At 39.2% G+C, this 72,089-nt stretch overlaps 1 pseudogene across 1 annotated transcript; it reads left to right on the top strand.

Annotated features, from left to right (window-relative positions):
* The first annotated feature begins 28,839 nt into the window (after nucleotides 1–28,839).
* On the top strand, nucleotides 28,840–35,470 carry LOC308419588 (la-related protein 4-like; annotated as a pseudogene). Its single transcript has 2 exons — nucleotides 28,840–28,856; nucleotides 33,880–35,470. The product of its transcript is annotated as a la-related protein 4-like (transcript).
* Nucleotides 35,471–72,089: the final 36,619 nt, after the last annotated feature.

Consider the following 72,089-nt stretch of genomic DNA (forward strand, 5'->3'; position numbering starts at 1 on the left):
AACTGAGAGTAGAGCGGCCTCAATAATCGATGAGCCTGTAATTCCCCAGCCCTGTCAAGTCGTCCTTTTGCTGCCCAAAGACCAGTCAAAAGACCACCCCAAGATTTACCCCTCTCTTGTAGAAGCCAAAAACACCATTACCGTGATCCAGAGCCACCTCTCGATCCTTCCTCCGAGGCTGAGTTAGAGGAGGAAGCAGCTCCTTACGAATCAGAGAGGTACGGGCCAGGACCCAAGAAACAAGTTTTCCTGTCTCAACAAAGAAAGATGCGGGAGCCTAACGCCTCCCCCCAGCCTACTGGCAAGTCCCAGCTTTGGCACCCATCGGCCCTCCTGTGTCAGCCACTGGCTTCCCCGCATCCTTAACCACTGAAATGTCCCAAAACTTTCAACTAATTAGGGCCACACTTAAGACCCATCTAGAGGGCTTAAAAGGAGTCAGACAAATGAATCAAGAGCTTCATCAACTAACTCATGAGATTCAGGCCCTTGATTTTGATGGCCATTGGCTGACTCCCAAAGATAAAAACTCAAAAAATAAAGCTATTAGGTCTGTCCCACAAAAATTCACCTTCCCGTCATGACCCGAATAAAAACTAGACGGGTGATGGATGAACAGACAGAGGAAGAAGGAGAAAAAGTAGCCAGAAGACCTGATACCACAGGGACAGACAACTCCGGCCATACCTCTGAGGACGAAGGAGAAGAGGGAGACCAAGACTGTGATGAGGCAGCTAGTGAATCAGGAGGAGAAGGAGCAGATGGCGATGCTGAGGCCCTTAATCCTCGCTTTAAGAGACTTAAAATTAAACAGATAAAAGAACTTCACTCAGCTGTTAAAAATTATGGCTTTAACACACCCTTCATGTTAACAGTACTAGAAGGGTTGGCCGTAGAAAACGCCAATTCGGCATGTAAAGCAGCCCTCAGAGGAAAGACCAGAGATTTAAATATATCAGGCATGATCTGGCTGTGTAATGATGTTGACCCCATAGACCATAAAATTACCAAAATGATTGGGGCTGTTTTTCCGTACAACTCCAGCTCGTCCAGGCAGCCTCGACAAAGCCAAAGAGGAGTCTGTTATAACTGTGGCCTAGCGGGACATCATGCTAGGCAATGTCCAGAGCCCAAAGAGACAACATTACAGGGTGCTGAAAAGATTACTCCTGGTGTTTGTCCCAGATGCAAAAGAGGACGACACTGGGCCCATGATTGTCGCTCTAAGATAGATGCCGAGGGAAATCCTATACCTGCGGTCCGGGGGGGAAAAGGGCAGGGGGCCCCCTACCGGGGCCCTTATCCACTCAGTACACAAACCCCAAAGTACAATCCCTTTCTTCAGCAACCCAATTATCCCGAACCACTTCAGGGAGCGCAGGATTGGACCTGTGTTCCTCCACCTCCAGGACTATAATGCCTGAAGAAGGTACCGTGGTTGTGCAGACGGGAGTTAGTGGCCCCCCGCCCGCTGGTACGTTTTTCCTAATTATTGGCAGAGCTTCCAGCTCCCTACAAGGGCTAGTTGTCATTCCCTCCATAGTAGATTCAGACTATACAGGTGAAATTCGGGCTTTAGTTGTTTCCCCACGAGGCCCAATAACCCTGCGGGCCGGACAGAGGTTTGCACAAAACCTACCATTGCCTATAGTTGGAAATTTTTCAGATATGTCACAACAAAGAGTATGGGGCTAATCATTCTCTGGCTCCTCAGACATTTACTGGATTCAAAAATTAACTGATGAGAGACCAATGATGACCCTTTTACTTGATGGAAAAAAAATTCCAAGGGCTAATAGATACCGGAGCAGATGCCACAGTTCTCTCCCTTAATCATTGTCCCACATCCTGGCCGTTAGAGCCATCTGTTACTCACTTAAAGGGAATTGGGCAGGCCCAAAACACTCTGCAGAGTGCTAAATTGCTAACATGGAAAGATGAGGAAGGCAACTCAGGAATGATTCGCCCATTTGTGATCCCAGGGCTCCCTGTAAACCTTTAGGGAAAGGATATCTTGGCCCAGATGCAAGTAATGATTCGCAGCCCTAACGAAGCCATTACTCAACAAATGTTAAAAATGGGGTTTCTTCCAGGGAAAGGATTAGGGAAAAATGAGCAAGGACAGACAGAACCCATAAAAATAGTTCCAAAAACAGATAAAAGAGCTCTAGGCACAGACCTTTTTTCATAGAGACCACTGCTCCTCCTGCACTCCAGGCTGATAAAATCTCTTGGAAGTCAGATGTCCCTGTCTGGATCGACCAGTGGTCAATGCCCCAAAAAAAGGTGGAAGCAGCTCTACAGTTGGTGCAGGAACAGCTGTTGCTAGGACATTTAGAGCGTTCCACCTCCCCTTGGAATACTCATATTTGTGATCAAAAAGAAAAATGGTTCCTGGAGACTGCTACAAGATCTCAGGGCCGTCAATAAGACCATGATTCCCATGGGGGCATTACAACCAGGATTGCCCTCCCCCATAGCTATCCCCAAAGATTCTTGTAAGATAGTAATTGACATAAAAGATTGTTTCTTCTCTATCCCCTTACATCCCGAAGACTACCCTCGATTTGCTTTCTCTATTCCTGTAGTTAATCATGTACGCCCCAACCCTCGCTTTCAATGGCGAGTGCTACAGCAGGGAATGGTGAATAATCCAACGTTATGCCAAAAATATGTAGCCCAGACAATCGATCCAATTCGATTGTGTTTCCCTTTTGCATATATTGTTCATTATATGAATGATTTGATGATTTCCTCCTCTTCTGCCGCTGATATCATGCATATTGCCCAGAAGATAATTGAGGCACTTCATGAGAGAGGCTTTACAATATCTCCAGAAAAGGTCCAGACATTATACCCCTTTCTATTCCTTGGGTTTGAACTAACTCCCTCCTATATTCACACTCAAAAAATAAAAATAGATGTGTCCCGGTGAAAGACGCTAAATGATTGTCAAAAACTTTTGGGAGACATCAATTGGCTTCGACCCTATCTCAAGTTGACAACAGGTGATTTAAAGCCTCTTTTTGATACCCTTAAGGGTGACTCCCATCCCACATCACCCAGGACCCTCTCTTTGGAAGCAAAACAAGCATTGACAAAAGTAGAAGAGGCCATAGACCATCAAATTGTTGGGTATTTTGATCCCACCCAAACATTAAAATTAATCACTTTTAAGACCTGTTTCTCTCCCACTGGCTTACTCTGGCAGGATACTCGACCCCTAATGTGGGTCAATTTACCTGCTTCACCCTCTAAAGTTTTACCAACCTTCCCCTCTTTAGTTTGTCAAATTATTTTGTTAGGATTAAAACTAGCTGTGAGACACTTTGGAAAAGATCCAGATAAAATTGTTCTACCCTACTCCTTAGAGCAGATTCAGTGGCTCCAAAACAAAAGCAATGAATGGACGGTCCTATTGTCTCTCTATCAGGGTTCCTTCTCTAATCATTTTCCCAGCAATAGGCTTATACAGTTTCTGCAGACTATGTCCTTCATTTTCCCTAAAATAACCAAAAGTCAGCCCATCCCGGGGGCTATTACCATCTTCACGGATGGCTCAAAAAATGGCCTGGTTGCTTATGTAGTTGACGGTCAGACTTTCTGCTTAAAAACAAAATTCACCTCCGCTCAGCTAGTAGAGCTGCAAGCAGTAGCTACAGTTTTTTCAAATTTTCCCCAGCCCTTCAATCTTTATTCTGATAGCCACTATGTAGTCCGCTCATTACAGGTGCTGGAGACGGTACCTGCCATCCAGCCGCAAACACCAACCTTTTATCTTTTCTCCCAACTTCAATTACTTATTAAAAAATGCTCTTCCCCCTTTTTCATTGGACATATTCGAGCACATACTGATTTGCCTGGCCCTTTAACGCTGGGAAATCAGTTGGCTGAGGAGGCCACAAAATTAACAGCTGTGGCCCTCAAAGATCCCATCCAAGAAGCCCAGACAGCTCATGCCCTCCACCATCTTAATGCACAATCACTCCGTCTGAGATACAAAATTACCAGAGAGTAGGCAAGACAGATTGTCAAAGGTTGCAAAAATTGTGTGACCCTACTTCCTGAGCCTCATTTTGGAGTTAACCCTAGGGGTCTTATTCCACTAGAACTTTGGCAGATGGATGTAACGCACATCCCCTCTTTCGAGCATTTGAAGTTTGTCCATGTGTCTATAGATACCTTCAGTGGATTTATTTTTGCCTCCGCACACACTGGAGAAGCCACTAAAGATGTCATTGCTCATTTATTTCAAGCCTTTTCTGTCATGGGATCCCCAAAGGTTATTAAGACAGATAATGGTCCTGCATATGTTAGTCAGAAATTTAAAACCTTTTGCAATCAGCTCAACATTAGACACATCACTGGTATCCCCTATAATCCCCAGGGACAGGGGATTGTTGAAAGGGCTCATCATACCCTAAAGAATACACTCCTTAAGCTTAATGCTCAAGAAACACTCTATTCATTTAAGGGCAATTCTAAGGTTTTGCTCTCCCACGATCTGTTTATTATTAACTTCTTGACTCTTGATGTTAACAGCAAGTCGGCGGTGGACCGCCTCTGGCATCCTCAGACTCACAACACCTACGCCACTGCCCTCTGGAAGGACCCCTTAACGGGGCACTGGAATTTCCCAGACCCTATAATTATTTGGGGCAGAGGATCTGCCTGCATTTACAATACTAAAGAGGGAGGAGCTAGATGGCTCCCAGAAAGGCTGATAAAACCATTTAACACTACCAGGGAGAAAACCCCTGAGACTAGCCCAATATGTGCTTTTTTACAGGAAATCAGATGATGTCGCCGAAAAAACCCTCCCAAAACCTTCCAGCCCTCTGGATCTGGATAAGTATACTCATGTTAGGGATAGAAACAAGAACAGGGAACTTACAAGGAAATACCCCATATCAGATATTTAATTTTACCTGGGTTATTGTAAATCAGGCAGGAGATATAGTTAATTCCAGCTCACACCTGGGCATAACACCCCACTGGCCAGATTTAGAGGTGGACTTCTGTATTTTAGCATTGGGTGCAGGCCGAATCTGGGGCACGCCCTCACATTACTTTCCACAATCTAATCCCATTGATGCCCCCAATTCTGATTATGAACGACATTTAGCACGATGCAATTCAGAGATAAATCGGGCATCCTTAGCAGAGCACCAATCTGGCTTTTATGTATGCCCTGGGAAACATCATGACAGGGCCCTACATTATAAATGTGGGCACCGCAATGTGTATTATTGCGCATCATGGGGGTGTGAAACTACTGGCGATGCATACTGGAAGCTCACCTTCTCTTGGGACCTCATTACAGTTAGGCGCAAGAACCTTCCCACATATTTACAAAATAAATTGGGAATAAAGACAGAACAACCCCTTAAACAAAAATGTAGATATGATTGGTGTGCTCCACTCCTCATCCAGTTCACAGCCTCAGGAAAGAAATATACCCAGTGGAATACGGGGGACGAATGGGGCATAAGAGAGAGATATTGTGATGGTTGGACCCTGGGCTGCAACGATCCTGGCCTCTCCTTCCAGATAAAGCTACTTAAAGAGGTTTCTAATGCCCGTAAGGCTTCTGTAGGGCCCAACCCCATGTTATGCCCAGTACCTGCCCCTAAGAGGAAGACTACCCCATGCCCAACAGTAACCCCAGAGCTCTCCCCCACTAGAAATACCCTTTTCCAACCCATTGTGCCTGTTGGGGCACCCACATCTGCTGAATTGATTTTATCCATGATAAATGCTTCTTTTGCTGCTATGCATGAGACCAATATTTCCCTTTATGAGGAATGCTGGGTATGTTTTTCTCCACGACCACCATTTTATGAAGGTATAGCAGTGTTTGGGTCACTGTCCATGACCAATGACTCCAGCCACCTTAGCTGGAGTCCCCCTGAAAACCAAGGATTGACCCTGAGCCAGGTATCTGGTTTAGGTACGTGTCTCCTGGGGCCATCTATGCTTCCCCCTTTAACCCTGATAGAAATATGCAACCAATTCCTCGTTGTTAATAATACCTCACAATTTATTGCTGCCCCCCCCCAAGGTTCCATTTGGCTTGCTCCACCGGACTTACCACCCATATTAGCACCCAAGTGTTCCTGGAGCATAAGGATTACTGTGTCCTTGTGCGACTCCTATCCAGGCTGACAGTGTATCCTGCTAATAACTTCCTCCGGTTTTGAGAAAAAGGGGTCAACTTACCCAGAGAAAAGAGAGAGCCCATTTCTGCAATTACTCTAGCAGTGGTCCTCGGCCTGGGAGCCACTGGTGCAGGGACAGGCATTGCCTCCCTGGTCACCTCCCAACAACAATATACCCAACTCAGCATTGCAGTAGATAGAGACCTCCAAGAGCTACAGAGAGGTCTGGAGAATTTAAAAAATTCTCTAGTGTCCCTATCTGAGGTTGTGCTACAAAATAGAAGAGGTCTTGATTTGATATTTTTACAAGAAGGAGGGCTGTGTGCTGCCCTCAAGGAGGAATGCTGTTTTTACTCAGATAAGACAGGACTTGTTCAAGATAGCATAGAAAAGATAAAAAACGGCCTAGAAAAAAGAAAGCGCAACAGAGAAAAACAAGAGCCCTGGTATCAAAATTGGTGTTCTACCTCCCCCTGGCTTTCCACGCTGCTCCCTAGCCTGCTGGGCCCTTTGGTGGGCATGTTGCTGCTTTTATCATTTGGGCCTTGGGCTTTTAATAAACTAACCAACTTTGTTAAATCACAAGTAGATGCTGCCCTGAGTAGACCGATCGCAGTCCACTATCAACTTGCTACAGAAGAGGACACCACTCCTGCTAGACAAAGCACAAGACCCGCTGATCTTAATTTCTCCACCTTTGCCGCCGAGACCAGATTACCGTGGTTCCGCAGGCTATATCTCGGTAGATCCTTATAGACATAAAGGCGGCTCTCAGGGAACTGTACTGGCTTGACCTAGTCCCTCGGCTGGGATAAGCCCCTGCTCACCCCCAAGCCACCCTTTGGCCCTAGCTGCCGTCATCCCCATTACGGGCACCTTCCCCGCTGCTCCAGCTGACCCAAGCCACGGCGTTCGGAGGGTGACCGGACTAGCCGCCAACGGGTAACAGCCGCGAATATGGGATGACCCCAAGCCAGGGGTGACGGCCCCCCAAGTCGGGACGGCCACTGTGGTGAGCTTGGGGGGAGATGCATCAATCAAGTCTAGCCTTATTTACATAGTAAAATTTGCACATTTGGAATTATACTGTGAATTGTTCTAACTGAAGAGAATAGATTCAAAATAACTCTCACAGTTCACAGGTACCATGTGCTTACACTCAACAAACTTACTTGTTTCTTCTCTGGTCAAGTGAATGCTTGTGTCTATTAAGACAGAAATGAATGACCCTTTCTTCAGTTCTGGCTCCAAGCTTTGCCCCTGTATTTCCTCCGATGAGTATTTTGTTCTCCCTTCTAAGAAAAACTGAAGCATTCACATTTGGGTTTTCCTTTGTTTTGAACTTCCTATGGTCTATGAATTGTTTACTTGGTATTCTGTGCAATGAAAGGACTGAAGGAGCTGACTGTTGGGATTCTGTAAACCCCACCCCTGAGTTACTTAGCAACAGCCAGGTATACCCCACCCCTCAATTACCCAGCAGTGGCCAGGTATGCTCCGCCCCAGTGACCTGACACTATAAAAGGAGCTGCTTGACCCCTCCTCTCTCTCTTGGCCTGTCTTGCCCTTGTGCTCTTGCAGCCTTGCTCTCCCATTTCCCTTCCCCCCTCTCTCCCACGTGCTCATGGCCGGCCTCTACTCCTCTACTTCTCTCTCTCTCTCTCTCTCTCTGCCTCTACCACCCTCTTAACTCTCCCATGACCTGAATAAACTCTTTTCCGTACTACACTGTTGTGTGGCTGGTCCCTCAGGGAAGGGATTCCCAACATGGCCCCCCCAGAGGCATCTCCCTTGCCCTCAGGCCTCACCGCACCTCCATGGGCCATATGCCCCCACTCTCTTCATCCTTCCCCTAACATTGGTGCCGTGACTCGGATAGTTATCCTTTCACAACATTGGTGCCCTGTGACTCTTCCTTTCATTGGTGCCCCGTCATCTTTTCCTTACACTGACCCCATAGGAAAAACAACAATATCAATCAAAAAAAAAAAAACCCTCAGAGCTCCCAGGAACTGAACAACCAACTAAAGAGTACACACAGAGGAACCAATGGCTCCAGCCACATATGTGGCAGAGGATAGGATTTTTTGGCATCAATAGGAGAAGAAGCTTTTGGTTCTGTGAGGAAACATTTCCACAGTGTAGGGAAATGCCAGGTCAATGAGGTGGGAGTGGGTCTCTGGGAGTAGGAACATCTTCATGAAAGCAAAGTGAGAGGGAGGAGAGAATGTGAGACAGGGAGGAAAAAGAATAACATTTAAATGTAAATACATAAAATATCCAATTTAAAAAATGGTTTTTAAAAAAGATATAGAAAAGCCTCTGTCAGGGTGTCATCCCTGACACCTGACACACATATCAAGATGCAGTGAGACTAGGAACATCCTCTCTAAGTGAGGCCAAAAAGGAGTTCCATTTAGGGGTTCAGGGTCCATAGGCAGGTGGGCAATAGCCTAGGGATATCCCCTATTCTAGGTGTTGGTGATTCTGCATGAAGACCAAGAAGCTCATTGGCTATATTTGTGTTATATAGGTCCATCCAATGCTCACTCTTTGATTGGTGATTCAGTCTGTAGGAGTCCCCACGAGTCCAATCCAGAATACTTGACTGTGTTGTTGTCCTGTGGAGCCATATCCTCTCTGGGTCTCTCAGACCTTCAAACTCTTCCTTATGACTCTCAAGCTCCACCTAATATTTGGGTGGGAGTCTCTACATTTCTTTCCATTGGCTGCTTGGTTGAGACTCTCAGAGGACAGTTATGTTAAGTTGCTGTCTGCAAGTACAATGTTATATAGAGATTGGTTCTTGACTATGGGATAGGTCTCAATTTGTGGCACTCATTGGTTGGTCATTCTCTCATTGTCTGCTCTATCTTCATCTCTGTACATATTGTAGAGAGGGCTCATCTTGGGTCAAAGATTTTGTATTGGAAAAATCATAACCAACTTCCATCTGCATAGGGTTAGCTGAACTATTTATTCTCTTGGATGCCTTGAATCTGGGAGAGCAACACACCCTCCTTTGTAATTCTATTTGGCCCAGTCACAAGCCTACTCTACACCTGGTTTTACTGTTTTCAGTTGCCTCAGGTAAAAGACTTTACCCTAAGGGGTGACTCCTCCACCCCGCAGCTAGGGGATTTGCATACCTCCTTTGTAATTACCTCTGAGTGTATTTACTGTGAGAAGGGAGTCAGTCATACTTCTCAGTCTTCTGAGAAAGCACCAAATTGGTTTCCAGAGTGGCAGTACTAGCTTGTATTACCACCAGCAGTGGAAGGCTGCTCCCCTTGCTCTACAATCTCACTAACACATGGTATCCTTTATGATTTTGGTCTTATCCATTCTGAGAAATGTCAGGTGGAATCTCATTGTGTCTGAGAGCTGAGAAGTACTCCATTGTGAAAATGTACCACAATTTTTGTATCCGTTCATCTACAGAAAGACATCTGGGTTCTTACCAGCATCTGGCTATTATAAATAGAGCTGCTATGAACACTGTGGTGCATGTGTCTTTGTTGTATGTTAGAGCGTCTCTGGGGTAAATGCCCAGAAGTGGAATAACTGGGTTTCCAAGTAGTACTATGTCCAATTTTCTGAGGAATCACCAGACTGATTGCCAGAGTGGTTGTACCAGTTTACAACCCTACCAACAGTGGAGTAGTGTTCCTCTTTCTCCACATCCTTGCCAGCATCTGCTTTCATCTGAATTTTTGATCTTGGCCAATCTGGTATGAGTTGGAATCTCAGGGTTGTTTTGATTTGTATTTCCCTGATGGCTAATGATTTCTAGCACTTCTTAGATACTTCTCAGCCATTCGATATTCAACAATTGAGAACTCTTTGTTTAGCTCTGTACCCCATTTTTAATAGGGTTGTTTGATTCTCTGGTTTGTAACTTCTTGAGTTCTTCGTATACCTTGGATATTAGTCCTGTATCAGATGTGGGGTTGGTAAAGATCTTCTCTTACTCTGTTGGCTGCTGTTTTGTTTCTTTGACAGTGTTCTTAGCCTTACAGAAACTTTGAAATCTCATTAAGTCCCATTTGGCAATATTTGACCTTAGAGCATGAGCCATTGGTATTCTGTTTAGGAAATTTTCTCCTGTGCCTATGTGTTCTAAGGTTTTCCCTACTTTCTCATCTAATAGTTTCAGTATACCTGGTTTAATGTGGAGATCTTTGATTCACTTTCACTTGAACTTTGTACAAGGAGATAAGAAAGGGTCTATTTTCATTCTTCTGCATGCCGAGTGCCAGTTGGACCAACACCATTTGTTGAATAGGCTCTCCTTTTTCCATTGAATGTTTACAGCTCCTTTGTCAAAAATCAGGTGACCATATATGTGAGGGCTCATTTCTGGATCTTCTATTCTATTCCATTGATCCACATGCCTATTTCTGTACCAGTACCATGCAGTTTTTAGCACCATTGCCTTGTAATATAGCTTGAGGTCAGGGATGATGATTCCCCAAGATATTTTCTTGTTGTTGAGGATGGAGTTTACTATTCTATCTCTATTGTTATTCCAGATGAAATACACATTGCTCATTCCAACTCAATGAAGAATTGGGTTGGTATTTTCATGGGGATAGCATTGAATCTATAGATTGCTTTTGGTAAGATGGCCATTTTTACAATGTTGATCTTCCAATCCATGAGCATGGGAGATCTTTCCATTTTCTGAGATCTCCCTTGATTTCCTTCTTAAGAGGTTTGAATTTCTTGTCACACAGGTCCTTCACTTGCTTAGTTAGAATCACACCAAGGTATTTCTTTCATATTGTTTGTGACTATTGTGAAGGGTATCTTTTCCTTAATTTCTTTCTCCACATGTTTGTCCTTTGAATAGAGGAAGGCTATTGATTTTATTGAGTTCAATTTATATCCAGCCAATTTGCTAAACTTGTTTATCAGTTGTAGGGGTTCTATGGTGGAATTTGTTGGGTTGCTTAAGTACACTATCATGTCATCTGCAAATAGTGATGTTTTTACTTCTTCCTTTCCAATTTGTATTCCTTTGATTTCCTTTTGCTGTCTAATTGTTCCGGCCAGGACTTCCAGTACTATGTTGAATAGGTAGGGGGAGAGTGGGGAGCCTTGTCTAGTCCCCGATTTTAGTGGGATTGCTTCAAGATTTCCAACATTAAGGTATGTTGGCTGTTGCTTGGCTGTATATTATTTTATTATGTTAGGTATGGGCCTTGGATTCCTGTTCTTTCCAAGACTTTTAACATGAAGGGGTGTTGAATTTTGTGAAATGCTTTCTCAAACTCTAGTGAGGTGACCATGTGGTTTTTTGTTTTTTTTTTTTTCATTGAGTTTGTATATATGGTGGATTACATTGATAGATTTCAGTGTATTAAACCATCCCTGCATCCCAGGAATGAAGCCTACTTGATCATATTGAATGATCATTTTGATGTGTTCTTGGATTCAGATTGCAAGGATTTTGTTGAGTATTTTTGTATCAATGTTCATAAGTGAGATGGGTCTGAATTTCTCTTTCCTTATAGGGTCTTTGTGCAGTTTAGGAATGAGGGTTATTGTGGCCTCAATACATGAGTAAGGTTTTGTTCCATCTGACTCTATTTTGTGGAGTAGTTTGGCAAGCATTTGTATTAGGTTGTCAATAAATGTCTGATAAAATTTTGCACTGAACCCACCTGGTCCTGGATTTTTTTTTTTTGTTGGGAGGCTTTTGATAATTGCTTTTATTTCTTCAGGTATTATAGGATTACTTAGATGTTGTACCTAGTCCTGGTTTGACCTTAGTATATGATATCTGTCTAGGAATTAATCCATTTCCTCCAGATTTTCCAGCTTTGCTGAGTACAGGCTTTTGTAGTAGGATCTGATGAATTCTTGAATTTCTTCAATTTCAGTTGTTATTTCTCCACTTTCTTTTTTGATTTTATTAATTTGGATACTCTCTCTTTGCCCTCCAGTTAGTCTGGCGAAGGGTTTATTAATCTTGTTAATTTTCTCAAAGAATCAGCTCTTGGTGTTGTTGATTCTTTCAATGATTCTTTTTGTTTCTATTTGGTCTATTACTGTCCTAAGTTTGATTATTTCTTGCTGTGTACTCCTCTTGGGTGTATCTGCTTCCTTTTGTTTTAGAGTTTTTAGCTGTGGTGTCAAGTTGCTGGTTTATGCTCTCTCCAGTTTCTTATTGGAAGCACCCAGAGCTATTAGTTTTCTTCTCAATACTACTTTCATTGTACCCCATATGTTTGTGTATGTTGTGTTTTCATTTTCATTGAATTCTAGAAAATCCTTAAATTCTTTCCTTATTTTTTCTCTGACCCTGCTATCGTTTCATAGAGCATTGTTTAGTTTCCATGTGTATATAGGCTTTTTGTTTTCTTTGTTGCTATTAAACACCAGCCTTAGACCATAGTGATCTGAAAGGATGCATAGGAGTATTTCAAACTTCTTATATCTATTGAGGGTTGTTTTTTGACCAATTATGTGGTCAGTTTTTGAGAAGGTACATGAGGTGCTTTGAAGAAGGTATATTCTTTTGTTTTAAGATGATATGTTCTGTAGATATCTATTCATTCCCATTGGTTCATAACCTCTACTAGTTTTACAGTGTATTGTTCAGTTTTTGTTTCCATGATCTGTCTATTGGTGAGAGTGGGGTATTGAGGGCTCCCACTATTATTGTGTGAGGTACAATGTGTTTTTTCTGCTTTAGTAGAGTTTCTTTTATGAATATGTGTCCCGCGCTACCATCTCGCCAGCAAGAACGCACGCGGAACACCAGGATCCTTCTGCAGCAAAACCTTTATTGCATCTTGAAGAGGAAGACACCGAGCAGGAAAAGGCACCCTAATTTATACCCTCAAGGGTAGCGTGTCGCTGTGTGATTGGCTGCCCGCCAGTGGTCTGATCATGATGCCCTGGTATGAGCGGTGACTTGGCTCGCACCACTCTTTGCACATGCGCCCAGTGGCTATTTACCAAACTTTAGCTGATTCATGGCACCTGAAACCAGCGCCATCTTGTAAGGCACAGCCTTCGGTCCTCAACAAATATGGGTACTTTTGTATTTTTGCATATATGATAAATACTGAGAGATCCTCCTGACAAATTTCCCTTGTAATGAGTAAAAAGTGTCCTTCCTTATTTTTTTTTTTTTTTTGATAAGTTTTGGTTGAAAATCTACTTTATTTGATATTAGAATGGCCACTCCAGCTTGTTTCTTGAGGTCATTTGCTTGGAAGATTTTTTTCCCAACCTTTTACTCTGAGATAGTGTCTGTCTTTGTCTCTTAGATGAGTTTCCTGTATGCATCAAAATGCTGTCTCTTGTTTATGTATCCAGTCTGATAGCCTATATCCTTTTATCTGGGAATTGAGTCCATTTATGTTTACAGATATCAAGGAATAGTGGTTGCTGTTTCTTGTTATTTTTGTTTTTGGAGGTTGAATTGTGCCTCGATGTCTTTCTTCTTTCAGTTTCTTGCGTAAGAGTTTTCTTGTTTTTATTAGGATGTGGTTCCCCTCTTTGTATTGGGTTTTTCACATATAATTTGTTGTACTTCTGGGTTTGTGGTCAGGTATTATGTAAATTTAGTTTTGTCTTGAAATATCTTAGTCTCTCCATCTATGGTGATTGAGAGTTTGGCTGGGTATAGCAGCTTGGGCTAGCACCTGTGCTCTCTTCTGGTCTGTATGATGTCTGTCCAGGCTCTTCTAGCTTTCACAGTCTCTGTTGAGAAGTCAGGTGTGATTCTGATTGGTCTGCCTTTATGTGTTACATGACCTTTTTCCCTTACTGCTTTTAGTATTCTTTCTTTGCTTTGGGCACTTGGTGTTTTGACTGTTATGTGTCAGGAGGAATTTCTTTTCTGGTCCAACCAAAGTGGACTTCTGTAGGTTTGTTTTATGCTCATGGTCATCTCATTTTTAAGGGTAGGGAAGTTTTCTTCTACAATTTTATTGAAGATATTTACTGCGCCTCTTAGTTGATATTCTTTGTCCTCTTCTATTTCTATTGTCCTTAGGTTTGGTCTTCTCATTGTGTCCTGGATCTCCTAGACATTTTGGGTTAGGAGCTTTTTGGCATTTGCATCTTTTCTGGCTGTTTTGTCTATGTTTTCAATGTTGTCTTTGGCCCCCAATATTCTCTCTTCCATCTCTTGTAGTCTGTTGGAAATGCTTGCATCTTTGACTCCTAATTCCTTTTTTAGGTTTTCTACCTTTAGGTTTGTCTCTTTCAGTGTTTTCTTTAATGTTCCCATATCAGGTTTAAATTCCTTCTTTCATTCCTTCATCACTTTGGTTCTGCTTTCCTCTAGCTCTTTGTGTTCTTTGAGTGATTTTCTTGTTTCCTCTTGAAAAGCTTCTCTTTTTTTTTATGCTTTTCCTTCTGTTCTTGTGTAAGGATCTCTATAATCATTTTGAGGTATGATTTCTGGTATGAATCGTTTTATGGAGTGTTTGGCATTCTGCTGTATGCTGTGATGGGAGAGCTGGGTTCTTGTGCTGCCAGGCTGTCTTGGTTTCACTGTGGTACGTTCTTTTGCTTTCCTCTTGCCATCTTGTTCTCTGTGTTTATACGTGGTCTTGGTTGTCAGTTTTTGGTTCGTGCCTCTACCTTGTATTTGGCCTGTGTCCCTGAATCTCCTGCTCTCTGGCTACTCAGAATGCCTTTTCATCACCAGCCCTATATCCCAGGGTCTTTTCTGTTCCTGGTGGCAGATGATGATCTGAGCACCCATTCTGCACTGAAAGGCTTCCAGCTGGGAATAGCCCAATGCTGGCTACTGGTTCCCTGAACCAAGCGCGGGGGGGGGGGGGGGGGGGGGCGGCGGCAGGGGGGCGGGGTTGGGCACACTTTCTGAGCGCTTGGCAGAAATCTCTCTCTGCACCCAGGAACACCTTCTCACCAGGCCTGTGTCCCTAGATCTCCACTGTTTCTGGTGGGGGATGGTCTGAGTGCCCATTCTGCACTCAAAGGCTTCCAGCTGGGAACAGCCCCCCCCCCCCAGCAGGGTTACTGGTTCTCTAAACCAAGCGCTGGTGGGGGGGGGCACTTTCTGAGCGCTTGGCAGAGATCTCTCTGCACCCTGGCTACTCAGAACGCCTTCTCACTAGGCCTGTGTCCCTGTTTCCTAATTATTTCTACATATGCTTAGTGCCATAAATAGGTGAACAAATGAACCACATTTTAAGTATCTTGAGTGTATTTCAATCATTATTATCTGGATATTCTTAAATTATGTACTCAATAAAATAAGAAAAGAATATTCCATGTTCAATTAATTATGATTCTATTCTTTAGTACCTATTTAATATTATTGTATTTGTACCAGATGAAATTTGTACTGGGATGAATCATTTTCAGTTACAGATTTCCCGTACTCACTACCCATTAATGTGTGTGTGTGTGTGTGTGTGTGTGTGTGTGTGTGTGTGTGTTAGAGAGAAGAAGGAGAGAGAGCTATTTGCTTGGTTGGGAACAGTCTCAAGACTCATTAAGCACAAGTAACTATAGCAACCTCAATGCCACTTCCCACTCACTTCCGCAAAAGAAATAACAACAAAAGATTCTGAGTTAAAGCTAGCGTTGGGCTGGCACGTGATGTCAAACAAGCTCTTAAATATTTCTTTAAGTTTCTTACCTCATTTTTCCTTTCAGTGATAGCTGTGAGCATTTTCTGTTTCTCTTATTTGTTTGCATAAACACTGATTTCTAAAATCTTATAGTCTTCTTTGCATTCTTTGCTGGAGCACTGTCTCTCAGATCTTGTGATAGTGACCTCAGGCTAAAGTGTTTTCTTTTGAACTAACCTGGTATACCTATGCTGTCTCTATTTAAGCAAGAAAAGAAATCTATAATGCTTAAAGAAAGGGTGATCACTAAACTTAAACCTCTTATATAACTCCATGGTTCATCATTTTCAAGCCACAAAAGACTCAGACAGTAGATAGCTGTTCTTATTTGCAGGACATTTTTCTAGCTTACATGAGGACCAAGAGCTCCCTCCTTGTCAAATATAACATTTTACTATATATGACTTATTATTGACCAATAGTTAATAAAGTCCTCAAGACACTCTTTAGCCTATCTATTGTCACTCACACTAGCCAATGCCTCATCTTCCCAGATCTATGACCCTGTCATATTGTGGGTATTAAAAGTCAAAAGAAAAAGAGAACTTCAATTTACTTTTGTGCCCAATGCATTAACAATTCCACATTTCCCAAAATTTACCAACCATTCCTGAAGCCAATATCATTCACTGGGAATTTTACCTTGTCTGTACCATGCTGTTAATGTTTCTTTTGAAACAGAAAAGAGTAAAAGTAAATATCATATGTTCTACCCACACACAATCACATTTCAGATCATCTTTGAAACAGCCCACACTGCTGTGGAGAGATGTTTTTCATTTTCATAAGCAAACACAGATTCTTTGCAAACTTGTTATAAAACTTTACTAGTGAGGTTAGATTATAGATCAGAATCCCAATCTCCTAAAACAAGAATATACCCATATTCTAAGCTGCTACTTGGTAGAGACTCTTGCACAGGGTTACCTGGGATAGGATTTGCCTACAGGCTGAGATCTGATACTTTGAAAAAAATCTTTAGTTATGCTTCACTATATGATAAACTGTCCTCTTTTATCAGATGTATTATCCTGAAATAGTCTTTCTGTAAGATAAATCCTTTCATCTTTAGAAGTTCTCCATCAAAATGCAAATCAAACCCACTGGGCCATGAAACACATGCTAAGGGGCTTATTTATCAGTCAGAATCTTGGGAAAGCAGGAGCTCAGGATTCCATTACCTGCTAAGATACTTTGAGGCTAATTTGAAAATCTTCTTGCTTGCAGGGAAGCAAAGAGTGATGGAGTGTTCTCTAGGGCCAGGGTGGGGAGGAGAGGAACAGGACCTGAAGCAAAACAGAGGCAGATCGAAAGGCTTGGTAATTGTGTTCTGATTTCAAACAGCATTAATGAGTCGTCTGTCATCTGAAAAATATGCTCTCCTCATTCTTGGTTGAAAGAGTGCAGTTTGGTGGGAAAAAGAAGCTGAAAAGGCAGATTGCTTCTGTGGAGCTTGGGTCAGGAGGGTTTGGAAGCAGTTCTCTCTACCACAACCGAAAGGCAATAGTAGTATCCATCTTAATAGGTTACTTGGGATATTGAATCAGTGATGCCAGTGTTCTGAGTGCTAACAAAATATGTGCAAAACAAATACCCTTACTCCTGCTGTTGCTGTTAACTGCCATAGAGGAAACCTTGGCACCTGTAACATACTTCTTTAGGCATTCTCTCTGATCTTATCCATTTAATCCTCAATCTTCAGCCTCCAGCACAGGTACTTTCAAAACTACTATGTTACCGTTAAAAAATACAATAAGATTAAATGCACAAGTAGGTATAACACTAAATTAAGTATGAAATGCAATAAGAAATATTAAATTAAATATTAAAGAATAAAAAGTAATATTAAATTGCAAAGATTTTAAGCAACATGACCAAACTTAGATTTGGAGTCAGGCTTATGTTGTCTGATCTCAGAGTTAGCATTTATTACAATTATTTATGTATTTATTTTGCTTGTGGGTATGTATGTACATGCATACACATATCTCTCTCACACACACACTCACACACACACACCACATACACACACACAAACTTATACATGCACATACATAGATGTCACAGGAGAGCTTCTGAAAGTCATTTCTTACATCTCACACCATTTGTCCTAGAGATAGAACTCAGAGCTGCAGACTAGGTACTGTGATAAAATGGCATGAATGAAAGCAATTTGAGAGGGTGAGAGTTTGTTTCACTTTACACTTGACATCCCAGTTCCACATTCAAGGGAGTTGAGACAGTAACCCAAGGCAGGAACTCTGAGGCTTGACCTAAAGTAGAAACCATGGATCAGTGCTGCTAACTGGATTACTCCCCATAGCTTGTTAAGACTGCTTATTTTTTTTTATAAAACTCAGGAGCACCATATGAGGGGCGACAATGTACAATGAGCTGAGATCTCCCACATCAACCACGAATCAAGAAAATATATTAGAGGCCAATCAGGTAAGGTCACTTTTGCAACTGACCTTCCCGCTTTTAAAATCACTCAAGCTCGTGGTGATATACTTGTATCAAGCACAAGCCATAAATGACACATCTGGCAAACCAGACAGACAGTCAGAATGATGAATGATGTGTATTTTATTCATATGTCACTTTCTTCAATAATTATTTTATAAATGTAATATTATTAGAAAAGATTGTACTCATGAGAAAGTTATGAAAGAAACTATCTTGAGGCTGGTGAAAAGAAATGGCAGGTAAACAAATATTTCCCAGAGAAGCCTATGGCCTGGTGAGGATCCTTCAATATTCAGTGGAAGGAGAGAGCTGACTGCTGTAAATTGTCCCATGACCTCCATGTACATACCATTGCATGTGCATATGTGCATATTTCCCTCTATACATATTACAACTCACCCTCTTGCGTTCATGTGCTACACACACCACAAATAAAACTGATCAAAAGACAATTTTAACTTTCAGTGTCATGTCATTGTCTTTGGCTTCTTTTGGCCACACTTAAGCTATTAACAGTAATCCCTGTGAGTGGTGGCGTTTGTGGCATGCTGGTGAGCATAGTTCCCAGCTAGTAGCTGTGTGTCCCCTGAAAGGCTTTAATACTCTACTCAGGTTGCTTTATGTAGGCAGTAGTTGAAATTTTTACTTGCTTTGTGAATTATAATCGGTATTGTTCAAATGAAGTTTAAATTCAGAAGGTCTAGGTGAGATGATTCTAGAAAAGAGCATGTTTTTTTTTTTTTTTTTTTTTTTTTTTTTTTTTTTTTTACAAGCCTCCAGCTGCTGTGGTCACCAAGGCTACACAACTCAATGAAAACTCACTGCATTGTGCAAAAAAAAAAAATTCAAAATTCTTATTGATTAAATTGTTCTTTGACAAGGTTATACATGTGTAATGCATTATCATTGATCTCATCTCTACACCCTGTCTTGTTTCCTTCTCATTCCTGTTATCTTCCATCCTCCTGACAAGTCCAATTTCTGCTCTCAGTTTCGGATGATTTGGAGCTGTATAATAATTGTTTTTCCTAAAATTTTGACAAGTGAGCTTCATAAATATCATTAGCTTGTTGGGGAATTCTTCTGCCTAAGCTTGGCCACTATTTTACTATATTACACTTTCTTTATTGTAAAATTAGTGGTTTGCTTTTTTTTAACCACTATTTTATTTATTTATCATTTCAATAAAAAATATTAAGAACTAGTATCCAGTTTCCCCATTGGAGAGTAAAGAATACTACTTTTAATAAATTTCAAATGAGAAAAATGGAGAATGGATATAGTACCTATCAGTTTTGTAAGATGAAATTTTGCTAACTCATCTTTGGAGAAAGTATGTTAAGTTGAAAGGTTTGCTCTAATACTGTTTCTAAGCCCAGATGCTTAATGTCTGTACAAAAGTGGCCTCTATAGTGGCATACTACATGCTACCTTGATGGGTAAACAAAACACAACATATTCTCAGAGCATATGCATGTGACAAAGAAGTGGCTATTAGCCAATGACAACAGTTAATCTTTAACCAATTGTGATGTGACAAATATAGCCAACCAGAAACTATACATGGTGGTTGAGTGGGGATTCCCAACAATCTTTAATCTAAAATTTTAACCTAATCTAAAACCTTTTTACTTCAAATAAATCCCACCAAATATAGCTTATATTTTTTAGCAAGGGCAATAAAAAAGAGCACACTGCTGTCACACATGTTTTTGTTTGTTTCACTGGGTTGGTCCTCCCCTTTGCAATAAGAGAAAAGAGGAACTGAGGAACTTTATAGTGTCCCTGATCCCAAAATGTTCACAACAACACCCAGTACAGATTGCAGGATGTCTATTTATTCATAGCATGATATCAGGGGAATGGAAAACATTACAGTTATATCAAAGTGGCATGTGGCCTATGAGATCCAGAGGTTTTAATTCTATACCTCACTAGCAACCAAACATACAAATGTAGAAAATGTTGAGCGGGGACAATTTTATTCAGTTTGACCATTTCTTTAAAATATATTTTATTAATGTTTTGAACCACAAAATTAAAAAAAAAAAACAATTGTTGATACAATAGTCACCATCAATGCCATATGATTTCTTCAAATAGAAATACATTAAGAAGTGAATGAGAATATCTAAAGAGAACCAGTTCTGGTTGGAAAATTGGTTTTCTTACTACTTTCCAAAGGTGACTTGTAATAATGACTGTGCTGGAGAGTTTTATGTCAACTTGCCACATGCCACAGTTTTCTGAGAGAATAAAACCTCAAAGATCAGGTTGTATGAAAGCCCATAGAGCATTTTCTCATTTAATAATCAAGGGGACAGGACCAAGCCTACACTACATGGTGCCATTCCTGGGCTAGTGATCCTAAGTTCTATAAGAATTCGGGCCAACAAAGCCAGGTAAGGCAAAACAGGAAACAGCACCTCTCCATAGCCTCCAGGTTTCCTTGCTACTTGAGTTCCTTTCATGACTCCTTATAAGAGGAACAGTGCTATAAACCAAATAAGTTTCCTCCCCACCTTGTTTTTAGTCATGTGTTTCACGGCAACAATAGAAACACTAATATAATTATGAATATTTAGGTTTTCTCTCATTTAGTTTATATTGGACACTTCCAAAAGCCATGTAATAGATGTATGTATTATCTAGATGTATTATAGAAGTATGTCATTTAAACTTATGGTGTATGTAGTAACCAACTAATTTCTTAAATATGTGCTTATTTATTCTTCTTTCAATATTCCAAAATGTATTAGAAAGGAGAATCAAGTTCATGCAGGAATGGGAAGGTTAAGTTACTCGAAGCAGTTATACACCTTTTGGGGAGAAAGCACCCTTCCTTTTTCAAGGGAAGGATGTTGTAGCTGACTTGAAAGTACCACAGGTGCTACTTACTTTCCAAAAGTTTATGTATGTAACAGTTTTCCATTAACTAGAAAAGAAATCATTTTCATTTGGTTTCAAACTACTTTCTTGGCAAATTAATGCAATATTAAAACAGCAATTCTAACCAGGCAGTGGTGACACATGCCTTTAATTCCAGTATGTGAGAGGCACAGGCAGATGAATTTCTTTAGTTTGAAGCCAGCCTGGCCTACAGAACAAGTTTCAAGACAACCAGCACTACATAGAGAAAAACTCTGTCTTGAAAAATCAATCAATCAAATAAACAAAAACAACAATTCTGGGATATAAAGTAATTCCTACTTACAGTGTGATTTTATAATTAAAAGAACAAGCCATGACATTCATGTTCAACTTGGACATTTAAAGAGTAACCTCCAAATGGTTTATGATGCATGGCTTATATTTAGATCGGCACTTGATATGAAAAAAGAGCCAAAAATCATTCTCAAGTTTGAAGATCAGTATGCTTTCAGGGTAGATATTAGCCATCCACACTACAAGAGTGTAACAGTTTTGTGCTTTAGATACAAACAATGCACTGTTAAGGGGAACACATCGATAATGAACTTGAAAGTGCACATTGTAAAAATATGAAATGACAGACTTAGAGAAATTTCCCAAATGTTAAAAGCACCTGCTGGGGTTTTTTTGTTTGTTTGTTTGTTTGTTTGTTTGTTTGTTTTTAGAAAACCAGAGATTGTTCTTAGCACCTACATTAGTGGCTCACAATCATCTTCAGAGGCATCCAGTGTCTGAGGTGCTATAAACATGTTCACTCATATGCACTTACATAAAAAAATATAAGAAATAACATAATTTCATATAAACATCCTTAGATGTCAAAATTAAACAGTTGAAAAATGTGGGCTTTACTGCCTTAGAATAGAGATAATATTTATAATGAAAACAAATGTTTGCCATACGGTTTGGAATTGCTATACAAGTAAATGAGTGTTCCTTTGAGTTCCTTGATAACTCACAACACAGTTCTTAAATTTTTATGTTCATTTTTTACTTTAATGTACTCTTCTGTTTTTGTTTTTCCTGTCACTACTTTGTGCACACACGCTCATGCATAAGAAAGATAGTGTTCCAGATTAACAAGGAAAGAATCAAAATTCTTAAAGAGATGTTCTATTAGCCTTCAAAATATAGAGTGCATGAAATTTCTCTGCTGGAGCTGAGCAGCCCCTGCATTCTCTGCAGAGGACACAGAGCATGCTACTGTCTTTAATTTGGAATTTGCTTTGGGGTGATATTTGTACATTTGGTGACTGATTTAATAAAAAAGTAATTCTCTTACCACTAGCGCCAATTACTGAAAAGTCTACTGAGTATGCCTGTCATTCTTGGCAAATAAATAAAAAAAGACAAATCGAATAAAATTCAGATAAATATTAGTATAGACATATCCCATTCAAACATGTAACATCTCCAATATAATTCACTCACAATTATTCTTCATTGAAATCAAATTATATGAATTAGGTGTCCTATTTATAAATCTGTCATTCATCTAAAAAGGTAACTTGAGGTTAGAGTAATTACTTAAGTATAGTAGCAGCAACAGCAATACCAGCAAAGACAGGTGTAAGAACTGAGAAAATAATGATTTTCAGATGTCCTGTGTTCTGTGTTTATCTTCTGTTTGAATGTTTCCAACTCACTTTAAGGTCAATTTCTCCAATTATGGTCACAATCTCATAGGCTAGATGTGGGGTCATAAAAATGCTAGCAAACACAAAAGGTTCTAAAGACAAGTTAAAATCAAACAGAATAAATCTGAGGTGTTTCTTGTAGACCTTGCTTATCACAGGACTCCAGTGCAGTGTCAATTCTGAATAGGCACCGCACACAGTTGAATTGTCACCTGTCACCATGCCGTGCAATGCCAACCAATGCTGCTTGTACCTACTGCTCCCAGGCCATGGCATTTGATGGATTAGCATTTTACTGCACAAGCAAAGGTTTTGCTTATATAGAAACATAATGGTTTAATTATAGAAAAATGTTAATTATCTTGACATTGAAATATAATTATATTATTTTCCAATTTTCATTTTATTCCTCCAGCTCTTTCCATGTACCTGTCCCCACTTTATAAAGTGTATGGCTCCTATTTTTAAATTCTCTATCTCTCTCTTTCTCTCTCTCTCATGTATGTTTGTGTGTGTGTGTTTATTTGTGTGTATTTTTAAAGGTACAAATATAACCTGCTTATAACAGATAATGCTCTTATATATAGAAATAATTCCCATGTTTTACCTCCATCATTTCTCATAATTGAAATACCATGGGTTGTGTTTTATTAGAATATTTGACTTAAAAATTAATGTTTGAGTTGATGATGAGTTTCATAAAATTGTGTAAATTTTTATTTGAGATTACAGTATTAAAAATGTGTTTATTCTACACATATCTATCCCACTTTAGAGCATGTATTTCTGGAAAGCAACATTTTCAGCACTAATGATCTATAAATAAAATCATTCGTGTGTTCTGGAAGTGTTGATGTTTATACTGTAGTGTGAAATATTCACCTCAAATTTTAATTTATTATATAAAATGAACACTCGCATATGTCTCACTAATATACACATTTACTTTAATTTTGCTTAATAATAAAAGTATTTATCAAGGGATTATCTTTAAAATATTGTTTATTTATTCTCATTGAATATTTGACTTATATCTTAATGTTGTGTACTTATATATCTAGGGTAACAAAACACTTTTAAGAACAAACATTCTGTATGGGAGAATGTTTCAGCTCACATCAGGCACATCATTAGCTACCAAGCAATCTCTTGTGTTATTTTCCTTTCTCATTCATAATATAATCCCTTTTATGGAGGAATAACTGAGACATTGGGATGCCACATGCAGTTAGTGTCAAAGAGGACACCTTTTGCTATAAATGATGTATACCCTGTGTATTTCCAGAACACAAAATATTAATGTTTAAGGTATATTTTTGACATTGGACATTTGAACACTGACTGATGCTTTAAATTCTCCCTCATTTGCACTTAGTCTTAATTCATGTCGACTTTACAGCAAACTCTTTTAAAGAAAAAAATTCTCACATTTATGTGAGGTGCAAACATTTGACATAAGATGTCAGGACCACTAGAAAATGGTATATATTCGAAAGTATAAGCATTTTATTTTCTGTATCTGACAAGTATGTAAAAAGCCTCAAGGGGCAGCTAAGGCAACAAGTACCTACAGAATAACCCCGCCTTACGTCTCTGACACCCACACCTGATGCCATTATCTTAATCTTCGGCAATGAACAAATTTAACAGTAAAACAGTCACATAAGTCTACTATTTTTATTTTTGAAAGCAAGTAAGCACAAAGTTCTAATATTAAAATAATCTGTCATAGATGTGTTCAATACACTTACCTAAATTACTAAGACTGAGATTAGTTTATTAAGAAATCCTTTTTAAATCTTCATAAATTATAAATTTATCCACCTTTCCTTTCTAAATAATATGATTTTGAGTATATTAATTTTGAAAACCATCTATTATTCATTGTATATCAGAATGATAATATGGTTTCATAAATAAAAACTTAGACATCAGTTTTTAATAACTAATACCTTATACCATAATCCTGTCACAGATATCAGGTTTATAGGACACCAAAAATGAGAAAGTGAAGAAAGATTGAAAATTGTTTTGATGACTTTAAAACTTTTTTTGATTCAACATTTACTCAATGGAATGGAAGAGAAACATATTATAGGGGTTTAGTAAACCATATTTTAAAATATCAAGAGTAAATAACCAAAGTTCTTAAATAGATGGCATATATAAAATTAACTTATAAATTTTCTTTATCATAATAAATATAGCCATCCTTTCTTGTTTATCATTTTTATTACTCTGTATTTACATTTGAGATGTTAGCCCTTTCTCCCATCCCACTCCCATTCCCCTGCCCCTCCATTTGCTTTCACAGCTACATACGCAACTGGATCAATAGGTCTCTCAATATGTGCTCAAAGGTTGGTATTTTAGTCCATGGGAGTTTTGGAGTGATTGGTTGGTTGATTTCAACCTCTTTCAGCTCTGTTATTCCTTTCTTTAGCACCCTCATTGGGGCCCCCACTGTTCAGTCTGAAGGCTGTCTGCAGGCATGCTCAGCTGTATCTTTATGACTCTGACATAGTTCCAGGAGGCATCTGTATTATGTTCCTGCCAGTATTTACTTCTTCTCATCAGCTATAGTGCTTGGATTTGGTGGCTGCATATGTGGTGGATCACTTGCTAAAGCAGCTTCTGAATGATGTTTTCTTCAACCCCTGTTCCTCTATTTGACCTTGCATTTCCTCTCAAGAATATTTTGTTCTCACTTCTTAGAAGGACTGAGGCATTCCCATTTTGGACATCCTTCTTTTTGAGCTTCATAATATCTGCGAATTATTTCTTGGGTATTCAGAGCTTTCATGGGTTAGTATTTGCTTATCAGTGAGTGCATACCATTTGTGTTCTTTTATGACTGGGTTACCTTACTCAGAATAATAGTCTTTAGTTCCATCTATTTTCCTAAGAATTTCATGAAGTAATTTTTTTTTCTAATAGCAGAGTAGTACTCCATTGTATAAATGTACCACACGTTTTGTATCTATTTTTCTGTTGAAGGACAACTGGGTTTTTTTTTTTTCCAGATTCTGCCTATTAAAAATAAGGCTGCTATAAACATGGTGGAGTATGTGCGCTTGTTATATGTTGGAGCATCTTTGGCGTATATGCCCAGGAGTGAAATAGCTGGGTTTTCAGGTAGTACTATCGTCAATTTTCTAAGGAACCATCAGACTGATTTCCAGAGTGACTGTACCAGTTTAATACCCCATGAACAATGGAGGAACATTCCTCTTTCTCCACATCCTCACCAGAATCTGCTATCATCTGAGTTTTTGGTCTTAGCCATTCTGACTGGTGTGAGGTAGAATCTCAGGGTTGTTTTCATTTGCATTTCCCTGAAGACTATGGTTGTTGAACATTTTTATGTGTTTCTTAGCCATTCCATATTCCTCAGTTGAGAATTCTTTGTTTATCTCTGTACCCACATTTTTAATAGGATTCTTTGATTCTCTAGAGTCTAGCTTTTTGAGTTCTTTTTATATATAGGATACTAGCCCTCTATCAGTGTAGAATTGATAAAAATATTATTCCAATGTGTTGGCTGCTATTTTATCTTCTTGATGGTGTCTTTAGCCTTACAGAAGCTTTGTAGTTTCATGAGGTCCCATTTGTCTATTCTTGATCTTAGAGCATAAACCATTGGTGCTCTGTTCAGAAAATTTTCCCCTGTGTCTATGTGTTCTAAGCTCTTCCCCACTTTCTATTTTAATAGGTTCAGTGTACTTTTTTTTGTGGAGGTCTTTGTTCCACTTGAACTTGAGCTTTGTACAAGGAGATAAGAAAGCTATCTTTTCTAATGTTGTTACCCATCATTTTTACAGCTTTTTATTTCGGCAAACAGCAGATAATTTGAATAAGACATCCCTAAAGCTCAGTAGCAAGCCACCACCCCACACTTTCTAAAACAGTATAGATATATCTACAGCCATCCCAAAGGAAGTGGTGATCCATACTTTTAGTCTAATTAAAATGCAGAGCTGATTGTGAGGTACTTCCTGTCTTTCCAAATAATTCTATAGAGTCTAGGAGTTTTGGAAAGCTTTTGTTTGGATAAAAAACAAAATGCACCTTTATGGATAACATTTTCCTTGAGGATTCAGAGTAATGATTTTTTAAATTATTTCATTTATTTAAATTCCAGCCATTGCCTCCCCTGCAGTCCCACCCTTCTACAAATCCTTGACCCATTCTTTCTTCTCCTTGCCTTTGAGAAGTTGCTCTTCCCAACTAGTCATCTAGTTTCCCTCAGACCTCCAGTCTCTAGAAGATTAGGTATATCTCCCATTGAGACTAGACCCTAGACCAGGCAATCTGCTATAAATGTACTTGGGACAAAAGCATCTCAGGCCCCTTTTATTCTGCCTGGTTGGTGGCTGGGCCTCTGGGAGCTCCCTGGGGTCCAGGATAGTTGAAACTGCTGGTCTTTCTGTGGGGTAAGCCTCTTCACAGGTTTTTCAGTCATTTCCCTAATTCAACCATAAAGGTCTCTGACTTTAGTCCAATGGTTGGGTGTAAGTATTTGCATCTATCTCAGTCAGCTGCTAAAAGGCCTCTCAGAGGATAGCCATGCTAGCCTCCTGTCTGTAAGCACAGCAGTAATAGTGTCAGACCTTGGTGTTCTCCATGATATGAATCCCAAGTTGGGCGAGTCACTAGACCTTCTTCTCTCAGTATCTTCTCCATTTTATTTCTGCATTTCTTTTAGACAGGAAAAATTCTGAGTCAGAAATTTTGATTGTGGGTTGCAAACCTTGTCTTTCCACTTGAGGCCCTATTTATCTATCAAGTTCCCTCTCTCCACTATTGGGCTTTGGGTTAAGGTCACCCCCCCACTTAATCCTGAGAGTCTCTCACCTCTAGGTCTCTGGGACTTTCTAGAGGGTCCTGCCACTTCCCACCCCCAGAGGCTGCATATTTCCATTAATTCTTCTGTTCTTCTAGGCTTCTCTCCTTTCCCTCCCTAACCCCATACCTGATCTTGTTCCCCTTTAACTTATCGCTCCCCTCTCCTACCGACGTCTTTCCCTCACTCTGCTTCTCGAGATTATTTTGTTTCCCCTTTTAAATGAGTTTGAAGCAATCTCATTTGAGCCTTCTTGCTTATTAAACTTTTTACAATCGATGGGATATATCTTAGGTATTCTGTAATTCTTGGCTATTATTCACTTATCAATAGCTACATACCATATATGTGCTTTTGGCTGTGGGTTAACTCACTCACAATGATATTTTCTGGTCTCATCCATTTTCCTGGAAATTTTATGTCTTCATTTTAATTTTGTCCTATTAACAGTATCCTTTGCCTTACAATTTTATTTGAAATTTCATGAGGTTCCATTCATTTATTGTTGATCTTAGAGCCTGAGCTAGTTTCCTCAAAATCAGGAATCTTCACACTGCCATAAGTAGGACATTGCCCCTTGGGGCACTGGCCATGCCCCCAAGTGATTCCTCCTCAGGAGTGTGTGACATAAACTGCAGCCCAGATCAGCCATGCCCCAAACCATCTCCCACAAGTAGATGTGGCCACAGGTCACATAAGCTCCAGGCAGAATCCGTACCACCACCAGATATGTAGGCAAGCCCTTCCCAAGCCCTCAGGCAAAGCCAATAAGAAGTACTGGAAGAACCATTTCAAAACTGCATATATGGGGATTTTTGCAGGAGGGTCAATATATATATATATATAAGAATCATTCCACCACCTGAAAGACTTTGTTCTAAGACCTGATAACACATCTAATTTGGAAGAGATTTCTTATCCCAAAGGTTTTTGGATCCTGGACTGAAGCCTCTTGCTGGCTTATTTCAGCCTGGCCTGGAGCCCTGTGGCAGCAGCAGAAACATGGGGCAGCCAAGCCCAGCAGTGGAGGCAGCCAAATTGATTTTTCTCTCTGTTTACCTTAGCTCAATTTTCCTGCTGAGACCAGCAGTGGAAGCAGCAAAACCAGTTTTCTGAACCCAGCAGTGAAGTAGGCAAAATAGTTTTTCCCTTTTCATTTGTCAGAGCTCACATGTGCCATGATGACCCAGCAGCAGAGGTGACAGAATCTGCTCCAATCTTAGCTAGAGAGCTCTGAGGGATTTCTGGCTCCAGGCCCCACTAAGATCAAAGCAAGATAGAAAGTCTCATTCTCAATATCCATTTTTAATGCATTGCTTGATGTCTCAGCTACAGCAACAAAAGAATAAAGGAACATAACTAATAAGTCAGAGCATCCCTATTTTCAGACAGTATAATTCCATACATAAGAAACTTGAACTACCCTACAAAACACTTTTCTTGAATTGGTAAGGAACGCAAAGCTAACACACAAAAATCAGTAGCCTTTCTACATACAAAAATTGAAACAAAAATCAGAAAGACAATTTATTCAAAACAGCCAGAAAAATATAACATACAGAAGAATAAAACTAAGGAAACGAAACATATACTACACTGAAATATGTGATCCACCAATGGAAGAAACTGAGGAAGACAGCAGAAGATGGAGATACTTTCTGTGCTCATAGATTGAAAGAACCAATCTTGTGAAAATGGCTGCCCTACCAAAAGCAATGCAATAAAATCTAAATTAATTAAATAAGCCAGAGGGAATGGCTAACCAATGACTGCCACATCTCATGTAAGAGAGCCAACCCCAGACACTGTTAATAATACTCTTCTATGCTTGCATACAGAAACATAGTATAACTGTCTCCTGAGAGGTTTCAACCATCAGAGGAAGAAAATAAATGCAGAGAACCATACTCATACATCAGGATGAACTCAAAAAGCCATGTGTAAAGATTGAAGGAAACATATGGGTCAAATACCATACAAAGAACAATAGAGTCAACTAACCTGGGCCCAAAGGGACTCACAGAGACTGACCCACCAACCAAAGATCGCGGAGTGGCTAGACTTAGGCCCCCTACATATTTGTAGCAGATGTGAAACTTGTTCTTCATGTGTATCTCCTAATAATTGAAATGGAGGCTGTCTCTGACTCTCCTGTCCACCATTGAATTCTATTCCCCTACCTGGACAGCCTAGACAGGCCTTAGTGGGAGAGGATGTACTTAGTCCAGCTGGAATGAGATGTTTTATGATGGAGTGTTATTGGAGTGGGGATGAAGGATTTTCCTGTAGGTTGATGTTAAAATGGTACATGATTGGACAGTGGAAAGTTGGGTGGGGAAAAGACTAGGAAAATGGAAGAAGAGGGATTAAGCTGACATTTGGGTGGAGACAAGGTGAAAGCAGAGATGTATGTTTCTCTTGGTGAATCTTTAGATTGATAAGTTTGTTATGATTATTTCTAAGGGTTTCTATGGGTCAATTTATCTTACCTGAGTGAGCATCTTATATCTTTGTCAACAGGTTGTAAGGATTTTGTGTAGAGGGATTATGGATTGAGAATTTATTGTATAAACCTGTTTGATAAGTTAATGGTTGCAGAGTCATATTTATACTGGACAGTGATGAAAAGTGAGTAAAAACAACATGCAAGGCCACTGGAGTGAACCATGCCTGAGTTCTTTAAGAATACATGGAGCCACTAAGTAAGAGATACCCCACAATGCTATGTGGCCCCACAGATACCCATAGTAGCAAAAGATAAAAGGTTTCTACCTTTTAATACTTACTGCTAAATTCTCCTCTCAAGAGAACCAAAATGGGTTGTGGGGAAAAGTATCTGTAAGAACAAGAATAGGAGGAAATGAGAAAGGGTGGCTCTGATATGGTTATAAAGTGAATAAAATATAAATTATCGAGAAAAAATATTCTTTCTTTACAGACATAGGAAAACCAATCTCAAAATGTCATGGAGATGCTAGGAAATAAAAGTATTCAAAGGAACTTTACAAAAAAAAGAATATCTTGGAGATATCACCCCCATGTGCTTTTAAGTTATGCTACAGAACCATAGCAATAAAAGCACCACTGGTCCTAGCAGAAAACAGAACATCCGTGAATGAAATAGAAGACCCAGATAACTTCTGAACAACTACCTCATCTTTGACTAGGATGCCAAAAACCAACCAACCTAACAAACGATCAAACAAAAAAAAAAAAAAAAAAAAAAAAAAAAAAAAAAAAAAAAAAACTACACACATCATAGGTATAATTAGAAATACATGAAAAATATAAAGAATGAATGAAAATGTTACTTGAAGAAAAAGTAAATAAAAGGATGTGTGCGCAGTCAAAAGTTGTTCTATAGGGACCATCATGAGTTGACTGTATTAGTGTTATATTATATGCCCATTTTCTGCATTACTTATGTGAAAATTTTTTGCTACCATGTTGCAGCAGAGATAAAAATATGCTTTTAGTGTTGTAGAGCTGACTAGACCACAATGCACTGGCCTGGGGTTAAAGATGTTATGTCTCCAGAAAGCTAGCAGCCTGGCCTCAGAAAAAAAAGTTTAAAATCATTGATGTGATTTAATATGCCCGGTTTTAACATGGCCTTTCTTTTACAATTTACTATCATAAAATATAAATTAAGCAACATAAAATTGAACCTTTTATTAAGTATAGACCATATGACCAGAGTCATCGGAGCAGAAGTTAAAGAAATATAAAATAAATAATTAGCACGATACAGAGAAGTCTTTTCAGATAGTCTTCTTTCTGCTCCTTCCTCAAAAAATATTCCTATAGCTTTTCTTTATATATAACTTTGTTTGTTTAGTCATTGTTCGGATTCTCTTATTTTTTAAATCATTGATTGAGACTTTGTTATATGCATAAATTGGAGTATGTATATGTGTGCGTCTGTTTGTATGTGTGTATGTGACATATGCTTTGATGAGGTCCACCTCGCACTCCCTACACGACAGTTCCTATTTTAGCTCCCTTACCACTTTCCCATTCCTATTTAATGTCTTACCTTTTAAAATCTCTTTTTTTCTTACATCTTTATTTAAAGAACAGAGATACATGCGCAGATTTTTTAAAGCATTTTGGCAAGTTTTTTAGAGCTTTGATAGAATGCATTGAAATCCCACTAGTTACCATAGGCATAAAGTATGCATGGAACAGAATGTAAGATGGAAACAGTCAGTTTTCCTGGTGTGTATAGATTAAACATAATGATCTTTGAATATCAAAAATTACCACAAGGACTGAGGCTTTCATTTTTTTTTTTTTTTGGCCTTTGTTTATCTTTAACATCATATGGCCTGTGAGTTGTTTCTGGAGTATTCAGAGCTTTCTGGGGTTAGTATCCAATTATCAGTGACTGCATATTATGTCTGTTCTTTTGTGACTGGGTTACCTCACTCAGGATGATATTCTCTAGACGCATCCATTTTCCTATGAATTTCATAAGGTCATTGTTTCTAATAGCTGAGTAGTAATTCATTGTATAAATATACCACAAATTTTTTATTCATTTATCTACTGAAGGACATCTGGCTTCTTTCCAGCTTCTGGCTATTATAAATAGGGCTGCTATGAACATTTTAGTGCATGTGTCCTTATTTTATGTTAAAGCATCTCTGGGGTATATGCCCAGAAGTGGAATAACTGGGTCTTCATGTAGGACTATGTCCAATTTTCTGAGGAACCAGGAGACAGATTTCCAGAAGGGTTGCATGACTCTTTAGACATCTACTGGAAGATGAGAAGGCTCTCTGGGACCACACCCTTCCAGAAAAGTGATGCCTCTTTCCAAGTAGCAATCACTTTTCTGTAGATCATCAACTAAAGATTGGAAATTGTGACCTCTTGCTTCCTCAATTCATAAAACATTTCTGGTCTACTCTTTTACAAGTCTTGTACATGGACTCCTGTCAATTAATTGCTGTCAACTCATATGTACAACTTGTTATATCCAGAAAAGTGCTTTATTAAAGTCCTTCACACCTATATATTTCAATTTTTCTGTCCCTTGTTCTATGCATATCACTTTCTAGCACTATAAAAACTAGAAGTAGTGATGAAGCCTCCATGCCAATCAGTACCAACTTGGTTTCTTCACAATCTATGACTCAAATACATGTTCTCTTCAGCTGTAGGAACTTACCTCCATGTTTTGGAGTGAAATCAGGAAAAACAAACTCTTCTGTAATGTTTGGGGAGGTTTGGGGGCCCCAGAAACCAATGACCACAAAAAAGGTAACCCATTTCTGGCACTGGGTTTTGATAGTTGACATTGTTTAGAATAAGTGCTATTTTACATTGTAGGGTAACTTCTTTAACTTCTTGATTTATGGGTATGTATTTTAGGAAACTTGTAGAGTAGTATTTTTCCATTTGGCTTCTTTTTCAAAGGTCTTCAGGAATAGTTATCCTACCCCTTTTCAAATGTCCCATTTGCCTTGAAAAAGACTGTGGAAACCAAGGGAATGTAATAATGAGTGCTTATTAAGGCTTACTTTTCTATGTAAAAATTGGTATATAATAATAACCTAACTCAAACACATCTCTCCCTTTCATGTAGCCTACTGCCTTACTCTTAATTTTCCTTCTTTATCTAACAATGTTTGATAACATAAAGAATTTCCACTCTAACTGTAAAATAATATAGATCTCCCTGAATACAAGAATTCTCCACTTCCTTTGTTTCAGAAATTCTCTGCATACAGATGTCTGGGTAGTATTAGAGCCTATACCAAAAAAAAATGCACAAAATTTGTAACTTTAATTTTTTTCAAATCCTATTTTAATGATGGTTCTTAAATTCATTAACCTCCCTTGTAGCCCACCACTTACCAGAGGTAATGGAAAAGAAAAGATAAGGGGCAAGTGGACCTGTTTAGAAAGTTTTTTCTCAGTAACTTTCATCTGTGTTGCCTAGAAATTGGCAGTTCTAGTCATAGATTAGCAGCATCAACTTGATCAACTGAAAAATATTTCACTGATACACAAGGAGTCTACTTCAGTAGAGTCAAGATAGCAAACAGAATCCAGCAACAGTGGCACAACCTAGCAAAGATAGCCAGGCCTCAGTTTCAGCTCAACTAAGCAGAAAGGACATAGAGGGACACCAGAGTAGTTTCTCAGCTGAGCCTTTCTCAGGGAAGCGAGGATCAGTGAAGACCTGAGACCCACAAGCTTTGTACAATATTTAGATCTTCCCCTATGGTACAAGTTGATGAGAAGGAAGAAAAGGTCAGGCCAAACCATAAACATTTTATTGTGATTCTCAGAGAAATTCCTGACTCAACACTTGTAGAGAAAGTGAAAGCTTTGTTTAAAAATGAAAACTGCCCAAAGTGATAAGTTGTGAGTTTGCACACAATGGCAATGGGTATATAACTTTCCAGTCAGACACAGATTCACAGCAGGCTTTTAAATGCATAAGAGAAGGGGTTCAAACATTTCAGGGCAAGCCAACCATAGCAAGAATAAAAGGCATCAATACATCTTTTGCTAAGGATGGTTATTGGTCAATGGATTCTAGTATGCAAACTCAACCCATTCAGACTCCAGCCCAATATTCCTCAACAGTCTTTATGCAGCCAGTTTATAATCCTCATCAACAATACTCAGTGTATAGTATAGTGTCTTGGTCTCCAAGTCTTGCGCCTTACTTTTAAACATCACTGGCATTCTTCTCCAATGGTAGTTTTGTGAATGGTTTTAGTTCACTGGGATCTTATAAAACAAATGCTGCTGCTATGACTATGGGCAGACCATTCAAAGAAATTATGTGAAGCCTCATTTTAGGTCATATAGTGGTTCAGAACACTCAACAGAGGGATCTATGCCATTGGGGGATGGACAAAGGATCTTTCTTTCTAAACAGCATAACCCAACAGTAACATCAAGAACAAATTTATTTTTAACGGAGTCTTCTATTTGACAGATGGAATAAAATGGGGACTTCAGAAGAGGCAGGAGAAATCTCTTCAGAGGCTGAAGATGAGAAGATGACAGGACCCCAAGACTCCAGCTTGAAGCAACTGAAAGCAAAGGTTCCAACACCAAAGATTGACTTACTTGCTACAGAGTTTTCTGCTTTACCTGGAAATTATCAAAAATACCAGATGAATTGCTTTGAAGAATAGAATGCCTGATGTTGTTAAAGATGCCTGCAATGAGAACACAGCGAGAACCTGAGAATTAGTATTTCGGTGCCTGCAGAAGACAGACAGGCCGACGGCACTTCTGCGCCAAAACTCCCCATAAGTCTGTGTACAGCTGAGCTTCTTGCGTGGAGCACAACTCAGCAAGTTGAAAACTCAAATGGAGGATTCCGTCATTCCAAAGGATATTCTCAGTTCAGTGACAGTACCAGTGTCTTCTGCAACTACCCCAAAGCCATCAGTTGTAAATACTGCTTCACCTTGCAATAGTAACGTAAATACAACTATAGCTGTGGCCCTACAGGAACCTCGGAAGTTAATCTATGCTGAAATGTGCCAGAAGTCTTCTTAGGAGTCATCTCCAGTTCCTGTGCAGCCACTGAGCGAACTTCACTCCAATGTAGTGTCTCCCACCGGAAATGAAGAGAACAGAGCTCTTGAGAAACCTATTTAGAAGCCACCTGAGAAACAAGAAACAAGAGCTAGTAAGGATCATTCTGGCTTCTGACACAACACCATTCTCAGGGGAACAGCTGGAAAAATTAGGGACCAGGGACGCCAGTTCAACCATAGGGCTACACCTCAAAGAGTGACTCGTCCTAAAGGGAAAGAGCAATACATGGCACCCAGATAACTAAGAAAAAAACAAAACCATAACACAAACTACTCAGAAATCTTTAACTATACTTGAGCCTTTGTTGAACTATTTTGGAGGTGAGAACGTACCCAGGAAAGAAGTGAAGCATGCCCCTAAAAAATACAGATTTTCGAATTGTGAGTAGTAAGAGCTCAAAATTCATCTCTAAATGATTTTCAAATGCTGGAAGATTAAACACACACACACACACACACACACACACACACACACAATTTTTCTATTTTTGCTTTTGATTTTGATTTGCAGAGATTTTCATTTTCTGCCTGGAGTCAATTTTGAGGGTTCACATTTAGCTTGGAAGAGAAAACAAAACAACAACAACAAAAAAAAAAAAAAAGTATACATCCTCCAGTATAGGAGATGAGGGAGTGAGAGAAAATATCTTTTGAGGAAACATTTCTGTAAAAATTAGAAAACTTTTTTAATATATTTAAAGTTTGGCTTGAAGAATACTATTCTGACTAAATTGCCTTGTGTTGCAACATCACTGAGTGACTGGGAGTCTGTTGTGGGTCTGAGTGTGCACAAGTTATTTACAACCAAATATGTTGTCTTATTAGTAAATGATTTCAAAACTGAATGTAATACTTCAATAGATTTTTTTGTAGTCTGGAATTTAGGTTTTTTTTTTGTTTTGTTTTGTTTTGACATTACTAATGCTGCATTGTATAAACATGCTAGTCAGCTCTGATTGTGTGTGAATCTGTGGCCACCAATCAATTTGATGTTCCATGAAAAGGTGGAGATTAATCAAGGAAAAAATTAAAAATTCTATTTTAGACCTGAGTAATGGATAGATCAACTTAAGAGTTGAAAGGCTGAGTTTCACAGTACAATTTAGAACTCACACACTAAAAATAGCAAGTCAAGATTTTTTTTGAGATAAAGTGAAAAAGTGTTTGAAGAAAATAAAAATATAATTTCTCAATGAATAAAGTTGTGGTTGTCATACATTAAATAGCAAAAGTTACATGCTAGTATTTAGGAAACAGCTCAAACATGAAAAACCATTTTGAATGAATCTGTTTTAAGTTAGACCATTTTTATTGTTTTATGTAGGGTGGTGGTTTATTTTTCTCCTTAGGGATAGATTACAGTAGTAAGAATTGTCTCTTATATTAGTGTGTTACATATGTAAAAAATTGAAACTAAAATTGTGAACACTGGAAAGCACTATAGTGACATTAAACATTGTACTGATCTATTTAAAATGAGTGTCAATGGAAGCTAAACTATATTACTGTGAAACTCAGCCTTCCAACTCTTAAGTGTCAGAGGAATGTATTAGTGGATAATTCTTAAGAGCTTTAAAAACACTGCACTTGTGTGTAACCAAGAATTATTATTTCTTTGTAACTTATTCAGCTTGGCAAGAGCTGTTGATTTTATGGATTGGTAACATGGTATAATATATTTGCTTAGTTGGAAACAATTATTTCTACTTATCTTTTTAAAAATGTATATATCTGCTAAAAATGTAGTATAAAATTACCTGTACTAAAATTTTAAACCTTACATCCTTTTCAAAAAGTATTAGTAATTGTTGACTACATCTATTATAAAAGTGTTTATTCTGGGGTTGCATCAGGACTGGCAGCCAGCTCTGAGATTGTTTAGCTCCCAGAAGATCCGCTGGAGGTTTCACACTCCTGAGCCTAAGGGTAAGTCTACACTCTGTCTGCACTGACTATCCCAGGAGAGGCTGCCCAGAATTCTCAGGGTGCAGGTAGCAGTGCTGCCTGGGAACAGAAACTTCCATCCCAAGGCCAGAGGAAACCCAGTTGCATCAGGACTGGGTCATGCCATTGGAACTCACAGCCTACCCAGAGAGAGGAACATCCAGGAGCATTCTTCCTCCAGAGACCATGGGTCCATATACATACAGAGGAGACAAACTCCAGTCAGAAAAAACAAGATCACCTAGCATCACCAATAACAAGATGGCAAGAGGCAAGCACAAGAATCTAAGAAACAGAAACCAAGACAATGTGGCAACACCAAAAACCAGTTCTCCCAACGTGGCAAATAGTGGATATCCCAACTCACCAGAAAAACAAGATTTAGAGTAAAAATTATACTTTATATTGATGAAAGAGGTACTTGAGAAGCACATAATTAACACACTTAATGAAGAAACTCAAACAAACTAAAACCCTTAAAGAGGAAACACACACACACACACACACACACACACACACACACACACACACACACACAAAACCCCCCAAAAAAATCACTTAAAGAGTTGCAGAAGAGCACAGCCATAGAGGTGAAGGAAATGAAAACTGAAAGAGAAATAATGAAGAAATCACAAAAGAAGACAACACTAAAGTTGGAAAACCTAGGAAAGACATCAGGAGTCATAGAAACAAGCATCACCAACAGAAAACAAGAGATGGAAAAGAGAATCTCAGGGGCAGAAGATACTTTAGAAAACATTGGCACAGAGTTAGAGAATGCAATTATCAAAGGGCTCCTAACCCAAAACATTCAGGATATCCAGGACACAATGAGAAGTCCAAATGTAAAGATAAGAAGTGTGGAAGAGAGTGAAAACTCCCAAATAAAAAACCCAGTAAATTTCTCAAACCAAATTATAGAAGAAAACTTATCTACCCTAAAGAATGACATGAACATGAAAATAAAAGAAGCCTAAAAAACTATAAATAGATAAAACCAGAAAAAAATTCCATGAGCATGGGAGATCTTTCCATCTTCTGAGGTCTTCTTCAATTTCCTCTTTCGGAGGCTTGAAGTTATCATCCTGAGTGAGGTAACCCAGTCACAAAAGAAAACTCATGGTATGTACTCACTTATAAGTCAATACTAGCCACTCCCCCCCCCAATAAAAAAAGCTCAGAATACTCAATAATCCATCCATCCACAGAACTTATAAAGATCAAAAAGAGGGAAGACCAGAATGTGGATGCTTCAGTCCTACAAAACAGGGAAGGAAATACAAGGACAACTAGAGGAGCAGGAGATGAAGAAAAGCTCTACAGAGACTAACCCACCTAGAGAACTACCACATATGCAGCCACCAAACCCAAGCACTATTACTGATGCCAAGAAGTGTTTACTGGCTGGAACCAGACATGGATGTCTCCTCAGAGATTCTCCCAGTGTCATACAGATACAGATGAGGATGCTTGCAGCTAAACATCAGACTGAACACGTGGACCCCAATGTAAAAGCTAGGGAAGGGACTGAAACAACTGAAATATTTGCACCCTTATGGGAAAAACATCATCATCAGCCAAGGCTCTGAGGTGGAGAGGGTGATTGAGAGAGGGAGCACATACATGGAAACTGGTTGAGGGGGAGGAGAGAGAGGAGTGGGGGAAAGCATATAACACTTAAAATGTAAATACAAAGAATATCCAATAAAATTTTAAAAAGAAAAAAAAAATTCCTCCCAACACATAATATTCAAAACAACAAATATTCAAAACAAAGAAAGATTACTAGAAGCAGTAAGGGAAAAAGATAAAGACAGACTGATCAGAATTTCTCCAGACATTTCAATAGAGACAATAAAACCTAGAAGACACTGGATGATATCATATAGATCCTAAGAAAACATAAATGCCAGCCCAGTTTATTATAATCCGGAAAGCACCCAACTACCATAGATGGAGACACAAAAATATTCCATTACAAAACAAAATTTACACAATATCTGTACACAAATATTGTCCTACAATGGATAATACATGGAAAACTCCACCACAAAGAGGAAAACATCACTCTAGGACAAGAAAGAAATTTAGCACGCCTTCATAATAAAAGTCCTGGGGGAAATTAGTGATCTAAAAAACATACTTAACCACGAATAAAGGCAATTTACAGCAAGGTTATAGCCAATATTAAATAAGTGAAGGGAAACTTAAACCACTTATACTATTATCGGGAAGAAGGCAAAGCTATATCTATTCAATATAATATCTGAAACTTTAGCTTAAACAATAAGAATACTGAAAGATAAAAAAGGAATACAAACTGAAAAAGAAGAAATCAAAGTACATCTATTTGCAGATGATATGATGATATTCATATGTGACCTCAGACTTCTACCAAAATCTCAGGACAGCTGAAATAATGCTGTACAATAAAATAACATCTGGGGAATATCACCATTTCTACTGTAGACTGGTAGTAATGAAAACTGCATTATATTGGCGTAAAAACAGATATATTGAGCAAAGTAAGAAAGTTGAACAGCAAGACATAAACTCACACACCTTTGGAAACCTGTTTTTTTTTTATTTAAAAAGCTAGAAATATATATGTAAAAAGAAAGAAAGATGTTTTCTTCAACAAATGCTGCTGTTCTAACTGGATATCAGCATGTAGAAGAATGCAAATAAATCTGTATCTATTACCTTGCAAAAAACTCAACTCCAAGTAGATCAAAGACTTCAACATAAAACCAAAAACACTAAATCTTATAGAAAAGGAAATAAGGAATATTTTTGAATACAATGGCATAGGGGACAACTTCCTGAACAGAACACCAATGGCATAAACAACGAGATAAAAAATGAGTTAATGGGACCTCATGAAACCAAGAAGATTCTGTAAGGCAAAGAACACTGTCAACAGGATAAAATGGCAGTCCACAAAATTGGTAAAGATTTTCTTCAGCATCACAACTGACAGAAGTCCAGTATCCCAAATATATAAAGAACTCAAGAAGCTAGATATCAACAAGCTAAATAATTAAAATATAGGATACAGATCAATAGACCAAATTCTCTATAGAGACATCTCAAATTGCCAAGAAACCATAAGAGAAATGTTCAACATTCCTATCCATGAGGGTAATGCAAATCAAAACAACTTTCAGATTTTATCTTATACTAGTTGAAATGGCTAAAATCTAAAACATAAGTGACAGCTCATGCATGTGAGGATGTGTAGAAGTGGGAACACCCCTCCCTCTTGTTAGGATGCAAACAGATATAGCCACTTTGGAAGTCAATATATCAGTGTCTCAGAATATTGAATATCAAACTCAAGACTCAGTTATATCACTCCTGGGCATATACCCAAAGGATGCTCTACTGTATCACAAGGAAAAATGTTAATATCAGCTTTATCCATAATGGCCAGAAACTGGAAACAACTTAGCAGTCTGTCAACTAAAGATGGACTAGAGAAAATATGGTACTTTTACACAATGGATTATTACTCATCTGTTAAGAAAAAAAATATCATGAAGTTTCCAGGCAAATGAAAGGAACTGAAAAATATGCTAGATCAGGTAACCCAGACCATAAAGACAAACATGGCACATGCTCAATTATAAGGATATTAACTGTAAAATAAAAGACAATCATTCTACAGCCTACAGACCCATAGAGGCTAAGTAACAAGGAAGGATGGCTAAAGAGGTGATGTAAGGATCTCTTTGAAGAGAGAAGCAATATATCTTGTCTGTGGACTGGGAGAAGGTCGGGCTGGGAGCTGGGTGGAGACGGAGAAAGTACTGGGAGAAACTATTAGAGTTGGAGGATATTTCAGGGGCAAGGTAGTAACATAGTGACATGAAAAGTCTTTGAAATCTATGAGATAAATTGTAAAAAAGATTCTGGCACTAGCTATCTTCTATAACCAGGAAAAACCTTAATGTAGGGATTAGAAAACCAACCCAACCACAATACGTTTGGCCTACAGATTTTTTTTCCTACATAGTGTTCTGGGTCTGGAGTTTAGGAGACTAACTAATCATCAAATAGACAACAGGACCTTTAACCTGCATCTGATTGGAGCAAATGTAGAGTCCCATGACCAAACATTAGACAAATCCCTGGAGTCCTGTATAGGCAGCAAAAGAAGGATTGGAGGAACCAGAGGGGTCAGAGACATGACAAGGACACAAGACACAGAACATAGAATCACTCACCAGGATTCACTGGGGCTCACAAAGATGATCTACCCTGGGTCTCCTTTGTATATATTATGGCTGAGTTGTTACTGTAGGAAACTTACTAGTGGGATGAGGGGCTGCCCCTAACTTTTCTTCTTACTTGATGGTACTCTTCTCCTTTGGGTTTGCCTTGTCCAACCTTAATATAATGGTCTGTGGTTGATCTTACTGTAGCTTCAGATGCGGTGGTTTTGATGTCCCTGGGAGGCCTCCACTTTTCTGAGGAGAGGCAAATTTAGATTGGATCTTGGAGAGAATGAGATCATGGGGAGAGAATGGGTTGGGGAGACAAGTAGGAAGCCAAATGCGAACGCCATTACAAGATGGTGCTGGCTCTCTCTCGGTTTGAGGTAAACAACTCCATATATAGTAATGCCCCTGTCAGCTAAGGCACTGCACCCTGCTCGTGCACAGTACATAACCTAACTCTGTCCCGAGGCCTCCAGTGTCAGCAGACCGATGACAACCAATCACGGCAAGCTCGTATGCGCTTCTCCCTATATAAGCGGACAGCTAGGGTAGTTTGGGGCCTCTCGCTTCCTGCTCTCCCCTTCAACCAAGAGGCTCCCACAATAAAGCGTGATCTGAGAAGAATCCTCTGGTGGTGGCCGTCTTTCCTCGCTGGTCGAAGAGCGTGCTGCAGACACCTAACTTGAAACATTTATTTCTTGCCATTTGAGAGCCTGAGTAATGCATCAAGATGTTATATGACAGCACTTTAGACATATATTCAAAAATCACACAATTTTTATGTAGGTGGAGTTTTCTGAGGTTTCATACCATTCAAACTGGGTGCTGAGAGCTGAACTTAGCTACTGTGCAGAAACAACATGTACTGTTAACAAATCCATCTCTCTACACCTTGATACTGACTTTCTACCAGCTCCAGTCCTTCCCAACACTAAGTATTGGAAGTTTCTGAGCCAAATTGACTGAGAAAGATAAACTTTTTGACTGTTCATTTCTTTATTTGTACAGCCTCTTATTGAAAGGATTTGCAGCTTGTTAGCAAATCTATTACTACTGATAAGCCTGTAGTAACTAATTATTCTCATCCTAAAAGCTCACTTTACATTAGGATTTGCCACTGTGTAGCTGTACAAAGAGAACAGTGTAAAATGACATAGGCTAACAAATCTGTTCTTTTCACTACCCCAGAATACCCCAGATATCATGTGCTTTGTTTATTTTTCTCTCACTGTCCTTTCATCCTTTGTATGAAACAATTTAGACATTGGTGGGAACTCTCTGAAGATCCCCCAGAACTGATTATGAATTAAATGTGGTAAAGGGTTGAGCATGGAAATGTCACATGGGGCCTATGATATAAAGCAGGGATCAGCATCACATGCAAAAGGCAATCTACCTATTGCTGAGAATTTCTGTCACTCCCTGTATATGTGATAAAACATTGACCAAAAACATCTTAGGAAATAGGGTTCATTTCATCTTACAGGTTATAAGTCACCATAAAGAAGTCTGAATAGTTTCAAGAAGGGTACATGCAGATATTTTCTTTTGTACTGTAGGTATGTTGTATTATGTATGGTTATTTAAAATATAGTTGAAATATAACATTTTTATTAGTTTTAAATGCAATGCTAAAAATAATTGTTAAAACTTAAGTGTAACCAGTCTTTTGGAATGCTTTTATATTGAGAATTAGTGTATATTCTATGACCCAAAAGGGCCTATCATAAAGATTTTCTACTTATACTTGTATGTTTTGAGTAATTTTATTTCCTCATTCCATATGTGTCTAGTTTCTTTGATGTGTACTATCACAAACTCATGGGATATCAAGAACACCATATAAAATATGAGTGAGGCCACCCATATCGGCAGCTCATAGATGCTGAGCAACTGCGATTGGGAGCAGAAAACTAGAACTTCTGTTTCCACTCGGGGGCGACTTCCAGTCGCAGAGCAGAGCCTGGCCTACCTGCCACCCAGATCGGAGGCTCATAGAGGCTGAGCAACTGCGATTGGGAACAGAAAATTAGAACTTCTGTTTCCACCCTGAGGTGACTTCCAGACGCAGAGCAGAGCCTGGCCTACCTGCCACATGGAACAGCGGCTCATAGAGGCTGAGCAACTGGTGAGTGGGAGAACTAGACCACAGGGGAGCAGAAAGATCTCTGTGGAGTACACAAGGAAAGTGCACCCCCTGCCTTGCCCTGCCCTGCCTTGCCTGATCCAGCAAACAGAAACAGAACATTGGAACTTCTGCTCACACCTGACGACTTTGAGGCATAAAAAAGGGCTCGACCCATCTGACACCTCAACCAGTGGAGAACCAGGGTCACAGACCAGATACAAGGGAAAGGTAAGAACATATCACTGACAACAAAATGGCAAGAGCAAAGAGAAAGAGTATATCCCAAGGGAACCAAGACAATCTAGCAACAGCAGAGCCCAGCTCTCCCATAACAGCAAACATCGGAACTCCAAACACTCCAGAAAAAGACGACACAGACCTGAAATTATGCCTCAAGACACTGATAGAGTTACTTAAACAAGAAAGGGAGGAAAAGCAAAAAGATTCAGAAGCTTTTAAAGAAGAAACAAGAAAAACACTCAAAGAATTCAAAGAACGAGAGGAAAACAGAACCAAAGGAATAAAGGAATGGAAGAGGGAAATTAAAACAGAGATTGACACAATAAAGAAAACACTAAAAGAGATAACCCTAGAGTCAGAACACCAAAATAAGAAATCAGAAGTCACAAAAGCAAGCATTTCCAATAGATTACAAAAGATCAAAAAGAGAATCTCTGGGGCAGAAGACAACATTGCAAACATAGACAAAACAGCCAGAGAAGACGCAAAAAACAAAAAGGTCTTAACACAAAATATCCAGGAATCCAAGACACAATGAGAAGACCGAACCTAAGGATAATAGGAATAGAAGAGGGAGAAGAGTATCAACTAAGGGGCACAGTAAATATCTTCAACAAAATCATAGAAGAAAACTTCCCTACCCTCAAGAATGAGATGACCACAAGCATAAAAGAAGCCTTCAGAACTCCAAATAGGTTGGACCAGAAAAGAAATACCTCCCGACACATAATAGTAAAAACATCAAGTGCCCAAAGTAAAGAAAGAATACTAAAAGCAGTAAGGGAAAAAGGTCAGGTAACATATAAAGGCAGACCAATCAGACTCACACCCGATTTCTCAACAGAGACTATGAAAGCTAGAAGAGTCTGGACAGACATCATGCACTTCTTAAGAGAGTACAAGTGCCAGCCCAAGCTGCTATACCCAGCAAAACTATCAATCACCATTGATGGAGAGACGAAGATATTTCAAGACAAATCAAAATTCACACAATATCTGACAACAAACCAAGCACTACAACGAATTATAGGTAGAAAACCCAATATAATGAGGGAAAATACAGCCTAGTAAGAACAAGAAAACTCCTAAACAAGAAAACTAAAAGAAGAAAAAACCACAGACACAACTCAACCCGAAAAAGCAATAATGGCAGGAAACAGAAACAACTATTCCCTGATATCTATAAACATAAATGGTCTCAACTCCCCAATAAAGAGACATAGACTATCAGAATGGATACATAAACAAAATCCAGCCTTTTGCTGCATACAGGAAACTCATCTCAGAGACAAAGACAGACACTATCTCAGAGTAAAAGGGTGGGAAAAAAACATGCAAGCAAACAGCTCCAAGAAGAAAGCTGGAGTGGCTATTCTAATATCTAATAAAGTAAATTTCCAACCAAAAGTTATCAAAATAGATAAGGAAGGACACTTTTTACTCATTACCGGGGAAATCTGTCAGGAAGAACTCTCAATCATTAACTTATATGCTCCAAATAAAAAATCACCCACATTCATAAAAGAAACCCTACTAAAGCTCAAAAAATACATTTCACCCTACACAATAATAGTGGGAGACTTTAATACCCCACTGTCACCAATGGACAGATCAGGGAAACAGAAACTGAACAAGGACACTGCAAAACTAGCAGAGACTTTGAACCAACTAGAATTAATAGATATATACAGAGCATACTATCCCAAAGTAAAAGAATACACCTTCTTCTCACCACCCCATGGCACCTTCTCGAAAATTGACCACATAATTGGACACAGAACGAGCCTCCATCGATATAAGAAGATTAAAATACTCCCATGCATCCTCTCAGATCACCATGGTCTACGGCTGGTCTTTAACAACAACAAAGACAACAAAATGCCCACATACACATGAAAACTAAACAACGCTCTGTTAAAGGATAGCAGGGTCAAAGAAGAAATAAAGAAAGAAATTAAGGATTTTCTAGAATTCAATGAAAACGAAAACACAACATACCCAAACCTATGGGATGCAATGAAAGCAGTATTGAGAGGAAAACTCATAGCCCTAAGTGCTTCAAAAAGAAACTGGAGAGAGCTCACATCAGCAACCTGACAGCACAGCTAAAAGCCCTAGAACAAAAAAAAAGCAGATATACCCAAAAAGAATAGACGGCAAGAAATAATCAAAATTAGGGCAGAAATAGACCAAATAGAAACAAAAAGAACCATTAAAAAAAATCAACAAAACCAAGAGTTGGTTCTATGAGAAAATCAACAAGATTTATAAACCCCTAGCCAGACTAACTAGAGGGCAAAGAGAGAGTATCCAAATTAACAAAATCATAAAGGAAAGTGGGGACATAACAACTGAAACTGAGGAAATTCAAGAAATCATCAGATCCTACTACAAAAACTTATACTCCACAAAATTGGAAAATCTGGAGGAAATGGATGAATTCCTAGACAGATACAAGGTCCCAAAGTTAAACCAAGACCAAGTAAACCATCTAAATAACCCTATAACACCTAAAGAAATAGAAGAAGTCATCAAAAGCCTCCCAACCAAAAAAGCCCAGGTCCAGACAGGTTCAGTGCAGAATTTTATCAGACTTTAATTGAGGATATAACACCAATACTCGCCAAACTATTCCAAAAGATAGAATCAGATGGAATATTTCCCCACTCATTTTTTGAGGCTACAATAACCCTCGTACCTAAACCACACAAAGACCCTACAAGGAAAGAGAACTTCAGACCAATCTCACTTATGAACATTGATGCAAAAATACTCAACAAAATCCTTGCAAACCGAATCCAAGAACACATCAAAACCATCATTCATCATTACCAAGTAGGCTTCATCCCTGGGATGCAGGGATGGTTTAACATAAGGAAATCCATCAACGTAATCCACCATATTAACAAACTCAAAGACCAAAATCACATGGTCATCTCACTAGACGCTTAGAAAGCATTCGAAAAAATCCAACACCCCTTCATGTTAAAAGTCCTGGAAAGAACAAGAATCCATGGCCCATACTTAAACATAATAAAAGCAATATACAGCAAACCAACAGCCAACATCAAACTTAATGGCGAGAAACTTGAAGCAATCCCACTAAAATCAGGGACTCGACAAGGCTGCCCACTCTCTCCCTACCTATTCAACATAGTACTTGAGCAACATAATGGCTTGAGCAATTAGACAGCAAAAGGAGATCAAGGGGATACAAATCAGAAAGGAAGAGGTAAAAACATCACTCTTTGCTGATGACATGATAGTGTACTTGAGTGACCCCAAAAATAACACCAGAGAACTCCTACTGCTGATAAACAAGTTCAGCAAAGTGGCTGGGTACAAAATTAATTCAAACAAAGAACAAACATGTGGAGAAAGAAATTAGGGAAAATGTACCCTTCACAATCGTTACAAAAACTATGAAATACCTTGATGTGACTCTAACTAAGCAAGTGAAGGACCTGTATGACAAGAACTTCAAACCTCTAAAGAAAGAAATTGAGGAGGATCTCAGAAAATGGAAAGATCTCCCATGCTCATGGATTGGAAAGATCAACATCTTAAAAATGGCCATCCTACCAAAAGCAATCTACAGATTCAATGCAATCCCCATCAAAATTCCAACCCAGTTCTTCATGGAATTGGAGAGATAAATGTGCAATTTCATATGGAATAACAAAATACCTAGAATAGGGAAATCCATCCTCAACAACAAAAAAACATCTGCGGGAATCACTATCCCTGACCTCAAGCTATATTACAAGGCAATTGTGCTGAAAACTGCATGGTACTGGTACAGAAATAGGCATGTGGATCAATGCAATAGAATAGAAGATCCAGAAATGAGCCCTCATGTATATGGTCACCTGATTTTTGACAAAGGAGCAGTAAACATTCAATGGAAAAAGGACAGCCTATTCAACAAATGGTGCTGGTCCAACTGGCACTCAGCATGCAGAAGAATGAAAATAGACCCGTTCTTATCTCCTTGTACAAAGCTCAAGTGTAAGTGGATCAAAGATCTCCACATTAAACCAGATACACTTAAACTATTAGATGAGCAAGTAGGGAAAACTTTAGAACACATAGGTTCAGGAGAAAATTTCCTGAACAAAACACCAATGGCTCAAGCTCTAAGATCAAAGATTAACAAATGGGACTTAATGATATTGCAAAGTTTCTGTAAGGCTAAAGACATCCTGAAGAAAACAAAAGGGCAACCAACAGAATGGGAAAATATCTTTACCAACACCACATCAGATAGAGGCCTAATATCCAAGGTGTACAAGGAACTCAAAAAGCTAGACACCAGAGAATGAAATAACCCTATTAAAAAATGGGGTACAGAGCTAAACAAAATGTTTTCAGTTGAGGAACACCGAATGGCTGAGAAACACCTGAGGAAGTGCTGGATATCCTTAGCCATCAGGGAAATGCAAATCAAAACAACCCCGAGATACCACCTCACACCAGTCAGATTGGCCAAGATCCAAAACTCAGATGACAGCAGATGCTGGCGAGGCTGCAGAGAAAGAGGAACACTTCTCCACTGTTGGTGGGGTTGCAAGCTAATACAACCACTCAGGAAATCTGTCTGGCTATACCTCAGAAAATTGGATATAGTACCACCTGAAGACCCAGCTGTTCCACTTCTGGGCATATACCCCAGAGACACTTCAATACACAACAAAGATATATGCACCACAATGTTCATAGCGGCTCTATTTTTAATAGCCAGAAGCTGGAAGGAACCCAGATGTCCTTCAGAAGATGAATGGATACAAAAATTGTGGTACATATACACAATGGAATACTACTCAGCCACCAGAAGCCATGACTTAACCAAATTCTTAGGAAAGTGGCTGCATCTGGAGAGTGTCATCCTGGGTGAGGTGGCCCCGTCGCAGGGGAACAGACATAGTGTGCAGTCACTGATGGTGGGATGCTAACCCCAGAGGCTTGCACTCCCCCAGAAACAACTCACAGACTGTATGAAGTCCAAGAATTAAAGAAAACAAAAAAATATATACATATATTTACAAAACAAGAAGACTTTGACTATTTCCATGTTGCGTTTTGTTTTGCATGTACTTTACGCTTATTGTGACTATTAGGTTTTCAATGCATACTGTCAAGCCCTTGAAAAAAATCGAGTTCTGACGAAAAAATTATATTCACATGTTTTTATGTAAAAATTATTTCAATGTCTGAAAAAACAGTACTGAGAAAAATGTATAATTTTAAGCAAAAAATGTTTAAAATCTGTACATTTTCTTTGTTTTGTAAAATAAAGTCGTTTAAAAAAAAGAAATTCAAAGACAGGATGGTTGGAAAGAAATGAGCTGGTGAAATAAAAAAGTGTAGGAAACATGAGCAGGAATCAAGACGTCTTTCATATCTGTATCATGAACATGATGGATCTGAGAAACCTAGGTACTGGGGTTGACAATTCAAATTTAGGTGGTTATCTGGTATTTTAATTTCAAGTGAACACAAGTGAGTTTTTAGTATAAGTAAAATGCAAACATTGTTTGGGAAATAGAAATGTTATAGTAAAAACATTTGATCAGAAATTATAGTATTGTACATGTATCTGTTTTTTTTAAATAAAGTTGTAAAAAAAAAAAAAAAGAAAAAGAAAGGGAAAAAAGAAAAAAAAAAAGATTTTTCCAAGACATTTTTTTCATTTACTGTATTACTTAATGTTAATTTATTGAAACAAAATTTCAGGAAAATGTGCATTATAAGACCATTGATATTAAGGGATTTGTTGTACACATATGTTCTGACCCATATACAGTTGTCAGCTTTTATCTAAAAGAAAAAAAGTATTATTATAATGAATACACAAATAAAACCTCCCCCAGATAGGTTAATATAATCACTCAAATATTTGCCCTATCCTAAACTCTTCATCTTGATGAACTTCTAAATTGCCCATTCTGTCGAGTTCTGCTTAGGATTTTAGGCTTTTGCTACTAATTACATTTTGGATTTTTTTTCTTACAGCTTTGTTTTTTTTAAAAGAGATATATGTACAGATAATTAAAAGCATTTTAGTGTAAGTATATAGGAATATATTTTTGCCAGTACTTGATTTTTTTAAGTTTGATAGTATGCATTGAAACTGTACTATTTACAAAAATTATAAAGTATATGTAAAACGAAATGTGACATGGAAATAGTCAAAGTTTTTTGAGTGTGTAAAGATTAAATGTAGTGATTATTAACTACCAAAAACTGCCACAAAGCTATCTTCTTAGCTCTTGAGTTATTAATGATTTAACATCTGGGTGTAGGCCACTCTGAGAGGGTATATACACATTATTAATTATTTTTTTTCTAAAAAGGACTAAGGCTTCCACTTTGTGGCCCATTTTTTGGGCTTCATATTATTTGTGATATGTTTCTTGGGTATTCAGTTTTCTGAGGCTAGTATCCAATTATCAGTGACTCCATGTTGCGTCTGTTCTTTTGTGGCTGGGTTGCCTCACTCAGGATGATATTCTCTAGATAAATCTATTTTCCTGGGAATTTAATAAAGTTTTTGTTTCTAATAAAAAAAAAATATGAGTGAGACCAGATATCTCAGAATATCAAAAGCACAAGGCTAATTGGTAATTGATAATCCTTATATCCAAAAAACACTTAGAGGATAAAAGTTCTATGTTCCAAGAACAATGATTAGGAGACTAGATCCTGTTTACTTACCATTTGAGAATGATGAAATGATAATACCATCAAGCCAGGAAAGTAGAGCAGTGAGGATGATAAGTCTTTGTGAACTAGGGACAAGTGATATGGAATTATTCTAAAACAGAAATAATAATATAATCCATAAATCAAGTTAGTAAGTAGTATACAAAAACTACTCAAAAAAAATGAGAAGATTGAGAGAAAAATTTTCCAATTTAGGTGTCCGTGAAACTGTTGCTTCTGGCCATTTAAATAACAGGTGACAATCATAGCAGTGTCAGCTATGGAGAAATTACCATGCAAAAATGAGAATCTAAAGGCACTAGAGATTATAATTTCCCCCTCTGAGGATGAGAGTTTTACAACAGTTCTGTGTGGTAAAAGTTACTGAGACTCAGATTAAGTGGAAGAATTCTAGAAGGCACAAAGGCAGGGCCCTAAAATTTTTCTTTAAGTCAACTGACCCTTGTTTTAGTTCACAAGTGGCACAAGGTGGGGGTGGGAAGAGCCAAATACAAATAGCCTACTATATAGCTGGCCATTTCTTGAATTCATCTAAAAACAGAGGTTGCACTGTTATACTTAATGCTTTTTAAAAGGAAGATCCCTACTAAGAACTCAGGCTAAATAATATGGCCTGCATAGCATGAGACTGGAGCCCTCGTAGTAAATATGTATAACTATGCTGTGTTCACGTCATCACAACTGCTGTTGATGCCAATGATTGTGTTCAAAAATCCTGTATGTTTCAGAAGCTCTGTGTGGACTCTTTATGCAACTATTGAGTCAAGTGTGCATGGTGGTATTACTCTATTAATTTTATGATTGAACAAGGAAACTGAAGAGATGATGTGGATGTTCAAATAGAAAAGATAACTGGAAACGCAGTCTGCACTGTCAGTGGAATACACAGAACATCATGCTGCTACTGACTTTCAATTGATGCCAACAAGAGCAGATTTCCTCAGCCACCATGATCACTCTTTTTGTTTTTGTCTTTCCTAAGAAAGTGCACACCAACTGGCTATTCAATATCAAAATTTTAAGCGTATTAATATTCATTTCTTCACATAACCCTCTAAACAAGACTATAATAATAGCTATCTCTAGCTTAATTTCACAAGGAGAAAAGTAAGAATTTGAGAAATCATTTAACTAGAAAACAACAGAAAAAAGTTTCTCCAGTTAATTTAGCTTTCTTAGAAATACTTTAAAATTAAATAAAACTGAACTAATGCATGAAGGACATTTCTCCATGTCCTGAAAATTCTTTGTTCACCAGCAATATTCAGAAGGCAAGTAATCTGCACATGCTCAGTAATGTGGCATTTTCTTCAGTTCTCAATATTACATAATGTGTGAAAACCCAAACAGCACAGAGATAGCCACAAGGAGTGTCTCCAACCATCAATAGTGTGTGCTGCAAACATACGACTAGAAACCACTATATTCAAAGTGTTTCATGAAACTCTTTCTTCTGACATTCCTTGTAAGGCTTTGTTTATTTAAATTTTTTGTTTATGTAAATTCATATTTGCTTTACTTAGTTTAAAATGCACAACCATCATTAACTGAAAAAATATACCCTTTGAAATATTATGTTAGATTTTTGTTATTTGACTTGGCAATTTTAGTGTATTGTTTATGATGCATAACATTAGATGTGCAGCTAGAATGCATCTGAACATGTTTATAGAAGTAATTTGGAACTATGCTATTTTTTGTAAATAAAATCTTACAATTTGCAGTGTCAGTTACTTTGAATGCCTTTTTTTTTTATTAGAGTAGAAGAAATTGCTTCTAAAGCTAAACACATTTGTTGTGTGAATGGGAATGTTCTTGCTTTTCATAAAGTATGTGGCATGTAAGATGTGAACTGGCATTATATGCCCTGTGCATTGAGAAATGACATCATCTCTGTCATATACTGAGGTGTGCCATTAGGAAGCATAACGGCACTGTCATGGCATCATTCACTGGGACAAACGAAGCATAGTGTTAATCAAAATGAGAGCTCTTGATGGTAAATTGAGTGTGCTCATTATCAGAAGACTCAAACAGGGTACCTTCCAAACACATCCAATTAGATGCAAAATGGGAAAGAACTTTTTTTTATGCTTGATTTACTCTTGCAAACACATTTCAAAGTAAATATATGCTAAATATGCTTTGCTTTACTTAACCTAGTGTCTATACCCAGTTCTTTTCTTTCTGTGTGTTTGAATAAAAGGATTCATTGCATTTCCTTCGGTTTTGTGATTGTTTGTTTTTTTTTCCTTTTTTATATCACTTACAAAACTTGCCACTATGAAAATAGAGTTATTAATAATAACAAATTCATTCTTTTTTTACCTTACATTAAAAATAGTCTTTAATATTCTTTTCCTCAGAAATCCATTATGTGAGGAAAACTTTATCATTTATAATTACCTGTGATCTTAGTTAAATCATTGACTGAAACTAGTTTAATCAGTCCTATATAGCATAGAATAAGGATCCTTCTCTCCCCTGCAATTTCTATGAGAATTGTGTCCTGTTCTTAAAGGCAAAGACAAGAAGAACTCTGTGAGAAAGGGCATATGACTTTTCACCAGCCCCATTTAACCTAAAAAGTCTGTATTTTACAATGTACTAAAAAACAGAATACAGTAAAAGATCCAATGGGGAAGAAAATAAACCATATAATGATTTATCTCCTCTTAAATGCCTAATTTAATGTTCATGATGAGACACAGGTACCTGGAAAAAAATCTTGTTTAATTTTGAATATCATTAGACTTCTGAGATTCAGCAAACTGGAGACTGTCCATACTGTCCATTCATCATTGGACTGGATGAGATATAACCCACATCACACTCACTTACTCCCAAAATCACAGCCTAAAAGTGCCTGAGAAATTCTTTCTCAGTCACATTGTAGCCTATCTGGAAAGGAAACTATCAATAAACATGCTGTGACAAAGGCTCACCATGGAATGCAGAGTTTGATAGCTATCTTACCCCAGGCATAGAATTTAACACAAGAAAGCTTTGCTCTTGAGTTTAGACTATGACAATTTCTTTCACCAGCAACATACTGCTTCCTCTCTAATAGAGTCATGAAATAAAGAAGCTACAAACTCAATAGCAGCTCCAAATTTATATTTATATTTTAAAAAGTTGTGTAGTAACAAGTATTCCTATCACAAAATACATATGATTTTTATTTTTCCTATATTTTAAATTAAAAAAATGGTATGTTTAAACAACAATATATTAACCTGAATATAATTGGAGAAATGAGGTTCTGTGCATTCCTTTAAAAAAATTTAGCTCTTAGTATTAAAACAAAATAAAGAAACTTTTTTTTATTTCCAAGAAGAGTAGACAACAGGAAACAATCAGACTCAAGAGTGAAATCCACCAAGTAGAAACCAAATGAACTATACAAAGATTCAACAAAACCAGAGCTTTTTTTTTTTTTTTTTTTTTTTTTTTTTTTTTTGAGAAAAACAAGATAGATAAATTCTTAGCCAAACTAACCAGAGGGCACAGATCTAGTATTCAAAATAGAAAAATCAGAAATGAAGGGGAGAAACAGAATAACAGAAACTGGAGAAATTCAAAAACTATCAGATCTGATTACAAAAGCCTATACTCAAAGATTTGGAAAATCTGAATGAAACTGTACAATTTTTTAGACAAATACCAGGTATAAAAAAATGCCAATGCCAAAATGGGTTTAGTACAGAATTTTATCAGACCTTTATAGAAAGCAAAATACAACACTCTCCAAACTATTCCATGAAATAGAAACTAGAAAAAAAAGGACACAGTTCCTTCTATGAAGCTACAATTATGATTATACCTAATCTACACAAAGCTCTAACAAAGAAAGAAAACTTCAGACCAACTTCCCTTATAAATATAATTGAATATAGATACAAAAATACTCAACAAAATTCTCAAAAACAGAATCCAAGAACACATCAAAAATATCACCCATTATATCCAAGTAGTCTTCATCCTAGAGATGCAGAGATGATTCAATATGTAGAAATCCATCACCATAATCTACTATATTAACAAACTCAAAGGGGGAAGAAAAACATTATCCTCTTGTTAGATGTTTAAAAAGCATTTGACAAAATTAAACAACCTTTCATGTTAAAAGTCTTGGAAAGATCAGGAATTCAAGGCCCATACCTAAACATAGTAAAAGCAATACACAGCAAACCAGTAGTCAACATCAAACTAAATGGAAAAAAAGTTGAAGCAATCCCCCTAAAAGCAGGGACTATAAAAGGATGCACATCTCTTCTACCTATTCAATACAGTACTTGAATTCAATGCCTAAGCAATTAGATAACAAAAGGAGGCAAAAGGATACATGTTATAAAAGAAAAAGTCAAATATCATTATTTGCAGATTATATGATAGTATACTGAAGGGACTTCAAAAATTCTACCATAAAACTCCTACAGCTGATAAACAACTTCAGCAAATTAACTCAAACAAATTGGTAGCCTTTCTCTAACTCAAAGGATAAATAGGCTGAGAAAAATCTTAGGGAAATGACACCATTCACAATAGTCACAAAGAATATAAAATACCTTAGTGTGACCCTAGGGGACATGGAGTGAGAGTCTCACACAGCTCTCTGGCTAGAGATGAAAGTGACCGTTGCTATCTCCATTATTGTTTCTGGGTGGAGGGATGTAAGAAACGTTGGGAGAACAAAAATCTCTTCCCAATCAGAGGTGTTATCAGCTCTTAGAACAAAGGTTCTTGGGCAGTGGAATGATCTTTACATGTGTTTACTCTTGAGCAAAAATCCCATTTATACAGTTTTTAAATGGAATGGAGTCTGACCACTGGCACTTTCTCTTGGCTTGGCCTGAGGGCTTAGAAAGACATTTTCTCCATCTTTAGGGGTGGTCAGACTCCTGCCTGGAGCTTACTTGACCTGCCATTACATATATCTGCAGCAGATGGAACTAGCGACATGGCTGATTCTACTTCACTTGTGAAGGAGGAACTTGAGCTGGGGTCAACATCCAAAGGGGCAGTGGGGTGTTTATGGCATGGATTCCTGATTTTCAGGTGACTAGGAAGCTTCCTGCCATATTACTTATCATTCCTGGGGCTGTAACTTGTCTTGACCCAGAACAGAATATCCTTAACAGCCTAAGTCCCACATGACCCTAACGAACCAAGTGCAAGATCTGTTTGACAAAATCTTCAAGTCTCTGAAGAAAGAAATTAAAGAAGATCTCAAAAGTTGGAAAGATCTCCCATGTTCATAGATTTGCAGGATTAATATAGTAAAACTTGTCAAAATCATTCTACAGTTTCAATGCAATCCCCATCAAAATGTCTGGGTTTGTTGACTGTATATAGGATATATCCCCAGGTAGGCAGTCTCTTGATGGCCTTTCCTTTGATCTCTACTCCAAACTTTTTCTCTGTATTTTCTCCATCAATATTTTGTTTCCCCTTTTAAGAGGGACTGAAGCATCCACTCTTCTGTGGATTGTATTTTGGGTATTCTGAGCTTTTGAATTAATATCCACTTATCAGTGAATGCATATAAAGTGTGTGATTTGGTTACCTCACTTAGGTTGATATTTTCTAGTTCCATTCATTTACCTAAGATTTTCACGAAGTCATTGCTTTTAATAGAAGAATAGTGCTCCATTGTATATATGTACCACATTTTCTATATCCATTCCACTGTTGAAGGACATCTGGGTATTTTCCACCTTTTGGCTATTATAAATGAGGCTGCTATGAACACAGTAGAGCATGTATCCTTGTTATACAATAGATAATATTTTGGGTATATGAACAGAAATTGTATATCTTGGTCCTCAGGTATTACTATGTCCAATTTTCTGAGGAACCACCAGACTGTGTTACAGAGTGGTTTTACCAGCTTACCATCCTATCAGCAAAGGAGGAGTGTTCCTCTTTCTCTACATTCTCCCCAGCATCTCTTGTCACCTGAGCATTTGAATGTAGCCATTTTGACTGGTATGGGTAGAATCGCAGAGCTGTTTTGATTTGCATTTCTCTGATTACTAAGGATGTTGAACTTTTTTTGGAGCTTCTCAGCCATGTGATATTTCTCAGTTGAGAATTTTTTACTTTACTTTGTCCTCCATTTTTAATAGGATTCTTTGATTCTCTGGAGTAGAACTTCTTGAGTTCCTTGTATATATTGAATATTAGCCCTCTCTCAGATGTAGAATTGGCAAAGATCTTTTCCCATTCTGTTTGTTGTTTTGTCATTTTGACAGTGTTTTTTGCCTTACAGAAGATTTGAAATGTTATGAGGTCGCATATGTTGATTCTTGAACTTAGAGCATAAGTCGTTGGTGTTCTGTTTAGGAAAATTTCCCCCAAGATCATGTGTTCAAGGTTCCTCCCCACTTTTTCTTCTGTTAGTTTAAGTGTATCTGATTTTATGTGGAGGTCTTTGATACACTTGGACTTGAACTTTTACAAGGAGATAAGAATGGATTGATTTTCATACTTCTGCATGCTGACCACCAATTGGACCAGCAACATTTGTTGAAAATGCTATTTTTTTCTACTGGATGGTTTTTAACTCCTTTGTCAAAGATCAAGTGACCATAGATGTGTGAGTACATTTTCTGGGTCTTCAATTCTATTCTATCCTGTCTCTGTACCAACTCCATACAGTATTTATCACTATTGCTCTGTAATATTGCTTGGGATTAGGGATGGTCAATCCCTTGGAACTTCTTTATTGTTGAGAATAGTTTTATCTATCCTGGGCTTTTTGTTATTCTAAATGAATCTGCAAATTGCTGTTTCTCACACTATGAAGAATTGAGTGTGAATACATAATTTCTAAAGAAGATAAAATAAATTGACTGCAGTTATAATTCTTCTGGTGGCACAATGCTACATACAAATTTCATTTTCTAATTTTTATTTTTTTCAGCCTGTGAGTAATAATTTATCATATACATTGGAACTTTACATTAAAAATAAAGACCATCAGAGAAATACACAAAGATCAGACATTAATTATAAGAGTTCTTACTGGAGTCTTTATGATACTAAAAGAAAAATGACTGAACTCCTTTAACAATTAAGAAAAATGTCTATTTATACTCTTTTGGGGGGGTAGCACAAATTGTAAGTTTTATTTATTTACATATCAAATGGTTTTCCCTATCCTGGTTTTTCCTCTGAAAATTTCCTTTCCCCTGCCCCCTTCCCCTGCTTCTATGAGAGTACTCCCCTCCCTGACACCTACCTCAGTACTCTGTGAGGCATCAAGTCTTCACAGGCCCCCTGGCCTCCCTCCAATTGATGCCAGATAAAGCCCCTTCAGCTTTTTTAGTTTTTCCCCTAACTCCTCCATTTGGGTCCATACGATCAGTCTAATTGTGGGCTTCGAACATCCTCGTCTGTACTGGTCAGGATCTGGCAGAGACTCTCAGGAGACAGGCTCCTGTCAGCTAGCATTTATTGGCATCCGCAACAGTGTCTGGGTTTGGTGTCTGCTTGTGAGATAGATCCCCAGGTAGGGCAGTCTCTGGATGGCTTTTCCTTCATCCACTGTTCCTTTGTCCTTGTATTTCCTTTAGTCAGGAGCAATTTTTGGTTAAAATTTTGGAGATGGGTGGGTGGCCTCATCCTTCAACCAGGGGTCATGCCTAACCTCTGGATATGGTCTTGAATGGTTCTCTCTCCCCTTTGTGGGGTATTTCAGCTAATGTCATCCCTGTGGGGTCCTGGGAGGCTCTTGCTTTCATGGCATCTGTGACTTTCTGGTTGCTACCTCCAGTTCCCCATCCCCAATGCTACACACCTCTGTTCAATTTCACACCCCTCTGTACATCTCCATCTCCTTCCATTCCTGATTCTGTCCATCCTTTTCCCCTCTGTCTCCTCTCTTCCTCCCAAGGTCATGGAATGCTTATGTGTGGGATGGTCAAGAGGGATCTTGGAAAAAAATAACTGAATTAATTTGTAAATTTAAAAATGAGATGAGCTAGCAGGGAAAGGTAGCAGTTCTTTAGAATTTTTCTCTAGCAAGAGCCAAGCTGTCTGAGGATCTCTGGAGAGTAAAAACAGCTCTTCAAGAAATTTGTGTAACAGGATTTCTGAGTTTAGTAGAAAAATTTATGGAGAACAAATATAGCTCTTCTAAAATTTTTCATAGCTCTGTCAGAATTTGTTTTTCTAAAAGGATTTTTGTCCTTGGTTGGAAATCCCAAGAATTACTTAGAGAGCTGACACAGTTCTTTTAAAATGTTTTCTAACAACTAGCCAGAGAAAGCTCTCTGAAGAGTAAACACAGCTCTTGTAGAATGTTTTCTGACTTTTTGAATTTAATTAGAAAACCCAAGAATTATGTTTAGAATTTTTCTATCAGGATTTCTGACCTGGTTGGAAAACACAAGAATTTTTATAGTAGCTTTTCTTACTTTGGCCAGAAAACCTATGATCTATTCAGGGAACTTCGAGCATTTTTACTAGCTGTGAGAGCTGTATTGAGCACAACTGGAGCGTTAAAAAAAAAAAAAAAAAAAAAAAAAAAAAGCTGTCCAGAACAAAGCAGAGCAGAAGAGGACCAGAGATAGAACAGAGAGAGCAAACTGAAAAGCTGTCTTGAGCAGCATGCAGAGCCAAGAACTAACTACAGAGAGCTGTCTAGAGAGCCATTTTGAGCAGAGCTTGAACAGGCCTCCAGATTCTTACATTGAGTCCTTCGTTTTTGCTACTCTCAAAACACCTTCTCTGAGAACCATTCTCCAAACCGAAGCTGGTGCTTGGCAGGTGTGGTTGGCTAGCTGTTGTAAATAAAACAGCAATGGACATTAATGAGAAAGTAGTTGGGCAAAGGTGAGCACTTGGGGCATTTGTCAAAAATTTATGTGGTAGATTTCCCTACCAACCCAATAGTTGTCCTAATGATTTCCAGAGTGAATGCAGCATTTTTTATGACCACAAACAGTAAATGAGAGGTCCCCGTACTCTATGATGTCATCGTTATTTTCTTTGTCTGTTATTTTGTTGATCTTTCCCTTTCTGACTGAGATAAGGTCAAATCTGAGTTATTTTAGTTTTCATTCCCCTTATAACTAAGAATGATGCACATAAAAAATACTTTAAAAAGGTATTTCTATTCTTCTGTGGAAAATTTTCTCTTTAGATGTATACTCCATTGTTTAATTGGGTCACTTAATTTATTTATGTATTTTCAATGTTAATCATCTCTTGATTGTATAGCTGTCAAAAATTATCTTCTCTTCTCTGTGTTTTTTTTTTGCTTCATTGATTGTTTTATGGGTTTTTTGATTGTCAGGTTGTTATCTTGGGTGGGGGTCGGGGTGTTGGTGGTACAGAAATGTTTTCATGCTATGAAACTCCATCAATTGTTAGCTTCAATGCTTAGGTAGATTGAATCATGTTCAGAACTTCCTTTCCTATACCTTTATTTTGCAGGATACAGACTTTTTTTTTCTAGCAATTTTAGCTTTTAATTTTCAGGTTTTTACCTACTTGGATTAAGTTGTAATTTATTGTTTTATTTTTATTCTTTTGTGTATTGACATCCATAATTCTTACCTCCATTTGTTAAAAATGTTGTCTCAAATGAATGTCTTATGCCTCTTTGTCAATTATCAGATGGCTGTTTTTACATATACTTATTTTTGGTCTTATTTTTTTGTTTGATTATTCTACACATCTATTTTTGTGACATTTCCACACAGTTTTTACTATTCAAAATATTACTACACCTTGAGGCTTAGAATAGCAGCTTCTCTAGTATTATTTTGTCTTTACTAAGGATTGTCTGGCCTGTGTGGTATATTATCTGTTTCCATATGCATTTTTAATTGTATTTCTGTGAAGAATGTTGTGAGGATTTTGATGGGTTCATCCCTTATCCCAATAGTTAAATAGCACATCTTATAAAATCATTTGTAATTTTGTTAAGAAAGGGCATTCTTTACAAGAAATAGCTAAAACAACTATATACTGTTACTAATTTTTAACTTTACTTTTAAATTTTTGCTTAATCTTTACATCAACATAAAGGGAAAATGCACTTCCCTTAAAACAACCCAAAAATATGGTTGTCAGATAAAGATGTGATAATGTCAGTTGATGTGCTGATAGGAACAAGAGAAATTCACCCAGTTACACTCCCAGATGTAGATATACAGAGTCAAAAGCTGGTGGCAGAAAGGAAACTGGTTGCCTCTCTATATGGGTTATAAACCCAACCTATAAGGGCCAAGCTCCCACATAGTTTGTCCCTTCCCAGGTGGTCAGTTGGGAAAATGCACATATGATCATATGCTAAATGAACTCGATAGGTTACATACACATGTATGCACATACCTCTCCATACACATTAAATTTGGAAAAACAGGGAGCACAGAGGAATTGAATGGAGATGGATGGAAGTGGTAAAGATGCAGTGCTCATGGTTGAAATTATCAAATATACATTTTAAGTACTTACTCTTTTGTACCAGTTGTAAGTCATAACCTTTAAACAATGTAGCTTGTAATACAGAGCAAGGGAACCATGTGGATATCCAAGGGAGGGACTGAAAGACCTCTGAAGGGAGACCCTCACTCAAATCTCAGGAGAGGCGCGCACCCAGCGAGGCACCGAGACCAGACTTGCTGCAATCGCATGAGGAAGTTTATTGAAAGTGAAAGAGTGAGATCTCAGGCCAGCATGCTGGGGTCGAGACTCATACACCACGCAGGGGTAGAGGAGTTCGACCCCGGCCTGAACTTGTAACGGGCTTATAAAGGCAAAAATCACAAAGGAGGGGCAGGACAGGGGGGAATGAAGAAATTGAAAGGGGAAGAATCATACATTTTTTTTTATCAGTACACCCCCAGGCACACCTAGGGCGTTGGAACATTCCACAGAAATCATCCGGACCTTCTGTGGTATTTTGGGAACTCAAATCTCAAGAAAGTGGGATTTCCTGGGTGGGATTTCCTGGGAGCGATTTCCTGCAGAGGAAATCCCTAGGGCAAGGAATCAGTGTCCTTTGACAACCTTTTACTCTTCATTCCCCCGTTTTTCTTTTTGTTAAAAGCTCTAATCTTAGAGCGATCCCTCAGCTTCTTGTAATATCTGGTATTGTTGTCTTAGGACCATTACCTGTACAGCACTCATCCTTTCTTTTATAAAAGTCACCAGTCTATTGAGGATGCATGGCCCAAAAGTTAGGATTAGCATTAAAATGAGTAAAGGCCTGACCAAAGCAGAGACTAGCGTAGAGAACCAGGGTGACCGGTTAAACCAATTTTCATACCATCCTTGGTATGTTTCTCTTTCTTTTTTTCTGTTTTCTAGTCTTTCTCTAAGCTTTGCCATAGAATCTCTTATGACACCAGAATGATCTACGTAAAAGCAACATTCTTCTTTTAGGGCAGCACAGAGCCCTCCTTTTTTTAGAAAAAGCAGATCTAATCCCCTCCTGTTCTGTAGCACTACCTCTGATAATGAAGTCAATGACTCTTCTAGTTTGGTTATGGACTGTTCTAATGCTCCCAGGTCCGCGTCCATAGCTGCTCTGAGTTCATTATAGTAGTAAGGTTGTTGGATGAGGGCAGCTGCCCCTGTTCCAATTCCTGCTGCCACTCCAAGTCCTAACAAGACAGCTAAGGTCAAAGTTATAGGTTCTCTCTTGTATCGAGTATGGTGGTCAAATTCATCTCTAAACGAGGTATCATCATGATAAATTACCCTGGGCACCAGTTGGACTAAAACACAAAATCTTTAGTACTGTTAAATAGTGAAGTATGCAGGCAGGGGGTCAGGCCGGTGCCACAAGCCCACCAGGTATCGAGAGGGGGTATTAGGTATTTATCTGAGCCTGCTGTCAGGTTGGAAATAGTTACATTACAGAGGGGCTGGTGTCTGGTAGGCACTCTTCCTATGCACAGCCCAGTTCCTGATACTGCAGACAGGGTCAGCTTTCGTTTGCTTTCCCGGGGCAGAGTGAGTGGTCAGGAGTAACATTATAGCTTCATAGCTGAGCTATTCCTTCATAGTAAGGGGGATTGGAAGTAAAACACAGCCAGCAGGACTGAGTAGCGGCAGGGTTAGTGCGGTTTAAAACAACAAATGCACTATCGAGCAGATTGAACAGGCGGTCCTCAGTTCTCATAGGGAGATAGAAGGGTGTGGTCAAAAGGGGATACGAGTCCTCCTTTGGTGACAGAGTGAGACGAGGAGGTCTCTCAGGCCTGGGTACAGGGTTATCAAGCACCGAATTGGGGCCTACGGGTCGTGTGGGCGGACTCTCTATCTTTATCTTAATAACAAAAACAAATCTAGGGTCCCCTCTGCCAGTATAGACTCTCCATCCCCAACGGTTTCCTCTTACCCACTGACGATCTTGTTTTCCCTATGGGGTGAAGCTGATATTTAGAGGGTTACAATAACTGTATTTGCACAGTCCCTGAGGGCTACCCGAGCTTTCAGAGGCACACCCAGTCCTATAAGCCAGGTATTTGGATGGATCTCTTTCCCCATTTTCTGGCTCCCCTGGTCTATGAACCTTTTTAACTATAATTAGATCCCAAGCAGAGGAAGGGTTCCAGTAGGCTTCTCTCATGGTCTCACATCCCCATTTACTACAAAAATAGTCTGAGGCCCCTCTCTTCATTTTCCTGGTGTGTCCCTGTCCGGGGAAGACATAGAAGTCTGCTGCCTGAAGGTTGGCTCGGAAAAACTGTCTTGAACACCCCAATGTGATCCCTATGCCATGAGGGACACACTGTTTTTATGGGGGTGGCTTTTCTAAATTGATATAACTGGAAAGATCCAAGGCCATAGAGCCGGTTGCTAACTTACAGACATTGGGTGCAAGATCAGGCCACCAAGTCCAAAGGGGGTGCACTGCGGTTGTTGACCACACGACATCGCCCACTTCATTAAGCACTTCCCAGGTTAATTTTTGAAGGGAATGGGGGTTATTACCCAAGGTTGGGGCTACGACGAAGGCGCAGCTTAAAAGAATTTTTACCAGCTGCCACTGTACCCAAGCAGCAATCCCGTTGACCTTGACTGCCGAGGGGGTAGTCAACAGCACCAGGTAGGTTCCCTTCCTCCAGGGCTCAAGCGTGCCAGCGCGATGTCATCTGACCAGGACTGAGTCTCCGACCTGGAACCCGTGGGGCACCGCGGTGGTTCCTGGAGTGTAGGCTTCTTTGATTCGACTCCAGATCTGTGTTTTAATAACTTCTAAGGCCTTTAAGTGGGCAAATAGAGCAGAGGAGGAGGGGGAGTTAGTGCCAGGATCCAATATCCCGCACAACTCCGTTAAGGGGGGCAGTCCCCCATGTAGGATTTCATAAGGGGTAAGGCCGAAATGCCCTGGCGAGTTTCAGACTCTAAGAAGCGCAAAGGGGAGGAGGGTCACCCAGTCTTTACCGCCGGTCTCAATAGCTAATTTAGTAAAAGTCTCTTTTAGAGTTCTATTCATTCTTTCTACCTGTCCTGAGCTCTGGGGTCTGTAAGCACAATGTAATTTCCAATTAGTCCCCAATAAACAAGCTAATATCTAACTTACCTGGGCAACACAGATGGCCCATTGTCTGATCCAATTACCTTAGGGGTGCCAAACCTAGAGAAGATCTCTTCTGGAATCTTCTTAGTTATGACTGCTGCTGTCATTTTTCTCTTTGTGGGGAGGCATTTACCTGCCCAGAAAATGTATCTATTAAGACTGATAGATACTTATATCTATATCTTCTTGGCTCAGTTCTGTAAAATCCACTTCTCAGTAAACCTCAGGTCTATCTTCTCTCTTCCCGGCCTTCTACATACATTTGCTTTCTAACATGGCACAGTTATCTAGTCAAATCTGACACAAAAGAATTTGACCTCAAGACAGTCTTTATAAGTTTGTCTACCTCTAGATGAGTCCGTTGATGCATTTTCTTCAAGTCCAGTGCTGTACACCAGGTCCTGGATAGGGCAATGAGCTCAACAGGTTATAGGGGTTAAGTACTGTAAGGTGGAGTTTTGCCACCAATTTGTTTACCTCTCAGAGATCTTGAACTGTCCAGCAGTCGTTGGTTCCATGTTTCTGCACCAGTAGGAGAGGCACACCTCAGGATGATGGACACATACGAAGTTGTTGGAGTAACCGAATGATGAGTATCTTGATCCTGTCTCATGCCTCCTTTGATATGGGGTACTAACGCACCACTAGCCTGGACTTTCAGCTCCATATGGGCAGGGGCTGGTTCTTAGCCTCTCTCATTCCTGCAGTCTCCACCCAGGCCTGTGGATATGCCTGCAGCCACCAGTCCATCTGATCTGAGGCAGGCTGTTTAGAGTTGGTACTTGTCCTCCAACTGGATGGTTAGAACCCACACAGGCTCCCCTTCTGGACCTTTAACCTGTGGTCCATCAGAGTGGAAGTGAATCTGTGCCCCATCTTAGTCAGGAGGTCTCTCCCCAACAGGGTGCAGGGACAGTCTGGCATTACAATGAATAAGTGGGATATCCGGCCCACTCCGAGATCCACAGATCTTCGGGTAGTCCATAAATATTTAAAACTTTGGAGCCACATGTCCGGGGCTTCTGTTGCTGGTGTCCCCTTTTTTTTTCTTGTTGGGGCAATTTTTTGTCTCAGTGGCCTTCTTCTTTATAGTAAGCACATTGATCTTTTTCAAGAGGCTCCCTCCTAGTGCCAGACTTGATTGCTAACTCCCTGGCCCTTCACTACTGTTGCCAAAATCCTACAAATTTCTTTTTTGTCTACTACCCTCCGGTCCTCTCTTTCCTCTGCCTTCTGCTTTTCTCTTTCTCCCTTCTCTTCCTCAGTCTCCTCCTTATGAAACACTCTCTCTGATTCCTTCACCAAATCCTGCAAGGTATAGTTTTGGAACCCCTCTAGCCATTGTAACTTTCTCTTAATATCTGATGCTGACTGCTGTATAAAGGCCATAGCCACCTCTGCCTGCTGACCCTCAGAGGTTGGATCAAGGTATAACCCCTGTCAAGAAACACAGACGGCGGTTCAACAGGTCCCTGAAGAACCTCTCTTACCTTAGCCAAATTCGTGGGTCGCCTTGCGGCTCTCTTGAGACCTGCCACTAGAGCCCGGCGGTAGACCTTGAGACGCTCCTTACCTTCTGCAGAGTTGTAATCCTAGTCAGAGCAGATCAAGGGAAAAGCTGCATCTATAAGATTAGGAAGATTGGTGGGGGTCCCATCTGGTCCTGGAACATTTTTTCTAGCTTCCAGGAGGATCCTCTCACTCTCTTTTATAGTAAAGAGGACCTGCAAAAGCTGCTGGCAGTTGTCCCAAGTGGGCTGATGAGAAAACATCAGGGACTCAAGGAGTGCCGTCAGACCCGAGGGGTCCTCTGTAAAAGAGGGGTGGTTACTTTTTCAGTTATACATATGGGCTGATGAAAACGGCCAATACTGTAGCGGGACTAGTTCTCCCAGAGCTGGGGCGGGTCCATAAGCCGTAATGGTAGGGCGATAGCAGAGCCAAGCCCCGCGCCATTTCCCCCTGGGCTTCGAACCTGGGGGCTTTGGGTCCTGGCTGCTGGTCCAGTTTCAGAGGCCGTCTGGGAGTCAGTGGGAGTCGGCGCATGTGGGGGACTTGCATGAGAAGCCGGTTGACGGTATGGGGGTGGAGGGTTGTCGAGGAGAAGAAAACCATCATCAATTTCAGGATAAATCTGCGTGGGGGCCGATGGAGCAGGTGCCAGCTTGTTCGAGGCCATGGCCACCATTGCCGTTTCTGCCCCCGCTGTCCAGGGTCTCACCCAGGATGTCGGGTTTTTGACCAGGTTTTCCCACACGATGATGTATGGAACCTGATCGGGGTGTCCCCCTGAAGCCTGAAAAACAATTCGCTTAACAGCGGAGATGAGACATAGATTAAAAGTTCCCTCTGAAGGCCATCCTACGCCATTAGGAGGAGCAGAAAGTCTGCCACGGTCCTTTCCTAACTTCAACAGAAAGATTATGGGCCCTTGTCTTAACGTCCGTCCAATGGTTCAAAGTCAGTGTTAGTGGGGTCATCACAGTCTGGCCCATTTCTAGTTCTGACACACACACACAAAACACTCACAGATACTACAAAACATAGAGACAAAGTCAGTCGCCAACCTTGAGTCGACTCAAAACCCCGAAAAGAGCCAGATGGCCCAGAATTGGCCCTCTGACACAGATCGTCAAGGAGAAAAACTGATCTCCTGACTTTTCCCGTGGGGGTCCACCAGGCGTCCCTGGTCCTCCCCCTGTCCTCCTGGGACATCTCCCAGGGCGAGCAAATGGCAGACACCCGGACACGTTTATCCCCGTCCACTCCGCTCCTCCCTTGGAAGAGCAGATTCGGTTAGAGCATTTGCGAATACAGAACTGCGATCGCACCAGACCTCTGAACAATCCACAAACACAGAATCACAATCTGGACAATCCACAAACACAGAATCACGATCTACAAACACAGAGTCACAACAGGACAACAAGGAAAGAAAGGAAAGAAAATCCTTACCTCCAAGTAGGTCTAGGGCCCCTGGGTGGTTGCACAAATCCAGGACGAGCCCCCAAATGAAAGACCTCCGAAGGGAGACTCTCACTCAAATCTCAGAATAGGCGCGCACCCAGCGAGGCACCGAGACCAGACTTGCTGCAATCGCATTAGGAAGTTTATTGAAAGTGAAAGAGTGAGATCTCAGGCCAGCATGCTGGGGTCGAGACTCATACACCACGAAGGGGTAGAGGAGTTCGACCCCGGCCTGAACTTGTAACGGGCTTATAAAGGCAAAAATCACAAAGGAGGGGGAGGACAGGGGGAATGAGGAAACTGAAAGGGGAAGAATCATACATTTTTTTATCAGTACACCCCCAGGCACACCTAGGGCATTGGAACATTCCACAGAGGTCATCCGGACATTCTGTGGTATTTTGGGAACTCAAATCTCAAGAAAGTAGGATTTCCTGGGTGGGATTTCCTGGGAGCGATTTCCTGCAGAGGAAATCCCTAGGGCAAGGAATCAGTGTCCTTTGACAACATTTTACTCTTCAGGACAAGTGAATTTGAACCTTTCTTAAGAAGTCTGAATTCACATTTTGAAATGATGTAATCTTTTTTTTTCTCTTTCTAAAATGAAACACTTGAATTCAAATCATGCCCACTCCTTTAAAGTCATAAATGATTTATGTGGTATAGTCAGAGACTGGGTTACCTGAATGGGGCTCCACAAAGAAGGTGGGCACTTGTCAAGATACAGAACCAGTAATAAGCAGAATGCCCCTGCTGCTGCTGCTAAATTCTCCACTTGTCCTTTGTAAAAGCTAGTCAAAATCCTTCACTGCTGGAATACACTCAACAAACAGTCCAGAAAATTATTACAGGCATATTTTTTCATTCAGTTATTTAAAAAAAATTATGAGAATGAAAACTGTCAAATTTTAAAAGAGGTATGAAAAAAGTATGACAATATATTAAAATAAATTTAAACTTGAATTTAGAGTCAGCAACATAAAACATTTAGATTTTATAAAACTTTTAAAATATGCAAAATGAAAATTAGAGTTGTGTGGAAAATTAAAAGGTTAAGAGATAGGCAATCTAGAAACAAGCTCTGTCACATAAGGAAGCCTGAAAAAAAAAAAAAATAGAATTCACAGAGGCTTCAATTATGAAAACTAGAATGAACTCTCATACTAAAAAGAATTAGACAAAAGAAAACCATGACAATTAAGGTGGTCTATGTACCTTATAAAATTTAGCACCTTTAAATATTGAGAGGAAAAAAATTATTTTTTCTGGGAAATGGGAATTTTCTGTTAGATAACTTTAGAAAGAAAATGCTCATGTGGAAACAAAGAGAAAAAAAAAGGACTGTAGCCTATTAAGAATAATTACATCAGAAAGATGAGCATATAGAATATAGTAATTCACTGTTTAAGAAATACTAAAATGATACAGAACATAATTTCTAAAGAAAAACATTGAAAAATAATAGTAAACTTCTCTGGACCATGGATATGTTTGCTGCCTTAATGTAAAGATGGTTTCATAATGAACATGCTCAGCAAATCCATTAAACTACACTACTTAACAGGTTTAGCTTAGTGGAAAGACATTTAGACAAAACTTTTTTTTTAATGTGGAAAAAGTCAGTTTAGCAAATTTCAAGAACAGCAAGGAAAATTCTGCTTTTGGCCGTGCTATATCAAACAAAATAGATTCTAAGGCAATGATTATTTTAAGTGATTCGATCCAGCTATGATGAGACAACAGTATGCAGAATCTCAGTTTGTATCCAGACAATAAATTGTGGATTATTCTTGATATTAAATTATATAGTTAGATACTTCATAAATATATAGGTGTATTGACAAATTTCCAATTACAGTGATTCTCTCAAGATAGAGCTCTTAGAAGTAGATATCTAAGAACACAGAAAGCTATTGAAGAGTATGTCAAATAATTAGATTGCAGTTGTCATGTAAGTATAAATCAAAATTTCACTGATATATCACCACACTTACAAGAACTGCCAGTACTGAATAAAACAAGAGCTAAAAAATATAGAGGAAAGGGAATTGCCTTAGACTTTTTGATGAGAATATAGGTTAATACACTCAGTTAAGAGGTTTCTCAAGACAAAAACAAAACAATAGCAACAAACCACAAAACAGAAAACAGGAAAACAAAAACATTACTTCCACAGAATTTAGAATTTCTACTACTAAGTGCTAATATATATTCAAATGAAAGTGAATCCAACCAATGAAAAAGACAAGTGAACTCCCATATTTTTATGGCATGCTTTTAAAAAGTCAAAAATGGAGTACCTGCAGTGCCTATACAAGTAGACATAAAAGAGAGTTTAACAAGTTTTAAGGGCACAACTGGACTGTATTACTCGATTTTAGTCCTGTAATGTAATCTGGCTACCTCCCAGTCCAAATGCCATGATGGTTGTATTTTAGTGCTGATCTGACCCTCAGGGCTTCAGAATATTGGACATAGTAGTACCTGAAGACTCAGCTATACTACTCCTGGTCATATTCCCAAAAGATACTCCAACACATAATAAGGACACATGCTCTACCATGTTTATAGCAGCCTTATGTATATTAGCCAGAAGCTGGTAAGAATCCAGATGTCCTTTAACAGAGGAACTGATACAGGAAAATGTGGTATGTTTACACAATGGAATACTACTCAGCTATAAAAAATAATGACTACATGAAATTCTTGGGCAAATAGATTGATCTAGAAAATATTAGCCTGAGTAAAGTAACCCAAACACAAGATTACACACATGGTATGCACTCACTGAGTGTATATTAACCTAAAAGCTTGGAATACCCATGATGCAATTCACAGACCACATGAAGTTCAAGAAGTTGGAAGACCAAAGAGTGGATGTTTCAGTCCTTAGAAGGGGGGACAAAAATATTCTCAGGAGAAAGTATGGAGACAAAGATTGAAGCAGATACTGAAATAAAGGCCATGTAGAGATTGCCCCCACCTGGAAATTCAGCCCATATTCAGCCACCAAAACCAAACAATATTGCTGATGCCAAGAAGTGCCTGCTGACAAGAGCCTGATATAGTTATCTCCTGAGAGTCTCTGCCAGAACATAACAAATACAAAGGCAGATGCTCTCACCCAACCATAAAAGTGAGAATGGAGACCTTAATAAAGGACTTAGAGAAAGACATGAAGGAGTTGAAGTCATTTACAACCCCATAAGAACAACAATACCAACCAACCAGAGCTCCCAGGAACTAAACCACTATCAAAAGATTAGGCATGAATGGACCCATGGCTCCAGCTGCACAACTAGAAGAGGATGGCCTTGTTGGGCATCAATGGGAAGAGAAGACTTTGATGCAGCTAAGGCTTGATGGTGCAGTGTAGGGGAATGTCAGGGTGAAGAGGCAGGAGGGGGTGGGTGGGTAGATTAACATCCTTATTGAAGCAGGGGAAGAGGGAATGTAATAGAGTATAGAGGAGAATATGAGAAAGAGAATAACATTTGAAATGTAACGAAAATATATCAAATAAAAAAGAAAATCTTAATTGAGCAATAAGCAACTTTATGAAAGTTTTCTAGCTCTTAAAAGCAAGATGACTCTTACTTTCTAATTAACTTTATTAGTTTATTTGTCATTCCATCAACAGGGTGTGGACAAAGTTCCTCAAAAGTTTCATTTTTCAAATCCAGTACAAGCCAGAGAAAATCACTTTTTATTCAGAGGTGCCTTACAATTAAAACAAATTGAGTATCTTTGTCAATAACACTTAAGCTCTAAATCATAATTGTTGGGATTCTGTAAACCCCACCTCTCAGTTACCTAGCAACAGCCAGGTATACCCCACCCCTCAATTACCCAGCAGTGGCCAGGTATGCTCCGCCCCAGTGGCCTGACACTATAAAAGGAGCTGCTTGACCCCTCCTCTCTCTCTTGGCCTCTCCTGCCCTTGTGCTCTTGCAGCCTCCCTCTTCCCTTCCCTTCCCCCCTCTCTCCCACGTGCTCATGGCCGGCCTCTACTCCTCTACTCCTCTACTCCTCTACTCCTCTACTCCTCTACTTCTCTCTCTCTCTCTGCCTCTACCACCCTCTTAACTCTCCCATGACCTGAATAAACTCTATTCCGTACTATACTGTTGTGTGGCTGGTCCCTCAGGGAAGGGATTCCCAACATGGACCCCTCAGAGGCATCTCCCTTGCCCTCAGGCCTCGCCGCACCTCCATGGGCCATATGCCCCCCACTCTCTTCATCCTTCCCCTAACATTGGTGCCGTGACTCGGATCGTTATCCTTTCACAACATTGGTGCCCTGTGACTTTTCCTTTCATTGGTGCCCCGTTATCTTTTCCTTACATTGGTGCCCCGTGTGAGGATGTTAGACTTCCTCACGACCAGATCTCTCTTTCCTTTCATTCTGTGACTTTTAACAACCTTAGATTGGTGCAAGCCTCAAGAAAATGCAGGCTCGCATCCCGACGCTCACTAGCTCAAGACCCGGTAAGCTCCCTCCCCACATTGGTCAGAGTAAGCATCCAAGAGGTCCCAGGGAAGTGTTCCTGAACTACCCCTGAGGACAGATGCTTTTACTGACCCTCATTCTAAGATTTTTTACCCTTGGGACCCCCCCCTCTTTTTACTAGACCCAGGCTAGGCCTGGATCTCATTCTGGAGCACCGCCTCCAACGAGCGCTGCCTCCGCTTTAACCCCATTGCAGACTCTCACCCATGGGCCACCTCCATGGAGCACAGCCTCCGAGTTTTGCGCCCTCATGGCAGCTATACCTACCCTCACCCATGAGATTGTTTTCGCCGCCTTTGTCCCTATTTCCTGGGATGCTTTAGCTTAATTTACAGTGATCAGAAACCAATAAACTGCACTCCCTCCCTAGCTATCTGTTCTGTGTGAAGGTCTGGCCCTGCTCCTAACCTCTGCTTGAGACTGTTTGCTAGACCTAGCTGTGTCCCATCCCACATGTGCTTTCTCTGTCCTGGTCTCTGTCCCAGACTCTTTGTCCGCTGGGACCCAGTGAGCAGGTATCCTGTCCCGAGGAAGGCTCAGCCTTGGTTGCTTGGGCCTGCGGCAGGAATCCAGAGCTAGTAGAGC

This window comes from Micromys minutus (assembly GCF_963924665.1).
Source record: "Micromys minutus genome assembly, chromosome: 4".
In the NCBI taxonomy this organism is placed as follows: Eukaryota; Metazoa; Chordata; class Mammalia; order Rodentia; family Muridae; genus Micromys; species Micromys minutus.